Source organism: Cricetulus griseus, chromosome 3 (assembly GCF_003668045.3).
Source record: "Cricetulus griseus strain 17A/GY chromosome 3, alternate assembly CriGri-PICRH-1.0, whole genome shotgun sequence".
Taxonomy (NCBI): Eukaryota; Metazoa; Chordata; class Mammalia; order Rodentia; family Cricetidae; genus Cricetulus; species Cricetulus griseus.
The window spans coordinates 208476469-208548557 of NC_048596.1; the positions used below are offsets into that span (position 1 = coordinate 208476469).

At 45.1% G+C, this 72089-nt stretch overlaps 2 long non-coding RNA genes across 2 annotated transcripts; one reads left to right on the top strand and one right to left on the bottom strand.

Annotated features, from left to right (window-relative positions):
• The first annotated feature begins 8620 nt into the window (after window positions 1–8620).
• Window positions 8621–59542, top strand: LOC118238464. Its single transcript, XR_004768892.1, has 3 exons — window positions 8621–8690; window positions 43298–43475; window positions 59394–59542. It is a non-coding gene; the product is annotated as an uncharacterized LOC118238464 (long non-coding RNA).
• Window positions 21004–22889, bottom strand: LOC113834634. Its single transcript, XR_003483338.2, has 2 exons — window positions 22830–22889; window positions 21004–21569 (listed from the first exon to the last, which is right to left on the bottom strand). It is a non-coding gene; the product is annotated as an uncharacterized LOC113834634 (long non-coding RNA).
• Window positions 59543–72089: the final 12547 nt, after the last annotated feature.

Consider the following 72089-nt stretch of genomic DNA (forward strand, 5'->3'; position numbering starts at 1 on the left):
CTGGCTTGAGTTCCACCTTCCTGTGTGTGTGACTTGAGTCAGATCTCTAGCATAAAAGAAAGAGGAGTGTGTCAGGGCAATTGCCAGGACTAAATGCAGTGTTGTTACAAAGGGCTTGGCATGCAGTTGCTCAGTAAGCAGAGGCCTGTCAGGCCTTATTTTCTTTTCTGTCAATCATATTCAGAAACTGGATGTAAGAGATAGATGCAGAAATCAGGAAGGGAATGTGGAGTGGGGGAGCCTGGCCTAGACCAGCTCTGACTGGTTATGTAGGCAAAATGGTGTTCTGGTTAGCTTTTGTCAACTGGACACAAGTCCTGGGAAGAAGACACTTCAACTGAGAAATCTGTCTCCATTAGATTGGCTTGTGGCCATGTCTGCAGAGCATTTTCTCGATTGATGGTGACATGGAAGGGTCTGGACCGCTGTGGGCAGTGCCATTTTTAGGTCTGTGGCCCTGGGTTCTATAATAAAGCAAGCTGACCAAGCCACGGAAAGCAAGTCAGTAAGCAATCTTCCTTGATGGCTTCTGCTTCAGTTCCTGCCTGCAGGCTCCTGCTTGAATTCCTGCCCTGGCTTTCCTAGATGATGACTGTAACCTGTAAGCCAGAGAAGCTCCCTAGCCTCCCCAAATTGCTTTTTGTCATGTTAATCACAGCACCTGGGAAGCAGACTGAGGCACAGGTTTATACTTCTTACCCCTGCTCTCTCCTTACAGGTAAACACAGGCTTTAACTGCAGGACCCCTGTGATGCCTTTCAGCCTCACAGTCCTGTGATGTGTGTGCCACTCAGACTGGGGTCATTTTTTAATGAGTTCTGCCAAGCAGAGGAAATCTGAGGCAAGGGCTCATCCCACCTCATGGGGCAGTTCTCAGGACATGCTGGGCATTTGTGTGTTAACAAGCAGTGCTGGTAACTTGTCATGCTCACCTACATCTGACTAAAGTGCAGGGACACCTGTCACCATGGCAGGCCACTTATCCATCCCTGAACAGGGCCGTGCTCTGGGTCTTGAGGTGCCTGTCTATCTGCTTTAGTGCCTTCGAGGGAGTTGAGGAGTCAGGCAGTATTCAGCCAGTCAGTCCACATGGGTGATACTAGATGACACATGGCTTGGGATACGTTGGAACAGGGACTTCATTTCTGGTGTGAAGGTTCATGGTGGACAGGAAGCATGCTCTCCCAAATTTCTTGGCAGTGGTGGACATTGCCCCTGCAGAGGAGGCCTCTGAGATGGAAATTGACCTCCCATGGGCACATGGCCCTGCCCAATCTGGTGGGAGGAGTGTGCCTGCTTTGAGAACTTGCTTCTTGGGCAGTTTCTGAGAGCTTCTAGGACTAGTTGCTAGCTAAACCCTGGCTAAGGCAAAGGGGGTATGGAAAGGTGTGTGGGGGCCATCAAAGCCTGGGTGACTCGAGCTACAGACGTTCACTTCCTCACAGTTCTAGAGGCTGAATGGCATAGGTCAAGGTGCCTATAGAGTTGATTTCCTCCCGGGCCTTCCTGGGTTGTCACGTGGTCCTGCCTTCTGGGTTGGTCTGTGTTCTGATCTCATAAACATACAGGTTACAGTGGGGCAGATTCCCCTAATGACCTCAATTTAATTATCACCCCTTTGAAGGCCCCGTCTCCAAGAAAGACATAGTCACATTCTAAAGTCCTGAGGGTCAATATTTCAAAATATGAATTCACGGGGAGGGGGACATGACACACAATTCAGTCCAGAGCTGGTGTACACAGGAAGGGAGCAGCAGACGCAGGAGGCAGGCAATGCCACATCCTTTTTGTTTGTTCCAAGGTTCTCTCCCCTGGGCCACCGTTGAGGTTGCACAGCCACTGTGCCTCAGTGGATTTGCTTGCTGAAACTCTTTCCTGGTTCTTATCCACTCAGTCTTCACTTTCTGAGAACGGGCAGGGACTTATTGCTGTCTTCTGGGGAACCAGAAGGTCACAGGTGGCAAAGGGCATTCCTGGTCATTTTATAGTAATGCTGGGCCCCATCTTTCCCTTGTCTTTCTGGCTCGTGGGTTGCAAAACCATCAAAATTTATTAAAGGACTAATAATACATAAGAGACCCCCCCTTTTTCCCTTTGAACACATCTCACATTCCACTCTAGCCACTGGGAGTGTGTGTATTTGGCTAAGTTTTACATTGTTATGTAAAAGCAGAACCCCTCTTTCACTTTGGTGCAGATGGTGAGAAAGTTAAGAATCCAGGAAACCAGGCTAGCTCCTGTCAGGTTGTGACATAAGGAGCCTGGAGGTTCATGGCTGAGCTGGGATCTAGTGGCACCACTGAGGATCATTGGCCACCAGTGTGCAGCAAGTGGCTGGTGATCCTGTGGAGAAAGTATATGGGGAAGGCTGGGCTTTGATCACCCATAAGACAAGTTTGATGCCTAGGGGCTCTTGTGACAAGTTTCTGACTCACCCGGAGTGTGGGAAGGAAGATCAGAGCCAGGAAGTCAGTGGGCAGACAGTGATGATAGACAAGCGACAGCGGCAGGCTGCTGGCAGTGCAGCAAGAGTCAGGGCTTTGTCACTAGGCTATTGTACTCTGTTGGGAACATCCAAAAAGGAGCATCTGTGGACTGCTCATGCCAGCAGGACATTACTTCTGGTAGACATGGGTGCTACTGGTTACTAGGGACAATGTCACTTCTGTGACTGAGCTGGGAGGCCACCTTCAGTACTGTCCCCCAATGAGATGATTGCTTTCCTATCTTGATGCAGGCAGCAGCCTAGGTGGATGAAAGAAAATTGCAAACTGCCCAAGGGCTATGTCCTTCTGTCAGTTTATAAGCTGGCGATGCCAGAACTGTTTGTTTATTTTTAAATCCATGTGCTAATCAGGAAATGCAGGCTTCTAAACAAACTTATAGAAATGGCTTTGGGTTCTTGACATTAGCACTCATTCCCAAACCAATTCCTTCAGTTCACAGGAGCTGGGATTCTAGTGTCTAGCAACCTCAGAAGACCAAAAGTGGGGGTGGAGTGACTGTTTTCTCTGGGATGCCAGTCAGGCTCCAGATTTGTGATTTAGTGAGGAGACAAGCCCAGGTCCCCTCTGCCTCATCCCTCCATTTCCCCAGGCAGCTGCTTGGCCCTCAAGGTCTGCGCCCATCAATCCTGGCACCTGCCAGGGTGTCAGACTAGACCACGGAAGCAAGGAGGTGTCCTATACCGACCTGGCCAGGTCCCAGGGGCTGCCTGGGGTGGGCTCAGCACATTGGGATGGGCCTTTGGTACCCTGTAGGCTTCACAAGAGGAGTGGAGGCCAGGCTGGGACAGCTGCCAGCCGACAGCTTTGTTTTCTTGTGACACTTCTCTTTGCTGAGACGCCAGCTGACAAGGGGGAGGGGAGAGGAGACAGGCACTGAAAGGGGACAGGCTGCAGCCACCTCTAAAGAGTGGGAGCAGTGTGGGGCTTGGCAAAGCTGCCCTGTTTACCCGCCCCCCATCTCCTGCATCCGCCCTTCAGATCTCCTGGCCAGGGAAGCAGATGTCTTGCTGGAGAAATCCCACCAGGAGCCCCCCTGCCCACACTGGCCTCCCCTCCTTCCTGAAGCCTAGCTGAGAGGCCTGCCAGCTGTTGGGCTCCCTTGGGTGCTGGCCCTGGCTGGGCTTCATGTGTGCCAGGTGCCAGGTGGGGTACTGGCCCTGCAGTTTGTAGCAACGGGGTGGAAGGGCAGGGCCGGGATAGAGAAGACCTGGATGACGAGGGACTGTTAGACATGGCTGTGTCTTCTGGGTTTGTATTTGGAGGGCTTTGGAAGGTCTCCTGATAAAAACAACTACAAAATGGACTAGATTCCAGGTGGATAAGGAGATAAAGTTTTGAGCTAAACCTGAGATTTCCACATAATTCAGTTATCACAGGAGAAAAGACAGCCTCCAACTGAGGTCTAATCCCTGCCTCGGAGACTTTCCAGGGAAGTAGAGTGCATTAGTGCCAGGAGGCATTTCTCAGGCTTTGTGGCAAAGCCTTGCTCTCTAGAGAACCCTGACTTCTGCTGGGAGCCCCAAGAGAGGCAACTGGCTTTGCTAAGTCAGTGGCCAGGACTTCCCTAGGCTTGGACTCAGCTGGAGCAGCCCACTGCCTGCAACCCTTCCTCAGAAGCCATTCAGACACCTTTGTGATGGCAGAGCAGCTGCAGGCTGTGAGGTCACCATGGTGACGGGTGATAGCCTGCCCTCTCCACCTGCGTCCTGTTGTGGTCCTGGCAGGCTCTTTGGATGTAGAAGGACTGAAGGTCAGAGCCTGCCCACCAGCTGCCCCAGAGCTGCAGTGAGCACCACAGTGCCCTCTTGCAGCACCAACTCCAAATGTGCTCTGAGCAGAGGCAAATGGGTTAGAAAAGTGCCCTGAAGGAGCGGATGGAGGGGTTACACACATAAGCTATTGTTCTTACAAATAAAATGGAACTCATTACTCAGGAACCAGTAAAATTCATGATGTTAGAAAGGACAGGACCATTGAGGTGGCCCAGTGGATAAAAGCACTTGTTGCTAAGCTCAAGGACCCAAGTTCGAACCCAGGAAGCAACATGGCAAGAGAATTGAACTGACTCACACATTGTTCTCTGGTCCTCTCCCACACAGGTGACACATTCAGGCACACAGAGACACACACAAATAAACAAGTTTGAGTGAGGGGAAGATTCTTCATATCTCCCAGGCTCTGTGATTGCTCACCTATCCTGTCTTCCTAGCATTGCATTGAAAGCATTTGTAAGATCATTTGCTTCCGTGTTGACTGAAGGATGAAGAACAACCCGATTTTTCAAAAATCTATTTTAAGGACAGTCAAGTTTCCTATTACTGAAACAAAGAAACCCTGACTATTTTAGCAAGTGCTTTTAAGTGACCAAAAAGCTTTTTTTCTTTTAGAGCACCATTAACAGTTACTCATCAATTAATGTCAGCTGGGTTGTTACTTGGGCTTTGTAAATTCATTTGTCAATAAAGGTGAGAAGACAAAGTGGAGGAAAGGCAGGGGAGTCCTTTTACGGTTCTTGATGAGAGGAGGGCCAGCTGTCCTTCTAAAAAACTGTTATTGTGGTTTTTTTTTTCTTGAGGATCCCTACCTTAAAAAAATCACAAGATAAATAAATAGTTATATTTTATCTATCTATCTATTTATCTGTCCATCCTGTAGATCCATGGTAAGGGTGTGGGGGCCAGAAAACAACTTGCAGGAGTTGATTCTTCCCAACACGTGGGTTCTGAGAGAGCCTTGGGCTTGGCAGCAAGTGCCTTAATCTACTGAGCCATCTTGACAACCGTACTACCCACAATTTGTATTGCTCCCCATAAACCCCCTTTACTCTTCAGTCCCCTTTCTAAAACATTTATCAGAACTATCCATTCCTTATCAGGGCTTGAGTTGAACACTGGTAAAATTGTTTTCTCATATCTGAACCACACTTGTGTGTATTCTTTGCTGTAGTCCAGGGATAAGGTAGCTTGTTTTTGTTTGTTTGTTTGTAGTAACAAAAGCATGTTATTTTATGGAGTTTATGGTTTGATACCAGGATCTTTGCTGATGTTTTCTGTGCTGCCAGTGTCAGCCTGCCTAGTCTCTTTGGGTTAATATGTCCCTCTCTCACCTCACTTCAGACTTTCTCACTGGAACACAATAAACACATATTAAAAACATACGTATTGTAAGAATTCAGCTTGATAAATTTGTACACAGAGAATGGCTGTGTGACTAACACAGTCCATTGTCTTTCCGCAGAAGTCCCTCCACATTCCTTTGCCATCCTTGTCTCACCCAGTCTGCACTAACCACTCTCTGTCCTGACTGCTAATGCCAACACCTCATCCTTCCTGTTACATATTTATAAAGATGCAGGGACACATTGTTCATTATTTTGTATCTCATTGGTTCTCTTTGCCACTCACTTTCATCACCCCCCCACTTTTAAAATCAGATCTAGGCATCTAACAACTAAAATATGCTATCTCAGCACTGACTGTTTTTACTGTGACTGACATAGTCCCTGTGTTGTGTCAGATCCTTGAGTTAGAAAGTGTCCATGTGTCTGTGTGTCTGTGTGTGTCTGCTGGGAACTGAACCTAGGCCCTTGCTCATTATAGGCAGGTATTTTTACTACCTCACAGCCCTAGAATTTTACTTGAACCATTACTGTTTTTTTTTTCTTTTTTTTTGTTGTTGTTCCTTTTAGTGCTCAAAGTCAGCCACTTTCCCCACAGGTTAAAGTATACTCTTATACTGGGGAACCCCAGAGACAATGTTCATGTGAATGCATTTCATTTCCTTAGCAGGTTATTTAATGAATTGATCTGGGAAGTGGTTATTTGGAGTTGGGAAGGTCTTTAATTCATGTGTGCAGTTCAGTATTTAGTTCATAGTTATGGTTCATACATGTGCTGTATGGCAGGGCAGGGATCAGAGGCAGGGGGATAAAGTGGCCGCTGTCCTAGAGCAGTGGCCCAGCCCATAAGGCTCAATAGAAGGTGGTCATAGTTATAACATGGGAACCTGAGAAAATAGAAGACAGATTTTTATAGTGGTGGGTGAGAACTTGCAAGAAAATGTTTAACAGATAGTCAAATATATATTTATGTATCTGCCTATAGATATTATGTGTAATATATATGTTTATATTTAGCAAACATGTTTATTATGTATTTATACTTAAAGAATCACATAGCAGTTTCGTTATTCGATTCAGGGGTGATTTTCTTTTCTTTTTCTTTTTCTTTTCTTTTTTTTTTTTTTGGTTTTTCGAGACAGGGTTTCCCTGTGTAGCTTTGGAACCTATCCTGGCACTCACTCTGGAGACCAGGCTGGCCTCTAACTCACAGAGATCCACCTGCCTCTGCCTCCTGAGTGCTGGGATTAAAGGCGTGCGCCACCAATGCCTGGCTTCAGGGGTGATTTTCAAGTAGAATTTTAAATCCAAGTTAAGGTATTTCACACCTATTATTGTGGAATAAAGAAGTTGTGGCTTCCAGATCAATCACTCATTGTTGGAGAAGTATTGCATTAGCTATGTTGGGCAGCAAAAAGGGGGGACAGCACTCACCCACAACCATGACAGAAATATCTAATGTGTGGGGCTGTAGATGGTCAGTGCAAGCAACATGTCTTCTGAGAGCACACCCAGTGTGGCCCCCTAGGGCTGTGGGCCATGCTTTTAGCTACATGGAGCACAGAGCCCTTGGCAGCTCATGGGCTCTTGCCTGTGACAGCAGCTGCAGACTCTCTGGCTGGCTGCTGAAGTCCCCATGGTCAGGTGATGAAGACTGAGCAACAGGTGTGGACAGTATGCTCTGTGAATGCCACCCACAAGCCTGTGGACCTGCCATCAGACCCCATTGTTCCTGGATGCCTCCCAAGAATCCTTAGGCCACTCTGCTCTAGCAGAGCCAGGCCCTGTTCAGCTGCCATGTGGATCCTGGGTCATCTCACAAATATGCCTGGAACTATTTGTAGCTTTTCAGTTTCCTCATTGTTTGGAATATTTTATTTATGTTTAAAATTTATTTTTGTGTGTATATACACATTTGTGTGGTGGTCATAGGACCACCTGGGGAATTGTCCTCAGGAACACTCTCCAATTCCTTTGAGATTGCCCTGGAGCTTCTTGAATGGATTAGACTGCCTGGTCAGTGAGCCCCAGGGGTCCTCTGGCTTTCACTCCCTCAGACTGGGAATACAAACATGATTACGCCTAACTTCATACATGGGTTCTGGGCATCAGACTCAGGTGCTCATGATGGCCCAGCAAGCACTTTACTGACCAAACTACTGCCTCAGTCTCCGCCATTAGGAATATTCTTTCTACAATGTTTGGTGGCGAGACACAATGTTCTAGATACCATTAGCAAGTAAGCTGGTGTCTGAGCCAGATGTACAAGGAGACTCTCTTTAAACTACCATCCTGCTTATAAGCAAAAGGTTTTTGAAAGGTGGCTGCATCCATGTGAGGCTGAAGACCTTTACACAGGGTACAGGTAAGTGAATCATAGGTTCAGAGAGCATGAAACACCTGGCACGGTAAGGATTGGCACCCAAAGATCCAGTCTAAATTCAGCGTGACTCAAGAGGTTGGCAATAGGCAGTAAATGACACGAGGTGCAAGAGTGAGTGGCTACTTCCACATCTCCCCTCAGCTCTTAGACTTGGTTATTCTGGTCATGCTCTGTAACAATACTCTGTGTTGGGCTGTTGGTTCAGTATAGCCACATTTGCTAGCACAGTGTCTGACTTAAGGTGTTGCTACATCCCAGAGACAGCATTAACTCTGCAGAATGTCATCTCCCCACAGGTACTGCTAGCTACAGCTTCATGAGGTCACTCCATCGCAGTACCGAACCATCTGCTTCTGGATATCCTGGTATGTGGAAGGCAAATGGACTTCACTTTCTGTACCTTATGATGAATGGTTCAGGTGATGGTAATGGTGTGGGAAGACAGCTAGGAGCCGGGGAAGCAAAACCATAGAATACAAATCCATTTAGAATAAGACAGATCTTTGCCCTATTAACCCGCCACCAGGTGGCCCACTGATCAGTGTAGGAATCATGCCTCACGTGGAGCTCAGCACTGCCCTCTGCTGTTAGCTGTGTGTGGTTGACCCAACAGTGTCTCAAAGGTTGGAAGGACAGCTGCTGCTGCTTACATCGTTGTGGTTAAGGTTGGGCACACCCTCAGGTAGGTGTATACATGGGTACCATATATCCTTATGGTCTGCACCTGTTCATTATAGTCTCTGTGCGTGGCCACCCACCCAGTCCCCCCTTGTCACCAGTCTTCCTGTATTGTTGAAGTTCTTAGTTTTTGTTTATCAATCAATGTGGATTTGCACTTCAGACCTTTCTTCTGTTTGCAGATAAGGTGCACAAAGTGGTGCCCACGGGGGGGGGGGGATAGCCCATCACACTGGTCCTCTACTTCCAGTGGATGCTGTGTAATCTAGGCTTGCTGGTTTGTTTTTCCTCCCTTAATTAGTCAAAGGAAATTATCCGTGGAGTCAGGCACATGTTCTGTGGGAGAGGCAGCTAGGCAGGGGGCACAGAGCCCACAGGCACAGAGTGAATGCTGGTTTCTTCAGGGTTCACCAGAGAATAGGACACACATACATGGCTTTAAGGGTTTGGCTCTTGTGATGGTGAAGGGTTTGCTGAGACCAAACTCTGATGGATGGGGAAGGTTGGCAGGCTGGGACTCCAGGAAGAGCTGCAGTTCGAATCCAAAAGCAGTCTGCTGGTGAATTCTTGTTTGGTGGCCACCATTTGTTCTTTTCAAGCCTTCATGAAATCCCATGAGGCTCAGCCATACGGGGGAGGGCAGTCTTCTTTTCTCAGCTGACCTGTTTAAGTGTGACTCTCTTCTGATTCCCCGGATTCTGCCTCTAGGATATGAGTTGACAAGCTGTCTAGACACTATTGCCCACACAAATTGACACAAAAAATTAACCAACATACTATCTATGGAGTTCTCTTGTGTTTGGTTTTGTAGATGAGATAACATACAGCTCATCATGGGTGGGACTGCTCCCATACTCATTTGGTGCCCTCTGATGGGAGAATCCAGTGGTTTTCAGAGCCAAGGGGCAAGCCATAGGCTGCTTTCCTATTGGAGAATAGCTGTCAGCAACTGAAGCTTTACTGCAGACTCAGGGGATCTCCATGAAATTCCCCGAGAGTTCTCTGCAGACAGCGTTTCATACAGGCTACATTGAAATGTCTCTTTTACTGCCCTCACCACAGCCTGAGGATTTCTGGAAGTGGTGCCTCTGGAACTGGCAGCTTCGCTGGGTTAGAGCAGTGTATACCAAAGTGTGGGAAACATTGTCTCTAACAGCCACAGTGTACCAAAAATTGTCTCTTTCTCTGTAGTTGGAATGTAAGATGTCAGTTCTTTCACTGATTCCTGGTATCTTTTGACTCCCGAGTCCTTAGAAACCTCACGATATAGAGTGACCCCAAACTTTCACAAAATTTATCTCCCGCACTCGAAAATGCAACTGTATTACTACGGCATGTAGAATGTGTGCTTCATCCTGATCATCAGTACCAGCTAGTACTTCTATGATGAAATACTTCTAAGTGTCTGTCAAGATGTTCAAGCCTCTGAAGACTGTATGACAGAGGGCAAGAGAAGATGTAGCCCTGTGGGAAGCCTCAGGTGGATGTAACTGTTGTTCCTACCATTGGAAGGTAAATTGTGATGTTTTGAAAGAAAATGGCTCTCAAAGGAAGTGGCACTATTAGAGGGTGTGGCATTGTTGGAGAAGGTGTGGCCTTCTTGGAAGAAATTTGTCACTGAGGGGGTGGGTTTTGAGTTCTCATATATGCTCAAGCCACTCCCAGTGTCTCAGATCACTTCCTGTTGCCTGCAGGATCAAGATGTAGTTCCTTCTCTACTCTCAACTCCTTCTCCAGCACCATTCCTGCCTGTAAGTCACCATAACCTGCCATGAGGATAATGGACTAAACCTCTGAAACTGCAAGCCACCCAATTACATGTTTTCCTTTATAAGAGTTGTTTTGGTCATGGTGTCTCTTCACAGCAATTGAAACCCTAAGATAGCAGCTATTTTTACTGCTTAGAATTAGGAAACTGAAAGAGTTTCATAGCATGAGATCTACATACCAGGTACTGGGTGAGTTTTGGTTTGCCTTACTAAAGGGTCCCAACAACATGTTGCAGAATTCTGTGTGACCCTACAGGCATGCTCTAAGTCCATCAGACTTCTAATGGCTTAAAAAATCTCCAATTCCCCCATGGTTCTGGCGGTACTTCTGACCTACTGTTTTGGCAGTGGGGAGGAGACAGTTTTGGTTGGGGCTCGCCTTTGCTCCACCCCCGAGGCAAGACAAGGGGTTTGGGTTTTGGGGTTTGAACAGTAAGTTTTACATATTCACTGTGAACTTGCCTACCTGACCTGGAATTTTTCTGCCTACATATCTCAGGAAGAGCCTCAATAGTTTCTATATCTGTTTCAATCCTGGGGAACTCATGTTAGCTCTGTCCCTACAAGCTGGACAGCACGGTTACTTCCCAGTCTTGCAGTCCATTGGGGAAACTGTATTTCACTGGCCTCTACTCTTCTGGGATCCCATGTAGCTTTTCCCAGGGCTTACAGCCAACAGCTGGGAAGAGCTTTCCCAGGGCGCCGGTGAGCGCCATATTGATGACAGTGTTACGGGCTTGGGCTTGGGCCTTCAGGGGACTGTGTTTGAAGAGTAGCTTAACATGCTGCATAGAACACATCTCTTCCAACATCCCCACTTTCCCGAGACTTCAGTTTCCTTTCCTTCAGAATTCTAGAATATTCCTTATTAATTGCCAGCCACAGTTGAGTTCAGGCTAACATTAGCCAACAACACTATGATGCCTCCCAGGTGCTCATGCCAGCACAGCAAACCCCAGAGCTCAAGTGAGTCCTCCTATATCATTAAATCCTCCCTGATCGAGTTTCATGTTTCACCCTCCCTTCCCTGTCAGCTCTGCAGTCTCCTGCTGATTTCCTTCCCGGCCTTTTGATGTATAATTTCTTTCCTCCCCCACTTTTCTTCTCTGTCTTGCTTATACTGAAATAAAACTGTCATCATGAGTCTGGGACAAAGAGAAATATGGAAGTGGGTCCTGAAGTGACTTGATAGCCATTCTGGGGCTGCTTACATGTCCCTTGTCCCAACCTATGAACAAGGGTCACCACTTTTGCAGCCAGTGGTAAGCATAAGAAATCTAGTGGGGTGGACATTATTTTTAATGGTTCTGCTTGGCTGTGATTGCTTGAGCCAGTTCCTGGGCTTGCCCCTGACCTGTAGAAGATAAGGAGCTCCCTAACAGTCGCTACCAAGGACTTTGCCTTCCCACTCCTGTTCTGAGTTGGCCATTCAGGAACCTCAGTCTGTCCCTTTTCTGTGTAAGGTTTTAGGGCTGTCAAGAAAGCCATTTTGGTATTTCACATGGTAATTCATGCCAGTAATCCCAGCACCTGGGAGGCTGAGGCAGAAGGACTGTGTGGTTAAGGCTGATGGGGATACCATAAGGAGTTTGGGGCCAGCTGGGCTGATATAGGGAGACTGTTGGCTAATTTGATAGTCAGCCTAATGGGGCATGCAAATTAGAGATGGAGGCTGGCGTCATCAGCATGTGAGTGGTACTTATGAGAGAAGCTAGGCTACTGAGAGCTTAGGGGAAGCATAGACCTACTGCCCTTTTGTACTCAACACATGCTCTCCATGCTCTAGTCCTCCCCCATCCCCCGAGTGTGTCTGTCTGTGTGTCTGTCTGTGTGTCTGTGTGTCTATCTGTCTGTCTCTCACCATTACTAGCATATACGTAAAGCCTTTTGTCTTGGTGTTGGCTCCTCATGCTTAGGGCAGGTTCTTCTTTTCCGCTTGTCAACCCCCAGCCTCTTAGGGCTCAGTTATCATCTTGAGGAGATGCTCCTCTGGAGCCTTCCCATGCCTCGTCTGAGCACCACAGCAGAGTCCCAGCACTGCTCACAGTATGTCCCTGCCTCCTCTACACTCCAGGGCAGGAACAGAAAGAAGCCCACACTGCTCTCCAGTGCCATGACTCAACACTGCTCACACTACCCGAATGCTGTTCTCACTCTCTTCCCTGTACTTCTCTGTAAGCATCTGAGTAGGTAGGTGGAATGTAGAACAGATGCACACTGTCTGGAATGCTACAGGAAACAGTTTGGGCTTGATCTTGCAGACCATGAGGAACCACGTAATGTTCCAGAACACAAGGGTGACATATGTGACACAGCAGTCATGAGGCTGCAGAGCTCTTTCCTGTTTTTGTTGCTTAACCAATTTCAACTTTTGAGGCAGGACAATCTCACCCCAGTCTACTGATCTTGTAGCTGGGACATCACTGTGGCAGGTGCTGACTTCATGGTACTAACCCCACTCACACAAGAGGGGCTTTCTCCTGGGGCAGGAGAGGCCGTAGTGTTGGCAGGCCTGGGTTTCAGGGGAAAACCAGTGTTTAGTTCCTATGACAGACCTAGGGAACTTCCAGTGGCACCTCATCCTGGAACCCTCTGGAGCTGCCCATTCATAGTGGATGGAGTGCAGCTCCTGGTCTCGAAGACATGCAAACTGGTACCCAGTGAGACATTTGGAGGAAATGAGAATAATTTGAATAAATACCAGGCAACTAAAAAAAAATGAGCTGTGAAATTTATCCCTGGAAGAAGGGATGCATCATCTTTAGGCTGTTTGAACAAGCACATGGTATCTGAAGTACATTTATAATAATGTTCTCCACAGAAGAGTGTATGTGAAGACAGCGGAGAGCCAGTGGTGCTGATCTGTAGTGCGAGGCAGATGGACTGTTGTTGGCTTAGTTTTCTCTGTGTGTGAAAAATTTCAAAATACAGAGTAAGGTGCACAACAGGGTGATTATGGCTTCCTATTTCCCCAAGGAGGTGGGAGCGACTGGGAGCATTCTACAGCTTGACAGCTGTCAGAAACAGGTTTCTAGGCTGAGTAAAATGACAGAGTCTGGCAAGAGGCAGATTCGTGGGCACCACTGTCACTTGCTTGCACCGGGGTGTGGTGCAGGCCACATACCTAACTGACTCTCTAGAGGAGAACCACAAGCGTGGTAAAGTATCCACCTAGCTGAAGGACAAGAACGGAGCGTTTGTTCTGTCTCCTGGTAGCCAGCTGCATAGCCTTGAGCAACTTGCCTGACTTCCCCAAGTGCTCACAGCATCACCTGTATGGTGGTGACGCTATGTAAAGCCATCTCCTGCTTAGTTTGTTTCTTTTTGTCTCCTGATCCCCATACAGTGCTGCAGAAACCAGTGAGAGACAGTGGCCTCACTGTTGATAGTCACACTGAGATGGGTGTGACTCAGTGAGACACTGAGTCGTCTCCTTACAGAGGACACACACCTGCCCTTGGGTATTAGTTTCCATTTGCTGCTGTTACAATTTATTACAAATTTTGGGGCTCCAAACAAAACTGATTTGTCATTTTGTAGCTCAAGGGACCAGAAATCCTGAAAAGAAGGTGTTGACAGAGCTGTGTTCTGTTGGTGCCTCCTCTCCTCTAGCTTTTGATTCATCTGACTGTAACTAAGCGAAACTGTGTGACTCCACCATCTCCCAATCTCTTGTTCCCTCATGGTGACCTTGACTCAAAGAACCACTGGGGTCTTCAGGGTGCCTCTCGACAGTTACACTCTTCCACTCCATCTATCGAGACAGAGAATCTTTTGAACTTCATCCAAACTGTGGCGCGAACTTGGAATGTGACACTGGCCTAAATTTAATACCAAGAAAACAAGACTCCCAAGTGTTTCCGCCAGGGTGGTGTGGCCCTGTTGTTGGACACCACAGGTTGGAGACAGCATAGGAGTGCTGTGGCCTGTGTGACCTAGATTCCTCTGTGTGGTGCTTATTGTTAACTTCCAACTTGACACCTCCTAAAGTCACCTGGGAAGAGAGTCTTAATGAGGCATTATCTAGACTAGTTTGGCCTGTGTGCACATCTGTGGGGGACTGTTTTGATCACTTTAATTCACATGGATGGGAAGACTGAGGCTGAAAGTGGGCAGCATAATTCCGGGGCTTTGGGCTCTGGACTGTATAAGAGTAGAGAAAGCAGAGAAAGTGAGCCGGAAGGAAGCCAGATGGCAAGTAGGCAGGCAGGTTAGACATCCAGGAAGGGTAGGCAGACTGGCTAGGTAGGATAGGTAGCCAGGCAGGCTAGGCAAGCTAGGTAGGATAGGCAGAAAGGCTAGGCAGGCAGGGCAGTCAGGGCAGGGCAGGGCAGGCAGGTTAGGCAAATTCATTTCTCTCTGCTGTTGTCTGTGGATGTGATTTTACCATAATTATGGACTGTCACCTGGAACTGTGAGCCAAATAGCACCCCTACCCATATCACATTTGTTGTAATACTTGTCCCACTAACAAATGAAACTAGAACAGTTTGGTCTGTGGAAGAGAGAAAACATGGTGGATAATTGCAGGCTCAAGGACTAACGTTCAGAACAGACCACACAGGCAACTCTGTAGACTTAGGGTCAAAACAGGGATGGGTGAGAGAGTTCTTAAACTGCAGGAGTGACCCCATATTGAATGTGGTGTTGTGAAGAATAAAAGGTTTCTGAACACACAATAGGAAATGAATTCAAAATCAGACATATCTAGAACCCGAGGTGTTTTCTGGTGGCAGACTTTACCACAGCCTCAACTCTGAGCACAAGACACCGCACACTTTGTATGGTGCATGTAATGACCATGCCGGAGATTTAATTCTTTTTCTTTTCTTTTTTTTTTAAATTTTGTTTATTTATTTTATGTATGGGTGTTGTATCTGCATATACATCTGCTTGCCAGAAGAGGGCATCAGATCTCACTGTAGATGGTTGTGAGGCACCCTGTGGTTGCTGGGAATTGAACTCAAAACTTTTGGAAGAGCAGCCAATGCTCTTAACTGCTGAGCCATCTCTCCAGCTTCTAAGATTTAATTCTTTATATTTAAAAAAATGTAAAGCACATCCATCTTTTTAGTATGCTTTTGGGTTGATTTAATAACTGGTAAAATTAAATGTATACAAGAGAATTATTTTAAAATAAAATTCTGTATTGTTTATATTAGTAAGTGCTTGATTTGCATACCTATTATGTAGACACACCCAGCTAGGGTTGTGTAAATGTTTCTTAGGAGGAAGAGGGTTGTGAGTGGAAAACATTTAGGAAGGAAGCCCTGGTGTAGAGTGTAGTCAGTCCAGTTCTGGAGATGTCCCACTGCCCACAATACTCCAGGACATGAGTGTGCCTTTCTTCCCTAGAAATAGAAGCAATGTTTGCCCGTTGCATGTTTTGAATATGAACTGTTCCCACAGGCTCATGTGTTGAACACTTGCTTCCCAGCTGGTGGCACTATTTTAGGAGGTGATGGAAACTTTAGGAGGTAGGGTCCAACTGGAAGAAGCAGTGTGTGTTTAAGTTATACCTTGTCCTCTGTCTCTCCCCCGCTCTCTTCTTCCTTTTTGCCATGAGATGAGACTCTCCTCATGCCACTTGCTGGCTCTGTCCAAGTGCCGGGGCAAGCAACCATGGACTTCACCTTTAAGTGATTTCTGTTGGGTATTTAATCATGGAGAAGACTGTAACAAATACACTCATATAGATGACTGTAAGGAACCATCATGAAATCCTCATAATTCAGACAAATTTGAATATAGTATGTTTTAGTCCAAGTTCTTCACACATTTTTTATGCTTTAGATCACACTCTGTGTAATTTTATATTGTGCTTTTTTGCTAGTCTTTTCATCATTATGTTTTCCCAAGTCATTAAAAATCTTTGTAAACATTTTTTTTTTTTTTTACTGGCTGTATGATGATTCACTTCAAGAATATACCACCACTTATTTCATTAGTACATTCATTATGGGACAATTACGTAATATTTTCTAATCTTTTTTGTCATTTTGCACACTGCTTCAGCCAGAGTCTTGGTGCGTAAAATTTTGTAAAGACACCCTGTACCTCATGCGTGATGCAGAAAGCAAAAGATTAAAACTCAAGAGTGAAACAAAAAGTAAGAGTTCAAATGAATTTTTCAAAGAATCTTTTTAAAGAAAGATGTGTGTGTGTGTGTGTGTGTGTGTGTGTGTGTGTGTGTGTGTGTGCATGTTTCTGAGGAGACTGAAGGAGAGCACTGGATTTGCAGTAGGTTGTAAGCCACCTTGATATGGGTTCTGGGAACTGACCTGGAACTATCCTCTGGAAGGGTAGCAAGTGCCCTTTTTGCCAGTCTCCGAATCTTTTTAAACACACACACACACACACACACACACACACACACACACACACACACACTTATTGTTTGACAATTTCATACATATGTATAATGTATTTTGATTACATGTACATGTACATGTACATGTACATATACATATACATATACATATACATATACATATACATATATATATATATATATATATTATATATATATATATACACTACCCAGTTTCCTCTCCAACTCTTCTCAGGCCCTCTACCATCCTTTTAGCTTCATGTTTTTCTTGTTGTTGTTGTTAATGATCCATTGAGCCCTTACACACATGCATGTACACTTACCTGAAGAGAAAAGACTCTCCTCATCTAAGAAGCCATCAATTGCTAATAGTTCTTTAGCTAGGATAGGAAAAAAAAACCTCTTAAATTAGTATTTTGTATGAATATCTTTTTAGGTTTATTTTTATTTAAATGTATGTATGTGTGTTTGTCTGCCACATGCCTGTAGATTCTCATGGAAGTCAGTAGAGGGAGTCAGCTGTCCTGGAGCTGAGTTCTATGGGTGTTGAGAGCCAAACTCAGGTCCACTTCCATCATCTGTGGACAGCACCTCCCACAGCCTGTAGAGCTGTGTTGGGGTCTGGATTTCTGCATTTGGACTTCTCTGGAGTCCCAGTGTGAGGAGGCTGTGTACCCTAAAAGCATGGGGACATTAATGCTTTGAGGTCACTCTGACCCAAAGGACATGGAAACCAGCCTGTTCTCCTTCCTGTGCTGGGTTGGAGCTTCAGCAGTGCATTTTGTGAGATGCCAAACAAATACTTCAATGGTGCCCCAGCTCAATGACGTAGGTGCTCAGACTTTCCCAGGCGCCAGTCAGGCCTCAGCTTAAAGGACACATCAAGAGGAGGCCCTTGTGGCGGGCTGAATATGAAATGCCCCTCATGAGTCCTTTTGAATGCTTGGGTCCTAGTCATTGGCACTGTTTTAGAAGGCTGTGGAAGCTCTAGGAGGGGGGAATGAATCGTTGGGACTGTGTCCCTCAAACTATGAGACCAGCCAAAACCTTTCTCCATTAAGTTGCTTTATGTCAAGTATTTGGTCCCAGCAACAAGGAAAGTAACCAACACATACCTAAACACATGACTATGCTTGGGATGAAGTTTGGACCGTAGTAACAAATAGTTCTAAAACATTCTCCTTGTAAAGATTATTTCCTTTATTTTCGATAACAATATAATTACATCATTTCCCTCTTCTATTTCCTCCCTCCCCCCTATATAACCCTCCTTTCTCTCTTTCAAATTCATGGCCTCTTTTTTTTTTCATTCATCCCATTTATGTATATTATATATACATATATATTCTTAAATACGTAAAAGCACCCTGCTCAGTCTGTATAATGTTAGTTGTATGTATGTTTTCAGGATTGATCATTTGGTACTGTGTAACCAATTGGTGCGCTCTTCCCTGGGGAAGACTACTTGTCATAGTCTCATCATTCCTTAATTGTCTACAGTTCTTTGTGTTGGGTTGAGGCTTCATGGGCTTTCTCTTTTCTATTGGCATCATCCTTATTCAGCTCATGTTTAGGCAGTCATATTGATGAAACTTTATGGGTGTAGCTTCTGACATTCCTGGGAGACACAGCCTCACAGCAAACTTCATGACCTGGCTCTTAGAATCTTTCTATTCCCTCTTCTAAAATAATCCCTGACTCTACAGTACATGTTTGAAGAACAATTTAGAGTAAGTATTGGAGAAAGCAGGATTGTTCAGTTTTCTTCAGTGGAAGGAAATGAATGATGTCTGGTCACCTGGAATGCCAGAGTGAGAGTGGTCAAGCAACCTGGTGACCCTGTGCTATTCCATTAGGAGACAGCCTCCACCTGAATCCCCCAATATCCTGAGCTTTGTCTCTCAGCAAATAGAATCCATCCTTGTGAAAGAGGGCCCATGCACTCTGCATGCCCTGCCAATAGAATCCATCCTTATGTTATCACAGATCCTTGTTCTAGGCCCTAGCCCTGGGCTGTTTGCCAGCTGATAGACTTCATTGCATGTCACAGCTGCTTTGCTACTTTGCTAGGGAGTTTCTATGTAGCTCTGCCCAAAGCTTTGCTGTAATAATTGTCACGTGGAAACCTTTTCACAAAGTTGTACTGTGCTTAAATGTGTGAGAAGAATAAACCATGAGGTCAGACTCTGGAAGTTTTGATCCAGTGCCTGCAAAGATGGTACTGACTTGAGTTTCATTTTTCACCTTGCATGGATTGACTCCCCATCGACTGTGAGGCTTTTGGGGTTTCTGGAAGGTGCAGGAGTCTAAAGTACCCTGCACCTTACAAAATTCTCCCTTTAGTCCTCCACTCCCAGCTCATTTCTATGCTGGGAGCTCAGGGATTCAAAATCCTGTGTGCTTTGAAATTATGCAACTGCTTTAGGGTCTCCTGTGTAGTATAGTGCTTACTACACCACACGATGAAATGGTCATTTTAACATTCTGTTGCTATAGAAGTCATCCCAGCTACTGTGCCAACTGGGTGTGAGGAAGCCAATCCCAGAAGGGGGAGGTGTTATTACCCCCAACTCCACAGCTGAAGACACCAGGGCTTGGAGATATGAAGTAACTTGTTCCTGGACCAACAAAGGAGAGTCAGAGTTACAGCTTTGTAGACCAGCTGCTCTGGCTGCTTGTGCTCCTATCTTAGAGAAAGCTGGAACCTATTTGTTTCAGTTGTGCCCAAATATTTTGGAAATGATTTGTGTATCTTTGTTTTTCCTGCATGACTGTTCACTTCATGTCCACCAGCTTGATCCTGTGTCTGTTATATAACTAGGCAACACTCAGTTCCATGTGTGATGGCTCCTAGAATGGAGATGGGTATGGTATCAAGGAATTAGGGGAGGGAAGGGAAGGGAAGAAATAAGAGACATCGTATGAGAAAGACGTGGGGCTGGGAGAACGGGAGCTATGCAGTTTGTCTTCCTGAAGTAAAGGCTATGTGGGGCCCAGGAGAAAATAGCTGGAAGAGGGGTTTGGATCAGAATGGAAAATGTGCTGGCTAGTTTTATGTCATCTTGACACAAGCTAGAGTCATCAGAGGAGGGAGCCTCAATTAAGAAATGACTCCTTAAGATTGGCCTGTAGGCAGGCCTGTTGGACATTTTTTTAGTGATTGATGAGAAAGAGACCAGCCCATTGTGGACTGGTGGTCTTGGGTTCTACAAGAAAGCAGGCCAAGCAAGCCATGAGGAGCAAGCCAGCAAGCAGCACTCCTTCATGAGCTCTGCACCAGCTCCTGCCTCCAGGATTCTGCCGTGTTTGAGTTCCTGTCCTGACTTCCTTTAGTGATGAACAGTGGTGTGGAAGTATAAGCCAAATAAACCCCTTCCTCCCCATTGTGTTTTTCCTTTTGGTCACGGTATTTTGTCCCAGCAATAGAAACTAAGACAGGAGAGGGACTTTGAGAGGCCCATATCTTCCAAGAACCACCAGAGGGTGGAGTCCAAGTCCCTACGGATGTGTCCTAGTTTTCTGTAATAATCAAGACAGCCAACATTTCAGCACAGTGGGGGAGGGCTCATGGAGTTATACCCCTAGAGGAGGAGTGTTCTGTAGTTGATTGCTGTTGGAGGAGGGAGAGTTAGGCTTATCACAGTTTCCTTTGGATGCAGGACAGACAGGCTACCTATACTCCAGTGGCTGGCCCTGCACCCAGTGGACTCGCTGGGTTTAAAAAATGAACACATGAAGTTTGGAGGGGAAATTGGTGGGGGGGTGTGGGAGCAATTGGAGCAATGGAACTCAAGATATGAATCCCCGAGTGGAATCAAGAAAGGACAGTGAGGGTAAGCCACTATTTGCAGAGTTTATTACCTCTTGGAGCGAGGTCCCTGAATGGACTCTGTCCTTAATTTTACCTTAAAAAAGGAAAAACTGTTCAGAGGTGACACTAAATTCTCAAGGAGGGATTTTTCTCCCTCCTTAGGAAAATATCTTGAATAAGCTCTTTGGGCTACAAAATGAGACTATGAAAGGCATGGTTTTGGCAGAGAACCAAGCAATAAAAGAGCCCTTTAAACTCCAGTGCATGAGAAAATGAAATAAAAAAAAAATCTTATCTCAGCTTGGGAAAAAGAGGAGAGCAGACAGTGAGATGGCAAAAACTGTTTACCTTCAGACCTAGTCCCCTGAGCTACCCCCAAGAGGCCCAGCCAATGCAGGACACGTGGTTGAGGCAAGAGATTTATTCAGAAGTGAATAAGATAGAGAAGATGGTATGTGAGTCTTGATAGATCTCCTCAGGGCAGGAGACAAGCTTCTTCTGTCTTGAGGAGAAAATGATTGATGACGCAGGAGGCTGGTGACCTGTTGACTTGCAAAGTGGGGATCCAGGTTAGGGACATTTCAGGCCAACCAATCTTGCTGTTAGTGTAGATAGCGGAAGAGAGTCGAGTGTTCAGGGTGCCAGGTGTGCCTTCTAGCCAGGAGTAACCAAGAATATGGGGTCCTTGTGGAGCTGCAGCCCTTCAGGGTCTTCTGCAGACAAGGCACTGTAGGGAACATTCCCTTTCTCACAGAAATGGGAGCATCTGTGAGGTGGCCTCTGGGAAAGAAAAGAGGCAAAGAGTGAGGAGAGGTGCAAGCCTGGGTATGGGCTCCTGGGAGTCAGGCAAGGCTTTGTATGCCAGTGTTTTCACTGAGCAGGGCTCCGTGTCCGAAAGGCGTTTTAGGGTCCATCTGGCCTATGTTGACTATTCCCACGCAGGCTTCTGAAGTCTTCTGGTATTTAATCCTCCTGTGCACAGAGCCAACCGAGTTATTTGCTAGCAATTGTAAAGAGCATAGAATAAGACTTACAAAGACAGTTATTAAAGTAACCCAGGATAAAGGCAAAAAAGTGTTAATTCTACCTGGCTTAACACCAACACAATTTTTTCTGGCATCTTTGTGCCGTTGAAAGTGGGCAGGCACTCAGCTATTACAAAGCAGAGTGGCATTTAGTTACCCAGAGTGGGCAACAGCTGCTATTGTGTCCGGGGAGGGCTCATTGTCAGCCTTTCCTGGGAGGGCCTGAATCAGGGGCTACCGGGCTTTCCCAGAGGGCAGGGCAGGGCCTTCCATGGAGGATGACAGTGTTGAACTTGTACTTTCCAACTTCTCTTTAGTGACTTTAGGTTCAGTGACAGACTGATAGTCTTCAGAGAAACTATATTTGGCCTGGCTACCTCTTGAGCTGGATCTTTTCTGTTTTGTTTTGTTACTTTTTTTTTTTTTTCCCCGTGGTTTAAGATGGCTACTTCAGAGGAAGAATGGATTTATTTCCGTTTACAGGACACAACACTGAGGAAAGTCAGGGCAGGAACTCAAGCTGGAACTTGAAACTGAAACCATAAGGGAATGCTGCCTTGCTGGCAGGGTCAACAACTCTCTTATACAGCCCAGGCCCACCTGTTCAAAAGATGTATCCCCATACCCCCACTGGAATCCTATATCAATTATTAGCTGAGCTTGCCTGTACAGATTAACAGCTGAGACAGTCCCTCGCAGACATGCCCTCTGCCAATCTAATCTAGGCAACCCATCAATTGAGTTTTCCTTCTAGTCTGTGTCAAGTTGACAGTTAAAGCTAAGCATGATACCTGATATCCAGCCAACAAGAAGGAGAAAGGAGGAAGAAAGGGCTCACTCCTTTCTTTAGTAGCAGCTTAAAAATCTGAGCCACCAAGAACTGGCCTTGAATCTCAGGGGCTTGGAAGGAAAGGCTGAGGCATAGGAAGTGTTCCTGCTGCCTCATGAGGTACAGGGCTTCTGACGGTGCTTCTTGCAGATTTTAGGATTAGCACTTGCAAAAACAGTGGCGTACAACAAGGTTGCTTGTGTGCAGTCTTGATGGTAACAGGAAAACATTTCATCCTAAATGAGCCACACCCTTCTGTCCTCTGTAAAAGGAGTTTTTAATTGGTCTATTTATTATTTAATAAAACCCAGAGTCAGATATAGAGGAAAATGCTGAGAGATCAGAGAGAAGAAGGAGCAAGCCATAGCCACACTTTACCTCCTTGGCTTCTCAGCAGATAAGAGAGTGAGTTCCTGTTTCTTCCTGCTTACATCCTGTCTCTACCCGGCCCTCTCACTTCCTGTCTATGCCCAGCCCTCTTACTTCCTGTCTGGCTGTACAGACCTCCAGACCTCTATGGTTGGCTAGTGGCAAGCTCCATCCTCTGATCTTATTTGTACAAGCAAGATATCAGCACATATCCCCCTTTTTGTCTAAAATAAAATATAGTCCTCTTTTAATTTGAGAATTTCATACATGCATGCACGTGTTTCGATCATATTCTCCCTTCCACAACTCCTCATGGATCCACTCCCTATTCTCCTGCTTCCCAACTTTGTGTACACTTTGTGTCCTTTCTTTTCTCAATGCCCCATTGAGTCTGACTTGGACTCCAATATACTCATGTGTGTGGGACCATCTACTGGAGCATGGTCAACCTGCCAGGAGCCACAGTTTTACCGGTCTGCCTCTCCCTCTCCCAGAGGATATCATCTGTCAAAAGCTCCCCAGTTACGGAAGCTTCTCCCTTCATATTGGAATGTTAACAGGCTTTTTCTTGTGCAGACAGCCATAGCTGCTGTGAACTCATGAGTATAGCAGTTTTGTTATATCCAGAAAACTCTTGTTTTCCCTGACCTCTGACTGTTATACCATTTCTTCCTCCTCTTCTTTGATGGTCTCTTGAGTCCTGGGGAGTGTAATAGAGATGCCTGGTTGAATTCTACTGGTGCTTATTCTCTGCACTTTGAGCAGTTGTGAGTTCATGTGTTAGCTATCATCCACTGCATAAACTTTTCAGATGAGGTCTGACAGCTGCACTAATCTACTGATAGAGAGATGCAAATTTAGAGGATAGTTTGCTAATATGTCTGTTTAGCAAAGTAATAGTAGTAGATTCATCCCTAGGGCCTATGAGCTCCCCAGAATTGCAGCATCATTCATGCCTTCCCTCCGTGGAGCTGGCCTTAATTCTAATCAAGAAATGGTTGGTTATCTCATAATGTTTGTGCCACTGTTGCACCCACAGGTACATCTTGCCATGTTATTCATTACTGTAGCTCACTCACCCAGTTCACACTGTTGATAACTTTCTTCCCAGCAGTCTATGTACTGCCAACCAGTACCATGGCAGTTAACCAGCAGTAAAGAAGCTTCCTGGTCAGTACTAACTTGATTTCTTTATATTCCGTGGCCAATGTGTGTAGTGTCTTCAACAATGTTTTCTTACCATCAAGTCTGGTGAGCAACAAAGAGGAATGGCAATAGCCTGTATTGCTTTGGGGGATCTCTGGGACACCTCTGACTAATAACTCAATGGGAGGTAACCCAAGCCTGGCATTGGGCTGTTTATTTGGCAGCTTATGTCTTCTGGGAGTGTTGTTATTGCCCATGTAGGGTAACTCCAATTACATTCTACACACACACACACACACACACACACACACACACACACACACACACGCAGAGAAAGAAAGAGAGAGAGAGAGAGAGAGAGAGAGAGAGAGAGAGAGAGAGAGTTATGCTAGGCCTTTGAAACCTCCAAGACCACGTGCCCAGTGACACAGTTTCCTTCAACAAGACCACACCTCCTAATCCTTCTCAAATATTGCCACTCTCTGGTGACTAAGCATTTAAATATATGAACCCTATGGGGGCCATTCTTACTCAACCCACCACACCACTTAACCACACCATTTAAACATCTTTCTTACATCACCTGTGTTTCCTTCTCCTCATCCTTATTTCCTTTCTTCCTCCCTCCCATTCTTCCTCTCTCCTTCTGAACTTGAACTGGTGATTCCCCTGCCTCAGCCTTCTAAGTGCTAGGACTATAGGTGCTAGGGTTATAGGTATACACTACCACATCTAGCATATATTTTTTGTCTGAAAAAGTTTATGTAGCATAGATTATCCCTTTTTGACAATTTCCAGGAAAGCTCCAATCAGTTCTTGACAATGGGTAGGTGTTTGGAAGGTGACGCATGCATATCTTTCTTAAGTCTGTTGTTTTCCAGAGTCCCATGTCTTGTTTTGTTGACTGGGAAAAGTCTTCTTCATAGAGAATTCCTAATATAGCACCATAAAATTACACACGACTTAAATTACTCTTATCCCTTTGCCCCTGATGTTTACCATTTCCTCATTTCTCATTCCTTTTTTTGTTTTCTTTGCTGTATATCCAAATGGTTATAATTCTGTTTCTTGTCCTACAACCAAGGATTTGTCTGTTTGTTGAGACAGGTTCTCAATATGTAGCCCCAGCTGGCCTGGAACTCACTATATAGAGCAGGCTGGCCTCAAACACTGCCTGCCTGTTATTACTGAGTTCTGGGATTAGAAGTATGTGCCATGACTGGTTATTTTAAAGGGTTTGTGTGTGTGTGTGTGTGTGTGTGTGTGTGTGTGTGTGTGTGTGTGTGTGTGTGTGTGTTTGTGTGTGTGTACGTACGAGCGTTCGTATGCGTGCACACATTCAGGTGCCTGTCCTGGTTGGTTTTTGTCAACTTGATACAAGCTGGGAATAGTAACCCCAACTGAGAAAAACCCTCCATCAGATTTACTATAGGCAAGACTGAAGGGCATTTTCTTGATTAGTGATTGATGCAGGAGGTCCCATCCCATGTTGGGTGGTGCCACACCTTGGCTGTTGGGCCTGGGTAATGTGAAAAAGCAAACAGAACAAGCCACAAGGAGCAAACCAGCAGAAGTCCTCTGTGGCCTCTGCCTTAGTTCCTGCCCTGACTTCCCTTCATGATTGACTGCGCAGGACATGTAAAGTAAAATAAACCCTTTCTTCCCCAGGTTGCTTTTGGTAATGCTGTTTTATCACAGCGATAGAATCCCTAAGTAAGATAGAGCCCAAGGACACAGAGAGCATCAGATCCCTTGGATCTGGAATTGCAAGCATTTTGAGCTGTCTGATATGGGTGCTGGGAACCAAACCCGAGTCCTCTGAAAAAGCAGCAAGTGCTCTTAACCACGGAGCTAGCTCTCTAGCCCCATAACCAATTTTAAGTGTTTTGTTCAATTCATTCTTCCTCCTTCCCTCTCCCTCTCTCCTTTCTTTATTGGGGTGTGGGGCAACACCTCTCCTTGAAGCCTGAGTGACATTGAGGTCTTCATGTTCAGTCTCCTGAGTGCCTTTTTGTGTTAAATAATAATAACATTTGAGGGTATGGCGTTCTCCCTCCCACCTCTCTCTAATAATGCTCTCCTTTAAAAAGAAACACCACACATGCCGACTTTCTTCTTTAACTATAGGGATTTGGAAGGGTTTTTTTTTTGTTTGTTTGTTTTGCTTTTTGAGACAGGATCTAACATAGGCTAGTTTGGTCTCCAACTCATTTTGTAACTGATGCTGGCCTTCAATTCTAACCCTTGTCCTCCACCTCCCAAGTTCTGGAGTTATAGGTATGTGCCACTAGGGTTGACTAGGAGATTATTTTTCAATATCCAAGTGCTTAGGATCTGAAAAACCATTGTTTTGTGCAAAATATTGATTTTTTTATTTTTATCACACAGAGAGCAGAGAACATAGACAGAAACCCTTCTGATCAAAATTCTAGTTGGAGATTTTTCTTTGTTAACTAACATTTGATTGATTTTTTATCCTTTCTGTCCTTTGATACTAACAGAGCTCCCATCACTGCCTGGCATGTGAGCTAGCAGGCACTCAGGTCTGTTTCTAGCCATAGATTTTTCTGTGACTGGGCAGTAGTTAAACTGAGTTGATCCTGCGCAAATTCTCTCTGTCTTTGTTAATATTTTTCCTATCAGTCATTGAAAGCAGGGTGTTCTAAACCCGTCTATACCTGTGGGTTCAGCTATTCCTCCCTTCATTGCTTGTAACTTTTCAAAGTATTTTGAAGACCTAGTGTGAGTTGCAGGCACACATCCTTTTGTCTTTTTGTTGCTCTTTGCTTCTGTTTCTCTTTCTCTCCATCTTTTCCCTCCCTCCCTCTCTTCTCCTTCCTCCCTTCCTCCTCCCTCCCTCCCTCCCTCTTTTCTTTTTTGAGACAAGGTTTCTCTGTATAACAGCCCTGGATGTCCTTGGAACTCACTCTGTAGACCGGGCTGTCCTCGAACTCCCAGAGATGCACCTGCCTCTGCCTCCTGAGAACTGTACCACCACCACTGGTCTGCTTTTGTTTCTTGAAACAGGGTCTCACTCTGTAACCTAGGTTGACCTGGAGCTTACTATGTAGCTCAGGATGGCCTCAGACAACACTCCCCCTGCCTCACATTCCCAAATGCTGGCGTCACAGCACTTTTATTATGAAAAACTAGTCACATTCTTTGTCTTAAAGTCCACTCTATGCCTCAGATACTTTCAGCCTGTCTATGTCTTCACACTAACAGTGTGTGACTCCTCTTCATATCCAGTCCAGCAATCTCTGAAACTTAATCAAGGCACTCGCCCATTAACATTCCACATAACTGTTGTGCAGTACTGCTGGTTACATGCCTCCTGCTTGAGCTTGCGACACAAGGAGGGTGAGTTCCACATGTCCATATTTGATTTGATTTCCTGTTCCGACTTTAGCTATGCTTTGTATTATTTCTTTTAGCAGTTGTTCAGGGTACTTTCTAATAATGATCCCACGTTATGAGCAGTAATAATTGTTATTAATTGCTGTCCATGCTATGTGCTCTTGTCTCACCACAATATATTAGTTTAAAATTTAATTACATTTATTTGTGGTGTGTGTGTGTGTGTGTGTGTGTGTGTGTATGGAACTCAGGGCTCACATATGCTAGACAAGCACTCTACCACTGAGCTGCATTCTCAACCCAACAAGCTTTTCTTTTGCTTCAGATTTTTAAAAAGGAGAGCAGTGTGGGGACATGGTTCAGCCAGTGAAGTGCTCACTGTACAAGCATGAGGACCTGAGTTCTGATTGCCAGCACCTATCTAAGAAGCTGGGGTGGCAGCATGCATCTTAACTGGGCACTGGGAGGCAGAGATAGGAGAGATACCTGGAACTCTTTGTCCACCTAGTCTACCTGAATTGATGAGCTTAAGGTTCAATGAGAGACCCTGTATCAAAGAATAAGGTGGTGAGTGATAGCAGAAGACACTCATGCCAACCTCTGGCCTCCACATACATCCATGCACATGGGCATATGCAACCTCTCCACTCCTAAAAAAGATAGCATTGTGATGCCTTGGCCCCCATTGCTTCTATAACTCTCTGCAACTTGTCCATGTGTGGGTGTCTGCCAATTCCCATCTACTGCAAGAACATGCTTCTCTGATAAGGGTTGAACAAGCTCAGCTCTATGGATATAATAATATGTCCTTCAGAGTCCCTACTATGTTTTCCCATGATCTATCTAGTCTCAGGTTCTTGGCCTCATTAACAGTGTCAATTACGGGCTTCATCTCATGGAGCTGGTCTTAAAAAAAAGTGGTTGGTTACTCCCATAACATTTGTGCTCTATTGAACCAATGAGTATATCTTATAGGCAGGTTGTTATTGAAACATACAGGGTTTGTAGCTGGGTGGTTGCTTTTCTCCTTTAGTAGCATGTACAGGATCTTCTAACGCTTTGGACACTGGTCCATAGGGGCAAAGCTCCTAGTTGGGCACCAGCTAGATTTTTCCATGTGGTATAAGTAGATGATGTCTTCAGCAATAGCGTCTTACCATCAGGTGGTGGAGAGTAAACACTAAGGGCATAGCAATAGCCCTTAGTGTTTGGGGGGGTGGGTCTGTGAGAATCCTTTGGACAATGACCCAAAAAGATGTAATCCCTTTTTCATACTGGGGGTTCTGTTTGGTAGCATATGATGTCTAGTTGGGGTATAATAAGTCCATTAGGTAACTCCATTTAAATTCTTTCATATATGTATATATTTTAGGAAGCTTCTATAGTAGTAGATTTCCATATGGTTTTTCAAAAGGCCTTTCGAGTTAGTCATTCCTCTCCATAGTCTCTCTTCTATCCTGTCCCCATTCCTCTCCCCCTTCAATTCTGTTCTAATTTCCCCTTTATTGCTTTATAAAACTATATCTCTTGCCCCTCCCTAAACAGATACCTTCCTCCCCCCAGTCCCTTAACAGCTATATAATATCCATAGGTATTTTGATTGGAACACACATATCTGAAGTTTATTTATTTATTTTTTTTGGTTTTTCAAGACAGGGTTTCTCTGTGTAGCTTTGGAACCTATCCTAGCACTCGCTCTGGAGATCAGGCTGGCCTCGAATTCACAGATATCCGCCTGCCTCTGCCTCCCAAGTGCTGGGACTAAAGGCGTGCACCGCCAATGCCCGGCATATCTGAAGTTTAAAAGCTAACATTACCTATGAAAGAAAACATATGACACACATCTGTCTTTCTGGGTCTGGGCTACCTCACTCAGGATGATGGTTTCTACCTCCATCCGTTTACCTGCAAATTTCATTTTCTTAAACAGTTGGATAATATTGCATTGTATAAATATACCATATTTTTATTATCCATTCATCAGTTGATAGATATCTAGGTTGTTTCCAGTTTCTGGCTATTATGAATAGAGCAATAATGACCACAGATGAGCAAGTGTCTCTGTAGTAATATGTAGAGTCCTTTGGGTATATGCCCAAGAGTGATATAGTCAGATCATGTGATAGATGTGTTCCCAGCTTCCTGAGGGAACTTTACTGATTTCCAAAGTGACTGTACCAGTTTGCACTTTCTTTTTGAGACAGAAGTCTTGTCTTGTAATCCAGTTTGGTCTCAAAGTCATGATCCTTCTGCCTCTACTTCCTGAGTGCCAAGGTCGACACCACTGTGTTCTTCTTAGTATGTTCCTTGGTAGACTTATATGCTAGAATAAAAAATCCTTAATTCTTAACTGATATATAATGTTTACACTTAAAGTTTTTCTTTGAAAATTAAGAAATTTTATTCTTAAACAATGATATTTTTCCTTTGGGTTCTGAAGGAAAACATTGAAATAGCTCACTTCAGGTAATTTTGGCTCTGAGAATAGAGGAAATTATGTTTACAGAGATGTGTGGGCTGGCTGGGTTCAAGGGTGGGGGTCTGGGAGGGAGTGGCTTCTGACCCTCTTGGCCTTGATTAGGGTAGGGCAGGCAGCTGTCTTGGATGGTGAGAAGGCATGAAGATGGGTACCTGATACCTGGACCCTTTGTTTGAAACAGGGTCTCACTATGTGGCCCAGCCTAGGCTTGAACTCAAGATCTTCACAAGTCCTGGGGTTATGACATGCACGCGGCTGGCATGTGCAGGCACTTTGAGACTAGAAGGAATAATAAGCAGGTACTGAAGACCTGCAACTTTGCATGTCAGGGGCTTGAGGCTGAAGCTGCAGGACTTAGCTTCTTTGCCAGGAGAATCACTTCAGATAACAGTAGGGACCTGGGTTCTCTCATTTGTAATCAAACTATTATAATCAAGCCTTTTCTTAAGTGAGTCAGTCCTACCTGTACCATGGCCTTCTGGATCACCGTGGTGGCCTTCAGAGGCAGGCTTGCCTGATGGCCCCTGTTCTTTCCCATGTCTACCTTGTTGGATGTAGGACCTTCAGGAAAATATTATAAATAAACCAAATGAACCGGAATACTGCCGAGCGCTGGAGATGCACCAATTCTCAGCTCACGGCTCAGATGTTCTGGCATGGTTATTAATAGCCCTTCACTCTCTCAATAGTGACCCAAAGATTCAGACAACAGATTGTAGAGTTACTCTAACACTTCAGCCCATACTGATACCTGTAGGCAACAAAATGGCTTGGAGGAGATGGAGCTGGCAGGAGGGGGCTTCTCCCATCTGTATCTCCAGACTCATCTGCACCTACTGAAGCCTGGGAAGAAGCATCGCAGGGCAGTATTCCACCTGAACATACTGTATACTCAGCTGACATGAGTCCCAGGGTCCTACCAGCACTTACAGGCACTTTAGAGGGTGGTTTGCTTCTCCTCTTGGTGACAGGAGCCATCCTCACAGATACCTTAAAGTAAGAGACCAAATGACTGTAAGAGCCATGGAGGACACCCCTGGTAAGGGGTGTAACACCCAGGCTGATCCCTGGGGGCTCTCTGTTGTGTAAAAAGCAATGGCAGCATGGGGAGGTTGGCACCTAAGTGTGAGGCTGTGGGCCTTGATGGCACAGTTCTGAGCTCCTCAGGTTCATCTGTTGGTGGCTCTGGGTCAGTGTTAACAAAGATGACAGGGGCACAGAGGGTGAGGTGAGCTGCAGTACACCTGGGCCTGTCCTCAGTCTCTATCATGGTTTCTATCATGGCATCTGGGCTCCAATCTGAACATTAGATGCCATACAAAACACCTTCAAAAAAAGTAAATGGCAGGGTCAGGATAGCTTCAGGCAGGACCAATTTGTGAGCTCGGCTGTCACAATGATGGATTTGACAGATTAACCCTTGGGCTCAAGGGACCCACTGCTGTGGGTGGGGGTGGGGATGGGGTGAGCTGGCCTCTCTCCCTCTTCCTGGATGCAATTGCCTTTGTGTGGAACCCTCTGTCTCCGCAGACACACCCCTGGGCCAAATGTTCTAGACCCCAGAAAAGTGAAAACAGGCTATTGCCAAGACAAACAAGGAGGCTGGAGGCAGCACTTGCACTATGGAGTAAGTCAGGGCAGGGGCGGAAACAGGATGCTGTCTGACTTCCAGGTATTCTAAGTGTCTGCAGCTTTTATTTTTATCTTTTGAAAAAGACAGCACTGTTGTAAAGTCTAGAAAGATAAACTAGGGCTTCACCCTTCCCCTTTGAAAGGGCCCAAGCTGGATTCTTCCAGGCTCAGAAAACCCTGGCCATGCCCCTTGACCTGCATCTGGGGAATGTGGGGGCCTTCCAGGCAGCCTTCTGACTGCCACTCTCTGAATGAACAGACCATAATGGGTCAATTCTCTCCCGTCCGCTATTTAAAACAACGGGTTCCTTCCTGTTTCCTATGCTGACTGAGGCTTCTTCTGTGTTAAAGAAAAAAAAAAGAGAGAGAGAGAGAAACCCCGGAATACAGTGTCTCTCTGAGACTGAATGAGCGACACAGCTCGGGGCTGTGTCACAAAAGCTCCTGTTTTATCTGTACAGATGGCTCTCACTCGGTGTTGAGTGCCTGGCTTTGTGACGTCATTTCCCAAATACTTGGCTCTTTAAACGGGAGGAAGGGGGAAAAGAACTTTCTAAGCCAGGCTGGAATCTTCTAAGAAATAAAACTGCTTCTGTAGTTCTGTGTTGCAGTTTTGCAGAAATCTCTGACCTGCAAATGTTCCTACCAAGAGGTAGGAGGGTAGATGCACCCCTCCCCCCCACATACCCCGGAAGTGAGGATGCCCTATACTCTGATTCCCACCCCCCTAGTTTTGTGAGAGACAAAGAGAACTCTAGTTACCTACTGGGAATGAGCTCCCTGCCTGCCCCCATCTCAAGGAAAGGCAGACAGGGGGAGGAATTAGTGTGGCATTGGAGGGTGGGGTAAGGGCAGGCCTAGGGGAGCCTGGCTCTTTCTCTTTCTCTCAGATTGAGTGGGAGGAAGATTGGAAGAGAAGCCACATTTTCTTGAGTTGTGAGTTGAGAGCAGGCACAGTTTTCCTGGGGGACACCACCTGACTGGGCTAAGGGACACCTAGATTGTTGCTTTCCTGGCCTTGCATAGCATGGTGGCTCTTGGGGCCTTGCTTTCCTTACGAGGGACAGTTAGCCTTGGAGTGATTAGAACCCTCAGTCAGTCGCTCACCAGCACACTGAGCCAGTAACAGCTTGGGCTGCATAGCAGTTCCAGGCTGTAGAAACTGCCACCTCCATGGATGGAGGTGTAAGGGACACACCTGGATACACACTCAGCCAGGGAAGCAGGCTTCAGGTGGTGTTGTATCAGGTCATGAAGAGAAAGGAAGGCTTGAAGGCTGAAAAGGAAGGTACACATTCCCAGCAGAGGGATTCTAGGAGGAAGCTTGCAGGTGTGTGGGTGGGATGACACTGGCAGCCGGTGCCAGTGTGGCACACTCAAGTGCAGGTCCTAGTGCCATGTAGACAGCTTCAGGCACAAAGAAAGAGGCAAGTGTGCTTAGAGTGCTGCGTGCATGTGTGTGCACCTGTGTTTATGCGTGTGGGTGTGACCTGGGAGGAGCCTACGACAAAAGCTTTAAAAGTAAGATGGACAAGAGGGTGATGACACATACCTATATTCCAACACCCAAGAGGCTGGGGCAGGAAGCCATTCCAGAAAGGCTTATGTAGCAAGGCCCTGTCTCAAGAAATATAACATTATGTTGGAACCAGACTAAGGAAAGTGTGGTTAGCCAAAGAAAGCCCCCAAAATAATGTCTTTAAGCGTTGAGGTACCTAAGAGTTACTAGGAAGAAATATTATGTGTTTTCGTTTATTTTGGGATGGAGTCTCTACTGTGATCTTCCTGCCTCTGTCTCCAGAGTGCTGGGGTAACAGGTCTCTGTCATGGTGCCTAGCATTAGACATGTACTTTCAAGATTGCATCCTGCATTCTGTTTAGGGAAGAGGGGAGAGGATCAGTCAAGAGGCAACTATGTGGATCTCAGACTGAGTGAAGAGAAGGAGATGGGGAGTCTGAGCAGCCACACACGCATGCGTGTGCACGTGCTATACATGTACGTGTGTGTGTGTGTGTGTGTGTGTGTGTGTGTGCGTGTGTGTGTGTGCGTGTGTGCGTGTGTGCGTGTGTGTGCGTGTGCGTGATGGCTTCAGGTGGGCAGAGAAAGAGGAGAAGGTTTGGGGATTCAGCACTAACCCAGGTGCTGAACACAGGAACTGCAGGAAGATAGGATGAGCTCAGCTCAGGAAGCTGAGTTTATGAGATAGCAGTACCAGGCCTGCCCCAGGGCTTACAGACCCAGGGACCAGCGGCTGGACCAGTAGGATCATTGTTCCAGTCATAGGAGGTAGAAGATGGTCTGGTAGGGGTTGAGAGGAGGAGATGGATATAATCAAAACATATTGTATGCAATTCTCAAAGAACAAACAACAGTCTAGTAGGAGAAATGAGAGAACCTTTAATTCAGCCAGAGAGGGGAAAATGGGGGAAGCAAGCTCATTTCTTATTTGTTTTTAAAAATAGCATTATTTATTCATTGAGACTTGCTTCTTGGCTACCCTGATGTATAGGGTTCTTGTGTACAAATTGATGGTACCTCATGATTTAAGAATGAGCGGGCAGGTTTGAAATGCAGGGTGATGAAGTGGGATGCAGGTGGAAATCCCATTGGCTTCACAATTAGACCATATTCTCTGATCAGTTTTGTTAATAGCAAACACTGTTTGGTTTTGGGAATAAAAACATCTAATTGATCAAGAGAAAGGAAGGAGAGGGTTTCTAAGTTTATCTAGGGGATAAGGAAGGTGAAACAGAGTTAAGGAAGCCACTGCATAGAAATCATTTGTACCACACACAGAGACCACAAGCAGAGCCTCTGGAAGACTCCTCCGAAGAGTTTCTTTTGAAAGCTGTTCCCTGCCTCAGGTCTACAAGAAGGAAAGAATAGCCTGGGGTAAGGGGGCTCCTTGGGCCCCCATGATGGACCCCACCACATGGCTCTGCTGTGTCTCACTTTCAGGAGGCTCTTTTGGCTCACCTCATCTTCATCCAACTTTTCGAACATTTAACACCTGTTATTCTCACACTCATGAACTTTTTAAAGAGGAAAATAAGCCAAATGGAGAAGTTATAGACCGCAATACCCCTCTATAGTGGGCTGAACAGGTAAGGAAGGAGAGGCTATGATTCATTTTTATAATCATAAGAAATTGGAATTCCATCCCATGGTTATAAACTGTCACTCCAGACTGGCCCAGGCCCCAAGTTCTGGTGGAATGAGGGTAACTGGAGTTCTTCAAATCACTGTTTTTCAAAGTTGGATTTCTGTGTCTTTCTCAGAGTTAATCTGCAAACTGGGTCTTTCTTTCTCGTAAGTTCTGTGCCATCCCCCACCCCCTAGCTAGCCCAGATAATGGTTGGGGCGGTCCCCTTGCCTGGGAAGATACCCAAGGGGGATGCTGACAGTTTCGTGGCTTCCTTCCTCAGCAGACTTGCAGCCCTCGGCCCCACAGATGTTCTTTCTGGGTTTATTTTGATAGCCCGTTTTAAAAACAGTTCATATCCACCAACTGTTCAGATAATAATATTCTGAGTGGCAAGCAACTGTGATTATTTTCGGCGTTGTTTGTCCTGACAGGCACAGCTCAGCTGGAAAACACGGGGCCAGGGGGAGTTCCCTTTTCTTACTCTTCCCACTGAGGCTGGTATGCACCACAAGGAAGTCTCCTTTCCAGTGTGCTCTCATATGTGAGACCCATGTTTCCTGGGGTGGAGAGAAGGAAAAAGAAAGCCAGATGGAAGACACCAGTACCTTTCCCTCAATGCTAGACCCCCTGACCACCAACACAAGGAGTTTGGCATGCAGCTCTAAAGTAAAGGAATCCCTTCCAGGGCATACCCCCAGTGATCTGAATGCCTCCACGAGGCCCTGCCTCCTAAAGGCCTTGCTAAGGGTGGAGGAGCTACCTGAAACTGATTGTTTCAAGCCATCTAAACCCAAATTATACTTCCCGTATACCCACTGCAGGCTCAGGAGGCCCTCAGCTTCGCCCCCAACATATAAAGATCCCTGCAGTTTTCCCAGGCACCCATATCCAGGTTTGCTGGCACCTTTGGCTGTTTCTCACTCTTGTCATCCAATGTCAATCAAACTTAGCTGATATTCTTGTGATTAAAAAATTATCTATTTTATTGTGTGTGTATGTCTGCAGAGGCCAGAAAAGGGCATCATATCTCTTTGGAGTTACAGGTATTAGTGAACTGCCAGACATGAGTGCTAGCATCTAAACTCCTGTCCTTATGATTGAATCGGAAGTGTTCTTAACCACTGAACCATCCAGCCCTCTTCGTGTGATATCTTAAATCTCTTGCTTCTGTCTCTCCTCCATGTACACTACCTCCACTGGCAGGGTCTCAATCATCACTGCAGCCATAATTCCTATAACTCCATGGCCTTCTGCCTCTCCCTCTCCTTTAATTATACCTTACACTATTTGCTATTGGTAGGTCCGGTTTCCTAAAGTTTTACCCATTGTGATGTCTCCACTCAAAAGCCCTTAACAATCAATCACCTTCTGTGTGCAGAGTGGCATCCCAGGACTTTTGTAGGGCAGGCCCATCCTTTTGCATGCTGGGCTCCCTTCCTTTCTCAATCTCATGCTACCACTCCATACAACTTCTTCCCAGTGTTAGGTCTGGCTGACCAGGCACACCTGTGCTGTCTAGTGGGACAGCTGTGCAGTCAGTTCCAGGAGGTGCCCACTACTCCACTGTCTATGTGAATACACTCCCGGCAGTTGTATGGGCCCAGCCCGTGTAACCCCACCTTTGAACATAGTTTCAATCTGAAGCAGTCTCTTCTCCTTGCTCTACCTCTTGAGATGGCAGAGCTCTCCAGAAGCCATGCCACCCATCAAGTTTCTTATGATAGATCCTGGCTACAGAGGCTAGATCTTGTTGGTGATTCTTTGAAGAAAAATGATACCGAAATATTTGCAATTTTCTTTCTATTTGTTTGCTGAGCTTTCTTGCATAGAACACAAGAGCCTTGGAAGATAGAGCCATAAAGTGTTTTTTTCTGCATGCATCTGCTGTCATTATTGCTAGCTGGCACATACTATTTTAGTTAACTCTCCACTGCTGTGAAACTCGGCTCTCCCTGAGAAAACCTACTTTGTCATGGCTTGAACATGAACAGTCCTTACAAGCTCCTTCCTCTGTCTGAACACTTGGTCTCCAGCTGGTGGTGCTGTTTTGAGAGGTTGGAACTTAGTGGGTATGTGGCCTCCCCAATAGAAGCAGGCCACTGGAGGTGGACCTTGAGGTTTTATCGGCTTCTCTGGGTTCAGGCTAGAGCACTCTGCTTGTTGATCTACTAACATGTGAACATGCCCCAGCCAAACATTCCCACCACTGTGGGGCTGTCCTACCCTGCCTTCCTCACCATGATAGAAGACTGGCCCCAAACTGTTAGTCAGAATAAATCCTTCCTTCCTTGCTTCTGTCAGGCATTTGGCCACACTGATGAGACAAGTAATCAAGAAAAACTTATAAAAAGTAAAGCTTTTATTTTGCCTCATAGTTTTGGACATTTCTGTATATAATTGGCTGTATATAATTGGCTGGTGCCATTTCAGATGAGTGTAGTGGAGCAAACCAGCTTCCTTTATGTCTAGGACACCAAAGAGAGTCCCATAGTCCCTTAGGATCTAAAGACCCAGCATCAGGCTTCACTTTCAGTTTCCAGAATGTCCAGACATGGGTGTCTGGGGGACATACGATTAAAACTCTAGTAGGAAGTGCTCAGCAAACCTTGATGGATGGATGAAAGAACTGATTGGGTTGCCTTAGCTGCACATTTTGCTAATTACCTCTGGTTGTGTTCAGCACTCTGCCAATCATTGCCTAGGACAGGTGGGTGTGGGTGGAGGAAGACCTGGGTCCTGTCAGTAGATCAGTTGTGCTTCACATCCTGAGGGCCGGCAGAAGATTTCACCTACCTTAGGACAAAAATCTATTCTGAGGCCACCAAGTTAACTCAGCAGGGGAAGGTGGCCAACACTAAGCCTGATGATCTACAGTCAATCCCTGGGGCCTACATGGTAGAAGGAGAGAAGTGAGTCCTACAGTTGTCTGTATCAGGCTTTCTCTTTGGGGCCACCAACCAGCTCCCAAATCATGACACAGGAAATTCTTATTAGTTATGAATGCTTGACCTTAGCTTAGGCTTCTTTCTTGCTAGCTCTTATAATATAAGGTGTTTCTCTTCACCTACGTTTTACCTCTGGGCTTTTCATCTTTCTTTCTGTATATCTTGCTTACCTGCTTCCTCCAGTGTCTGGCTAGCTGGCAGCTGCCTGGCTTTGGGCCCCAGACACACCCCTCTCATTCTCCCTCATTCTCTACATTCTTCTCCTTCTCTCTAGAGCCTAAATTTTTCCTCCTCCTTATTCTTTCTGCCTGCAAGCCCTGCCTATCCCTCACATGCCTAGATATTGGCAGTTCAGCTTTTTATTAGCCCAATCAGGTGCCTTAGGCAGGCAAGGTGAAATCAATGCAACACATCTTTACATAGTTAAACAAGTGCAGCACAAACAAATGTAACACACCTTTACACAGTTAAAGTCATATTCCAGTATTCCACGATAGTTGTCCTCTGACCTCTACATTTGCTCTGTGGAACACACACACACACACACACACACACACACACACACACACACACACACACACACACACAAATTAGTATGGTTCACAGGCATGTACCACTCATGACAGCCCCCAGCCCTCTGTTTTAAAAATTGAAACAGAAACAAACCATGGATATAGCTTAGGAAGGTAAAAGTCCCAAACTCTCTAAGAGAAATAAAATGATGCAGGATCTTAAGGCACTTTTCACAACCCAGAGCCATCCTGTTCCACTGTGGGGCAGCCTCTTGAGGAAAGAACTGTGCAGCAGAGGCCACCCCTGGTGGCTCCGGAGCCTAGGGAGAGATAAGATGGCCGAGACAGTGGCCTGCAGTGAGGACCAGGCTGCAGCCAGCTCCTGCGTGGAGCTCTCTGCTGGTCACCTGCTTTTTGCCCCGGCTTCTTGATCTTCAAGGCCCTCTCCAGCCTTCTCCTTTAGAGACTCTGACTCAGCCGGCCCTGGAGTCCCACGCGGCTTGCAGGGAGGGGCGGTGGCGGGGGTGGGGGGCACTGCATGCGCATTTATTCTGGGTTTGGATATTTAAAGAGCTGGGCAGGCTGTGCGACATTTCGGAAGTGCTTGGGAAGGCTTGGGTTGCAGACCAGGCTTTTCTTTAAACAGCTATAGACATCCTGTCCCCATCTCTCAGTCCACAAAGAGTAATTTTCTTTCCTAACAATCTGACTTGGGTCCAGCCCATTGTGTAGGCCTCTCAGGCTCCCGGCTGTGCAGGCCTGGAGGAAGCAGGTGGCCAGTGGTGGGACACATGCCCAGCTACGACCCAGGCCGGCAGTGGGTCCCTATCCAAGTGCGACCTTGCTCCCTGCAAGGAAAACTTGGCATGGCCTCCCAGGCTACTGGGCTGTGGGGGCTGACTACCGCCAAGTTCCACAGGGCACCTGGGCCAGGGCTGGCCCTGCACCTGGGGTGGGAAGAATGAACTCTCTGGGCCCTCAGGGGTGTTGGCATGGGGATCAGCCAAGGGGCCCCTGGGGATGCTGGGCAGCGCAGGCTTCCTCTTTGGGATTTGCTGTTTTCCCTGGCTCAGGAAACTGCACCAAAAGCTGTGACTTTGTTCCCAGCTCCCTGCGTCATTTTTACTATTTGAATGGCCACGTTGGGCTGTTTTCAGGGAGGTGCCCGCTTTGTCGCTTTTCTCAGTCAGGATGTTGTTTGCAATGGATTTCGTCAGACTGTCTGCTTTTGTTTTCCCTCCCCAGTGCACATGCAGGAAGCCTTCAGAACCCGTGGAAGCAGTGAGCTGGAGCGGCTGCCTGAGTGGGCGTGCTTTAATTTTTCTCTTATGACATTTATTGTTCTCATTGCGGTTTTCAGAGGTCATTGCGTCCACATGCTCATTATAGAACATTTGAAAAATGTAGAAAGCGAACACAGGTGATCTGCTCCACTGGCAGGAGAGATACTATTAGCACATGGTGATAATGGGCCAGCTTTAATTTCAATTGGGCACCTTCTGCACATGCCTTTAAGAAACATGCCTTTTATATCCAGTCCTGTCCTTACTTCCTTAGGGTCGTTTCATGCCCTTCTATGCTGGAAGCCGAGTTTAAACCTTTGGCGATCTCTTTTGGCACCCCAGCAGAGCAGTGACTAAGACCAGCCAGTACCAGGGAGCAAAGAAGTTCCATAAAACTCTCAGATCTAAATTTAGTTTTTAATTGCATTGGTATTTATTTGTGAGTAAGCATTTGGAGGTCAGAGGACAACTTGCAGGAGTCAGTTCTCTCCTTCCACCATGTAGGTCCTGGGAATCAGACTCAGGTGGTCAGGCTTGGCACAAGTTCCTTCACCTGCTGAGCCATCCAGTGGGTATACATCTGCCCCAAATCCATGTTTTAAAGTAAGCCAAGATGGGTGGGATTTTGTCTTTTTTTTTTTCTTTAATGGTTTGCACATTTCTTGGTAGCAAATAAGGGAAACATGCAGACTAGCATGGTTAAAAGTGCAGGCCCAAGCAAAAGAGGTCTGGGTTCATGCTTAGCCACAGCATGCCTCAGTTTCCCCTTCTCTAAAATGTTAACAATACTACCTGATAAAGTGTGGGTAAGGATTAGCTGACTTAGAGACGACTGTCTCTGGCATGACATTAATTAGCACTCATAAAAACTCTGGAAGTTCCTATTATGGGCTGGATTGAGTCTCCTCCAACGCTGCCTGAAAGTCATGTGACATCTTCACCCCAGGACCTCAGAGTGAGACTGTAGTGGTTAGTTTTCCATTACTGTAACAAAATACCTTAGATAATGAACATATAAATAGGAAAGGTTCATTTTGTTCCTGGTTTGGTGAATCCAGTCCAAGATCAGCAGGATCATGGGTTTGGGTCTTGGGAGGGTGTACTGAAGGATAATGTTGGGAGCTTGCCTATCTCATGGCCAGAAAGTAAAAGAAAAAGAGGCTGGGGTCCCACAATCCCTTTCAGGGGCATATTACCAATGGCCTAAAGACCTTTTACTATGTCTCACCTTTTAAAGCTTCTAAAACCTTCTGCTTGCACTGTTCTGGGAACCACACCTCCCACACTCCAGTCTTCAAGACATTCAATACTTAACCTACTCACATTTGGATTTTGACTTTTGGCCACTAGAACTAAGAAAATTAGCTGGGTGGTGGCGCCACACACTTTTAATCCCAGCACTCAGGAGTCAGAGGCATGCAGATCTCTGAGTTTGTAGCCAGCCTGATTTATAAAATGAGTTCCAAACCCTGTCTCAAAAAACCAAACCAAACCAACCAACCAACCAGCCAACCAGAAATGAATTGCTATTATTTAAGCAGTTTGTATGGTCCACGCATCAGTGACAGAAAACCAATGACTCCATCCACTACTAAATGAGCTCTAGAGGTACTTGGTTGTGAATCCCGAACAAACTAACCCAATTCCTTAGCAAGAGTAAGAATGGTGCCTCATTGTTTTGTGCCGCCGAGATCCCCATCCTCTGCTCCTTGTGATCTGAGGACTGCATCGCACTGGAAGCTGATGAGCTATGTAGGAAGAAAGCCCTACATAGGCTGAACAGTTCTCGCCCAGCTTTGCAGACTCTCTCCCCTTCCTGGGGAGACTGGTGTCAGTGTGTTGTCCTCTGGCTAGACAGGACTGATATGGCTGGGCAGAGAGAGAAATATAAGGAGGAGGAGGAGACAATGAACTCAGGGGATTGCAATCTGAGGCCCGGTAGAGAGCAGTGTAGTCTACATTGCACTGAGGATTTGTGGAGACAGGACCACCCATTTTGGTTTGAGATAGAGGTTAGAACTAGTAGCTGGCTGCTTTGCTCCTTTGATTTTCAGCTTGAACCCTGATATCTGTCTCTGGGGTTATATTATTCCTGTTATATTGACTACTAATGTAACATAAATGTATCTTAGGTGGGATCTCAGCTGTAAGACATAGCTGTGGACAGAGCAAGCTACTGAGGGAAGGTCATGCAAAGCCTGCTTAGGTCAAGATGGTGAAGCTGGCCCTCTGGCTTCTCTTAGGAGCATGGAAGTTGCTGCAGGCTCAGGGAGTTTTAGTGTTTTGAGTCAGGGTCTCACTGTGTAGGCCAGGCTTGAGTGGAACCCTCCTTTCAGTCTCCTATGTACTAGAATTGCAGGCATGCCTTGCCTTTTAGGGTAAGAACATTTTCTGTCTTCTTAAACTTCAGTTTTGTTCTTGGGCCACCTGAATAAGCAAAGCGTTTGTCTTCTAGGTCAGCCCCCTTTCAATCCCATTTTCCCAGGAGACAATCTTATACATCTGGCTAATAACTCTCATTTCATTTTTCCAAACTCCATTAGAGAGAAATTATAATGAAGCTCAAACACTCGACAGGTTATACATGGGAAAGACCTTTGGCTTTTTAAAAACACATTTGAGATGGTTGGATGAGTCTTGTGACAGATACATCATGGTGCAGCCCTGCTTCAGGCTGCAGGGGGTTCCTGGCACCGGCATTGTGCCTTCTACAATGTTGCCAGGGAGAACGATTGTCTTTACAGGAAGAGGGGGAATTAGTGTTATATGCAAAAGACACACTGGCAGTGCCGGGTTAAAATGCAGACCCTTTGAGCCTTGTCAAGGTGGAGACATAATCACACAAGAGCAAGCCCGGAGCAGGCTCCTCTCATGCAGGGTTGCCGGGGCAGAGCAGCAGAGAATTTATCTACTGCCCTCTGCACCTGGCTCTGTGCCCACGAGGTTTGCAATAGGAGTACTTGAAACACTGATCTAGATGCCCTGAGTTATGACAGGCACACTGAGGGAATAATGCTGATTCCACTCTTTTTTTTTTTTTATTAATTCTCTGCTATAGAAAGTTAATTTAAAAAATACAAGCATGGCTTTGTATTTATTTAGTTGGCTGGTTTGTTATGTACATGCAAACATCTGTATGGTACATATAATTAGTAAATATTAATAATGATAATATCTATTACTAAGTGAGCTCAGGTTCCTAGGAAAAGAGTTACACACAGATCATCTCTAATTCTCTGCAAGGCCAAAATTACCACACTCACTTTTAAGGATGGAGAACTGGGGCTCTATGTGGTTCAGAAGGTCACTCAGTTGATATGTGGTATACTGGGATTCAGTCTAAGTTTTAAAGTAGTATTGGTGGTAGGGTGCATTTATCATTTTTTCATATCTGACACAAAATACCCCATAGGAACAACTTATCAAAGGGAAAGTTTGTTTTGTCGTATAGTCTAGAAGATCTCAGTCCATTACGGCCGGGAAGGTATGGCAGAGTTCGTGGTGGCAGAAACATGGTCAAGGATCAGGAAGCAGTGAAAGGGAAGGCTGGTGCGGTTACCACCCACCCTACTCCCACCCTCCAGTGCGCATGCGCTCCTTTTACTTTGTCAGGTTCCCACCCCCGGGGTGCTAAAGTCCATCATCATGGAGGTCTTTCCCTTTCAGTAACTTCTTGGTAGAAATCTCTCAGACTCCCCCAGAAGTACACCTCACCAATCTCCTAGGTGATTCCAAATGCAACCAAGCTGACAATCAGGACTAACCATTCTACAGGTGGATGAAGAATCTCTTGGCGTCTTCTTGGCAAACTCTTCTCCACACCCCACTACTTCCTTCCCAGACTTCATCACGGTCAAAGGAGAATCATGGGTAATAGAGCAAAGCTGATACCCAGTTAGTTTTGATTGATTTGTATATCCTTTTATTAAAACATCATTTCTTCTTCTTTTTCTTTCTTTCTTTTTTTTTTTTTTTAGCTTTTGTTGTTTTTGTTTTTTGTTTGAGTGTTTGGCCTACATATATGTCTGTGCTCCACATGCATGGATGGTACCCGCAGAAGTCAGAAGAGGAGCATGAGGAGCAAGACGAGCATGTAGCATGAGGAGGTTCTGGAATACAAGCTGAGGCAGGAAAGAACACAGGAACCCCAGCATGGTGAGGATGGATGGTGTGGCCATTTTATGAAAACATAGGCTCTTCAAATCAACATGAAAAGCATGGGCCTCTCTTAGGTCGGCCGGGTCGCTGTTCAAGGGGGCAGTGCCTGTGTTAGTGAGATGGTTGGACTGGTTTCACATGTCCCAGGAGCTACAGCTGAGGTAAAAGGCAGCCCCATTCCCCCCTCTTCGCATGCCATTCCCTGTAAAGCTCTTCTCATTGGTGAGCAAGGTGAAGCTGACTGGGGAGAAAACCTCCGGTGTTCTGTCCTTACCAGTCACTCCCGATGAGAGGCTCTATAAATTAATAAATAAATAACTAATAATAGGAACCCTTTCTCCTGAACCCACCATTGAAGTGCTCATTTTAGCTGATGGATATTGGAATTGTTTGGTCACAACAAAGAATTGAGCATTCTCTCGGCTAATTGATCACTTTATTACTATTTAACATTTTAATTCATTACAAAGTTGCTTGCTCTGCAATCTACTTTGTCTTATATTAGTATATTTTCCATAGATTTCTTTCTCTAATAGTTATCAAGGAAAATCTGGTTTTCATTTTCATTTTGATTGATTTGTATATCCTTTTATTACAAGATCATTTCTTGAAAATCTTTTTTAGTTTTTTTTGTTTGTTTGTTTGAGTGTTTTGGCTGCATAGATGTCTGTGCTCCACATGCATGAATGGTGCCTACAGAAGTCAGAAGAGGGTAACATGTCTCCCAGAACTGGAGTTACAGATGATTGTGAGCTGCCATATGGGTGCTGGGAATGGGACTTGGGTCCTCTGGAAGAGCAGCCAGTGATCTTAGCCATTGAGTCATCTCTCCAACCCCTCAATAGCACTTCTTACTGGCAGCGTATAGTTGGAACTTGCTTTCTGATGTACTCTAACAATCTCTGTGTTTTAATTGAGGTCTTTAGATTATTTTACATGTAATGTCATTGGGACGTTCTGCTTTTGTGTTTCTGACTTAATCTGGTTTTGTTTCCCTTTTCTTATCCTTCTGCTTTTTATTGGATTATTTGAATTTTAAAATTATTTTATTTATAAATTCTCAGCTTTAACTGTTTGGCTTGTTATCTTAGTGTTTGATGTGGTTTTTTTTTTTTTCATGTATAGTATAAAGTACACAGTGGTATCTTTACTCAGTAAGGTTCAAATGTGCCTTTTTGGCCATCATGGTCCAACCTTAACCTAATACCTTCTCTAGTAATTTAAAACACACTGCGCAGGTGCAGCCAGACTTCAGCACTGGCCAGAGCTTCTTCTGTCTTAACTCCAACCTATCTGAAGGACCTCCGCTTCTCCATCATCCCTCCTAACCATTTCTGATTAATTTTTTTAAAACTAGGTGTACGAAAAGGTGGGAGAGCTTATCCACTCACTGTATTGGTTGAGAGAAAGGTCTGAGTGAACAACATGGAATTTATTATTCCACCTAAGACGTTTCTAGGTTGGGTGACAGTAATGTTTGGCAATTCAACAGGTCACGAGGTCAAAGACCTACATTCCTTCCATTACTCTTCTTTGCAATGACTGAAACATTCCTCTTAGCTAGTTCCCTGGGATACCAGGACTGCCAGCAGTTCCAGAAACCTCACCCACGTACAGTGGGGCTCAGCATTCACTGTCCAGTTCTTCTGGCACTTTTATTTTAGGAGTGAAGCTTTGTTTATGCCCCCCCAGACATCTTTTCACTGACCAGAATGGGGAGCTAAGATTTCCAGGAGAGTGAATCCCCAGGTGGAAGTCCGGGCTGTTTATAGAGAAGGGGAGATAGATGGTGTGGAATAAGCCCAAACCACTGCCAAAGGGCCACAGGAACAAATGTTTCAATGACTAGGACAGAAAACTGACTCACTCAGCACTACACACAGCTGAGAAAGGAACTCACCATTCCTACTGGAAGTATCCGCTCCTAAAGCTACAGGCTGAAGTGGCCTCGATCTTTTTTTAGATCACTGAGATTATTAAAAATATAAAGAGAGAAAAAAAATTAGAGCCCTTGCTGCTGGTATCTTTCAGGTGTCTCTTTGTTGTAGAGATCGCAAACAGAAGCAGAATCCACCCTCCCCTGCTTCTCAACTCTGACTCCTCTTGCTCCCAAGCTGGTATCATCCCAGGTCATACAGAGTTGTTCTCTCCTCTGCCCTCTTTGAAGACATGAACTGTACACTAGCAAACCTTAACATAGTGTTATGATATTCTTCTGGGTGCTCTAGGAAGTGTGTGTGTGTGTGTGTGTGTGTGTGTGTGTGTGTGGGGTGTGTGTGTGTGTGTGTGTGTGTGTGTGTGTGTGTGTGTGTGTATTTTGTTTCCAGTGCTTGGAATCTGATTTATGTCCTTCCATGTGAACTAATCAGACTATCTCTGAGCTATGTCCCTAGCTCACAAAGAGTTACTGTTGTTCTCAATTAATAGTTTGGGAAACTGAGGCACAAGCATGTTGGAGAATTCATCCTTAAGCTGAAAAGGAAGAGTTGGGGTTGGCATTCTTAGCAGAACAGATTTTTTTTTTTTTTTTTGCTGTCGCAACCTCACAGAATGTGTCATTTCAGTCCTGGGACCTTCTGGAATCTTCTGTCCATAACATTGTTGTGAGGTAGCACCAGCCTAACTCGGGCTCCCTGTTCTCTGCCTTTCCCTCATGGTATGAGGACTCTCAGGCTTGTGGACTTCCCTCAATCACCTTTCTTGGAGATAGCTGTTGGAAGAAAACTCTCTACACCTAAGAAAGCCAAATGGTACTCAGGTGCCCTAATAGCTTTACCTGTCAACTTGACACAGCCTAGAGTCATCTAAGGGGAAACTCTTGACTGAGGAATTGCCCCGATCAGATCAGCCTGTGGGCATGTCTGTGAGGGATTGTCTGGATTATTTATTGATGTAAGAGGCCCCAGTCCACTGTGGGTAACACCATTCCCTGGGCTGGTGAGCCTAGGCTGTATAGAAAAACCATCTAAGCAGCGTTCCTTCATGATTCATGTTTGGGTTCCTACCCTGACTTCCCTCAATGATAGATTATGACTTAGACGTATAAGACAAGTGCCACCCCCTCTACCCTGCACCCAAGTAGCTTTTGGTCAGAGTGTTTTATCACAGCAATAGAAAGGAAATGACAACACCAGGCATCGACAGTGCAGTCAAAGCCCAGCAGAAACATTTCCCCAAAGCAATCAACCTTGCCCTGCATGGCTGCAGAGAAGACTGACCAACCATTTCCCATCACTCAACTACATTCAGGTTCCACAAATTCTTACTTTACCACTAACGGCCCTCAGGAAAAACAAACAGTTTATGTCTCCTTAGAAAAATGAAGCTGCTAGAGATTTTAAAATGATAGTACTTTGTAAATGTAGAATTTATAATGAGCAAGTGGGGAGGGGGAGGGGAGAAAACAGAGGTCACGACTGGTTCCTACCTTGGTTTTCCCTTTGAGGGAGTCTCTGTAGCTCAGGGTGGCCTCAGGTTCTCAACCCTCCTATTTATCTTTACCTCAAAAGGGCTGGTATCACAGGCACGTGCCACCACACCCCTGGTATATCAGATGATAGTACATGAGGAACTGGGCAGAGCCAGGCAGCCTTAATCCTTTTTAACTTTTTATTTATTTATTTATTTTTAGTTTTAACTTTTTTAAAAATTAATTTTTCCTTTTAAAAAAGAATTTAAATTAGAAACAAGCTTGTTTTATATGTCAATCCCAGTTCCTTCTCCCTCCCCTCCTCCCCTGTCCCCCACCAATCCCCTTTCTCATCCCCTTTCTGCTCCCCAGGGAGAGCGAGGCCTTCCATTGGGGATCTTCAAAGTCTGTCATATCATTTGGAGCAGGGCCTAGACCCTCCCCCATGTGTCTAGGCTGAGAGAGTATCCCTCTGTGTGGAATGGGCTCCCAAAGTCCATTGGTGTACTAGGGGTAAATACTGATCCACTATCAGAGGCCCCATGGATTCACCAGACCTCCAAACTGACATCTTCGTTCAGGGGGTCTGGATCAGTCCTATGCTGGTTTCCCAGCTATCAGTCTGGGGCCCATGAGCTCCCCCTTGTTCAGGTCAGCTGTGGGTTTCTCCAGCCTGGTCTTGACCCCTTTGCTCCTCACTCCTCCCTCTCTGTAACTAGATTCCAGGAGTTCAGCTCAGTATTTAGCTGTGGGTGTCTGCTTCTGCTTCCATCAGCTACTGGATGAAGGCTCTAGGATGGCATATAACTTAGTCATCAATCTCATTATCGGAGGAGGGCATTTAAGGTAGCCTCTCCACTGTTGCTTAGATTGTTTAACTTTTTGTTTTGAAGTAACTGTTGGTTAACATGAAGTTGCAAGATAACACCTGGAGATCCCAGGAGCCAGGTGTCCACTTGGCCACAGCAATACAGTATTGAAACCAGAAGGCTAGCCTTGGTGTATACCATATTGCATGTCAGTGTTGGGTTGTTACATGTGTACATGTGTAATCATCACTGCAAGCAGGATGTGGAGAACTCCATCACACATGACCTGACTCCTCATCCCCACCCGAGGGCAAACACTTGTCTGTCCTCCACCTCTTTAATTTCATTGTTCTGAAAATATCCTATCAATAGGTCATACATAGATCATTTTCTGGTAATGTTATTGTTGACATGTGTGGACCTTTGTTTTGCTCTCCTGTCCCTGTTTGACTTTAGATTTGAATTCTGTTAGAATTTTATTTTGATTTTGATAGTATTTTGAGTATACCTTTTCGTGCTATACAAACATTCATAATTTATTGTAGTTTACTGGTATTATCATTGTACAGTTTGAGTGCAGTATAGCAACCTTATTTTCTTTTTCATTTTTTCACCCTTGCTTGTTTATAATAAAATTGCCTTAAATATTTCCTCTGTGTATACTTAGAACAGTATTAAAGACATTATAATCTTTGCTTTAAGCAAGCACAATTTAGAAAACCTAGGAAAGTGGTCTACGGTAGTCATCTTATTTTCTTCCCCTCTCTGTCCTTCCCAGATATGCCAAGAATCCTCTTTTTTTTATTAGTTCAAATTTGGAACAAGCTTGCTTCACATGTCAATCCCTTCTCCCTCTCTTACCCCCAACCCACTCCCCAATCCCCCACCTTCCCCCCACCCCGTCCACTTTCCACTCCCCAGGCAGGGTAGGGCCCTCGACGGGGTTCCCCAAAGTCCACCGCATCATCCTGGGCTGGGCCTAGGCCCTCTCTCATGTGTAGGCCAAGAATGCATCCCCTCACGTGGGATGGGCTCTCAAAGTCCCTTCTTACACCAGGGAAAAATACTAATCCACTACCAGGGGCCCCCTAGAGTGCGGAGGCCTCCTAATTGACAACCATGTTCAGGGGTCTGGATCAGTCCTATGGTGGCCTCCCAGACAGCAGTTTGGGGTCCATGTGCTCCCCCTTGTTCAAGCCAGCTGATTCTGTGGGTTTCACCAACCTGGTACCGACCCCTTTGATTTTCATTCCTCCCTCTCTGCAACTAGGTTCCAGAGTTCAGTTCAGTGTATATCTGTAGATGTTTGCCTCTGCTTCCATCAGCCACTGGATGAGGGCTCTAGGATGGCATAAAAAGTAGTCATCAGTCTCATTATAGGGGATGGGCATTTAGGTTATCCTCTCCACCATTGCCAAGATTGTCAGTTCGTGTCATCCTTGTAGATCTATGGAAATCTCCCTAGTGCAGATCTCTCCTCGGACCTATAATGGCTCCCTCTGATATGTTATCTCTCATCCTGCTCTCTTCTATTGTTCCCCCAACTCAACATTTCTGCTTCTCCATTTCCTCTTCTCTCCTCCTCTTCTCCTCCTCTCATTCTGGCAGCTCCCTCTCCCCTACCCTCATGCTCTCAATTAGCTCAGGAGTTCCTGCCCCTTCCCATTCTCTGGGGTCCATGCAGTTTTCCTTTAGAGTACTTCTTGTTTCCTAGTTTCTTTGGTGAAGAGGATTGTAGGCTGGTAATCCTTTGCTCTATGTCTAAAATTCATATATGAGTGAGTACATACCATGCTTGTCTTTTTGTGACTGGGTTACCTCACTCAGGATGATTTCTTCTAGTTCCATCCATTTGCCTGCGAATTTCATGATTCTGTTGCTTTTTCTGCTGAATAGTACTCCGTTGTATAAATGTACCACATTTTCTCTATCGATTCATCAGTTGAGGGGCATCTAGGTTGCTTCCAGGTTCTGGCTATTACAAACAATGGTGCTATGAACATGGTTGAATATAAGTCCTTGTTATATGAACGTGCATTATTTGGGTATATACCCAAGAGAGGAATGGCTGGATCTTGAGGTAGACTGATTCCTGTTTTGCTGAGCAACCGCCATACTGATTTCCAAAGTGGTCTTACAAGTTCGCACTCCTACCAGCAATGGAGGAGTGTTCCTTTTTCTCCACATCCTCTCCAGCATAGATTGTCATTGGTATTTTTGATTTTAGCCATTCTGGCCAGTGTAAGATGGTATCTCAGAGTTGTTTTGAGTTGCATTTCTCTGATGGCCAAAGATTTTGAGCACTTTCTTAAGTGTCTTTCAGCCTTTTCAGATTCCTCTGTTGAGAATTCTCTATTTAGTTCTGCACCCCACTTTTTAATTTCATTGTTTGGTGTTTTGGTGGCTAGTTTCTTGAGTTCCTTGCATATTTTGGAAATCAGCCCTCTGTCAGATATGGGGTTGGTGAAGATCTTTTCCCATTCTATGGGCTGTCGTTTTGTCTTACTGACTGTGTCCTTTGCCTTACAGAAGCTTCTCTGTTTCATGAGGTCCCATTTATTAATTGTGGATCTCAATGTCTGTGCTACTGGTGTAATGTTTAGGAAGCGATCTTCTGTGCCTATTCGTTCAAGGGTATCTCCCACTTTCTCTTCTAGAAGATTCAGTGTGGCTGGATTTATGTTGAGATCTTTGATCCATTTGCACTTAAGTTTTGTGCATGGTAACAGATATGGATCTATCTGCAATCTTCTGCATGTCCGAATTCAGTTGTGCCTGCACCATTTGTTGAAGATGATATCTTTTCTCCATTGTATAGATTTAGCATCTTTGTCAAAAAATAAGGTGTTCGTAGGTGTATGGGTTAATATCAGGGTTTTCAATTCGATTCCAATGGTATATCTATCTATTTTTGTACCAATACCAAGTTGTTTTCAGATCTATGGCTCTATAATAGAGCTTGAAGTCAGGGATGGTGATGCCTCTAGAAGATCGTTTATTGTACAGAGTTGTTTTGGCTATCCTGGGTTTTTTTGTTTTTCCATTTAAAGTTGAGTATTGTACCAAGAATCCCCTTTAACCATTTTCTATTTATGAATCTCCTTTAGCTGTTCAAGGTTATATCTGCTGACCATGAGCTCTTAGCTGTTCAAGGTTATGTCTGCTGGCCATGAGCTCTGTATTTTCTTCATGTGAGCAGTGTCTTCATGTGGCAGAACAGTGGTGTGGAGATATTAGATTAATGAATGAAAGGAGCTACTTGACAAAAGGACCAGAGACCCTTCCCACCAGGGCTTCATGCAACAAACAGAGCATGTGCAAGAAAAGCCTGTGCTATACCAGCCAGAGAGAAGGCAGGTGCTATGCAAATGAGCTGTACTGACTCAGGAGACCAGTAGCCCAGCAATTTTGATCATAGTTAATCCTATTCTCAAAGTGTCTTTCTCTTTCTTAGTTAACTGTCTCTATTTCTGTTAGCCATGTATCTCTAGTACAATTAATTTTATCTTATTAAATTTTTGAAATATGTATTTCATGTGCATGAGTGTTTGCTTGTATGCATGTATGTGCACCATCTGGAACCGAAGGTAGATGTTTGTGAGCTACCATGTGAGTATGGGGAACTGAAGCTGGGTCCCCTGAAAGAGCAGCCAGTGCTCTTAACCACTGAGCTGTCTCTCTAGCACCTCACCCCCCACCCCCAGAAAAATTCATTTTAATTATTTTCCCCATTTACTTGATACACTGTTTCTCTTACCAGGTCTTCAGGCTGTGCTGTGTCTTAATTTGAAATTCTTTGGGCTTACCCTGTTTGGGGTTGCCTCAGACTCTTGGATCTGTAAGCTTATATCCTTTGACCAGCTTTGGAAAGTTCCATCCATATTTCTTATAAAGATTTCTCCACATCGCCTCCCCACCTTCATCCTTCCGAGGCACTAACCATATAAATGAGAGACCTTTTTTTCCTATATTTATACAAGTCCTGACAGCCTTTGGGACTTTCTTCCTATGGACTTCTTTGGAGTGTTTGGATAGAATAATACCTGTAGTTCTAGCCTAAAGTCTACAAAGTTCTTTTGTCCACCCATCCTGTTTCTGAGCCTACCTATTGAGGTTTTTCCAGGTGTAAAACTCCACTTATAGCTATCTCATTATTCATCCTATTTCTGGGCTGGGATTTTCTTTTTTATAAGTGTTTGCAATTGTTCATTGAACATTTTTATGAGCAAAATGGCAGCATATTCTATGTTAATAGTCTGGGAGGTTAAGTTCATGTCACCCTCCCTACTCCCCCACCCCCAAATTATCAAAATGTGCTAACGAGTTTTTCTTTCAAGACAGGGAGACTTGTCAAGCTCACTATTAGCCAGCATTTTCCTGACACCATTGAGTCTGCTTAGTTTAAACTGTCTACAGTCTATACTTCTTTCTAAATTTTCTTTTAAATTATGCTTATCCAGATCAGTTGCCCATTTTATAGTGAGATTATTTACTTATTTAAAAATATTAAATTGCATTTTTATTTATCCTATGTAGTGTGGGTGGGAGCCATGTGTGCCATGTGTATGTGTGGGTGTCCGACGTCAGCTTGCTGGTGCTGGTTCTCTCCTTCCATTGGGTGGGTCCTGGGTGTTGAACTCAGGTCATCAGGTTTGATGACAGGCACCTTTACTTGCTGAGCCCTCTCATTGGCCCTTACTTTATTAAGATTCTTATGTATTCTGTATATTAATCTCTGAACAGAGATATTTCAAATGTCTAAAATAGGTAAGATTCCTAGTTGTGTTGGTTAGTACAACTTGACACAAACTAGAGTTGTCTGGGAAGATGGAAACTCAAATGAGTGATTGCCTCTGTTGGATTGACTTGTGGACATGCTTGAGGGGACATTTTCTTGATTGCTAATTGATAGAGGAAGGCCCAGTCCACGTGGGTGGGCCACCCCTGGGTAGGTGATCTTGGTATATACAGGAAATCAAGCTGAGATCCCTGATCATATTTATGTAGCTGTGTGTGTATGTGTGTGTGTGTGGGGCTCGTGCCAGTGTCAGCTACTGGTATCTTTCAGGTGTCTCTTTAAACAGAGGCAAAACCCATCTACCCTTGCTTCACTCCACTCTCACCCATATTGCTCCCAAATGGGCATCTTCCCAGGTCACATAGAGTTGCTCTCATTGACCTCAAGCTGAGCAAGCTGTGGAGAACAAACTAGTAAGCAAGTTTCCTCCATGGTTTCTGCCTCTGCCCCTGCTTGTGTTGCTAGTCTCACTTCCCTCAGTGGTGGACTCTGATGGGATGCATACACCCAATAAACCCTTTCCTCCCCACATTGCTTTTAGCCATAGTGTTTATCACAGCAACAGAAAGCAAACTAGGATCCCAGTCCTTGCCAATGGCTTCTACGTTACACCAGAGCATGGCTTCAGTGTGCCGTAAGTGCCACTTCTGACTTGGCCTTTCCATATTGCATGTGCACAGGTTCAGGGTCAGGAAGTGAGGACGGAAGTTACTTCAGGGTCAGCACAGGCTTAGCATGCATGGTCTTCCTTCCTAGTGCCTCAGGTTCCCTACTGGCATCTCCTTGCCTAGTTTTTCTTCTAACGGCTTTTGGTGTTGGCCTATGGTCTGTCTTCATGGTTAGCATTGCCTTAGGCACCTGTGATGTCTGGACAGATGCTGCAGCTGATTGCTTATCCTAAGCACTGGGGAATGTCTGGTGATCCTTGGATCAGATAAAGACAAACCTTGAACTGGCTTGTAGCTCAGTGGAAGATCAGATGCCTAGCATTTGGGAGGCCCTGAGTGTGGTCCCCAGTGTCTCCTACCCCCAAATAAAAGACTTGTAAGTGGGGTGGGGGCCACCAGATAGGCCTAAGGATGTGGCTTTAAAAGGTTTCTATTCTGTACACTTGAGTATCTGGTAGCCTACTGGTTTTCAAATTATTCTAGAGCTACAGAGACAAGAATAAGGCAAGGGAAAGTACCACATGGTTTGATTGCTTGACAAAATCTAGCCATACTTCTTTCTTTTTTTAAAAAATGATTTATTGCATTGGTGTTTTGCCTGCATGTATGTCTGTGCAATGGTGTCAGATCCCCTTAAGCTTGAGTTATGGATGGTTGTGAGCTGCCATGTGGGTGCTGGGAATTGCACCCAGGTCTTTGGGAAGAGCAGCCAATGCTCTTAACTGCTGAGCCATCTATCCAGTCCCAAATATTTTTTTCAACAAATGCTAAGTGTTTCTTTTTAAATTCTCAAATTATGAAAAGTTTTTTACTTGAAATTTATTTTAACAGGTACATTAAAAACATAGAAGTTGTATATATCCATGGAGATACTATGCATTAACTTTTCTTTTTTCATGTGTGTAGTTTGTCTGCATATGGTGTGTGGGGGTACAGCACATGCATGCGTAGGTGTATGTACCCATGTGCGTGTACAGAGGCCACAGGAAGACGTTTGGTGTCCTGCTTTATCATTCTCCACTGCATTTCTTTGGGGCAGGGTCTGTCACTGAATCTGAAGGTTTCTGGTTTGGCGAGGCTGGCTGGATCTGCTTGTCTCTGCCCCCACAATGCCAGAGTTCCAGGCACACACAGGCATGCCAGAATTTTGGGTAGGTGCTGGGAGTTTGAACTGAGGTCCTTAAGTGAGTTTAGCAAATGTTCTTACTCACTTTTACATATATACATGGCATAATGTTTCAGTGGAAACAAATACTTATTTCAAACCATGTCATTTCTTTATGATAAGGTGTGGCTGTACACTCAGCCAACACAGCCACTACTGAGATTCCACCATGCTCTGAACCTCCTGGAAGTACATCCTAAAGTGTGGATCTCTTCAGACATTTGATCTGCCTCAAGTTCTAGGCAACCTTAAGCCAATAGCCACTTTTTTTTTTTTTTTCTGTTTTTCGAGACAGGGTTTCTCTGTGGCTTTGGAACTAACTCTTGTAGACGAGGCTGGTCTTGAACTCACATAAATCCTCCTGCCTCTGTCTCCCCAGTGCTGGGATTAAAGGTGTGAGCCACCACTGCCTGGCCTCCAATAGCCACTTTAAACATGGGAATATTGGTTAGGGCAGACATGAAGTAGTTCCCAAAGAATAGACTTAGAACCTAGCCCCAGGTATGTTTCACAAGTGGTCTTAATAAGGGTGACAAATGCTTTCTCTTTGTTTTCTTCCCTGGACAATCTTCAGTACATTGAAGCTCAGGAAGACTGTAGGGATAAAGAAACATTCAGTTGTTTAATTTGGCATTCCCTAGGCTCCACAGCCCTTTTATACTCTGCTTTGGAGCAAGGCGACTAACAAATATCACTTAATTGTCATTTATTCTTTTGCCATCTTCCTCTGGTCACATAAAATATGGTGGTCCTCCTACACCAGTGTTCTGAGTATGTTAGTGTAGGCCCCTTAGGGAAATGAGGATTTCAGTTAAGGACCTAGCAAATCACTCAGGTAAGCCAGGATGTCACAACCCTGCTGTGCCAAGTTACATCAAAGTATTCTGAATAGTTTAGGAGTTCTCAGACCCTTGGGAATCTCTCAGACCTTCCTCTGGCACCCATAGTGAGAGCAAGATAGCAAGTCTAGGGTGCTGGCCTCAGGACTGTGGTGTGGTGACAATGCACCACACTCATGAGTGTGGACTGCTGGAACTAGTTCCTGGCAGGCAGAGAGTTTTATATGCATTGATAATCCCTGGCCCGAGGACATTGCTTAATGGTTCATGTTGCTTTCATTACCATTAAATAACTATTATGATGCAGTATTGATCTTTTCTAACTTTTTCTTAATAAATGGCCAAGAAAGAAGCTCAAGCCTGCATGACTGCAAATGTAGGCACCCTTCCTGCCTCTGCCTCTCTCCTGCATTATCTGCACTCGTCTTAGTCATAGCTCTTTGCATTTATTGCTATCCTTGGATCTGGCTTGGTTATGGGGTTTCACTAATGATCTTTCTGAAGTAAGAATTCAAAGAATGAAAAAAAAGCTATGGAGAGGTTTTCTTTGGGAAAGAGAGAGAAGCAAATGATGCGGGATCTTTAGGGTCACCAAGGGAAGACAGCCATCAGCCTCCATGAACCTCACACACAGAAGGCTGCTATATGCGCCAGCATTAAGCGTCCCCCTGGAGGTAATGCTGGCTCCCTTCCTCTGCCTCCCAGGAAAGGAAGTGACACATTTGGAATGCCAGTGCTGTGTCATGCCCCCGCCCAGCTCTGGAAGAACAGAGGGCATATCTCCTCTTTAGATCTGCCTCTGGGAAGTGGAGACATGGCAGTCGGCAGTCTATCACCTGGGGCATTTCCACTTTAGTCTCAGGCTCATGGCATTTCTACTTTCCTCCTGCCCTCTGGAGGATTGGGGGGCAGGGTCAAAGGAGCACTGAGGAGCCAAGGAAACATTCCCAAGTAAAAAAATCGTGTCCCTGGCCCCCAGGGAGTGAGAACAGAGACCCCAAGTGCCAGGTGTATACTAGGCTGCAGCAGAGATCCACAGTGTAGGTGAACCCAAAGTGGAGGACACATTTGCTGACACTTAGTGACAAATAAGAAACCCTTCACAGAAGCTCCACTTTGATCCACACCCGGTGATGAGTTAAAGATGATGAAGGAAAGATAAACTGGCTGGCTTGGGCTTTGCTTTTTCCCCAGGAAGAGGAATACTTCTACCAGCCAAAGTTCTCTGTTCCCTGGTCCCTGCCTACTGCCTACCACCACCTTCCACAGCCCAGACCCAACTGGTCCATCCTCGAAAAGCCTGGAAATGATGACCCAACAGTCACTGTGCCACTAGACAGCTTGCAAGGCCGGGTCTCCTGAGCAGCCCAACATCTCCCAGACAGCTTCAAACATATTATCGCATCTGAGCCCAGACGGGGAGGAACGGCTAACCAGATGGTGGCACCATGCCAATGAGACCCTGTCCTGGTTTACCATGTTGCAGACATAGGTAGAGCTGGCTGCATTTACAACCTAAATATTGTGTGCAGTGCCAAGTTCTGCCTAGAGGAGGGAAGTCAAGAGGTCAGTGGGCATGTCTATAATTGCGGCCCAGCCCAGGATTCTCCAGGTTTGGAGAGGAGCCCAGTCTCCATGCAGCCTTTATCTTCACAGCCCCCTGGCCTTAGCGGCTGCACCCTCCATGGCCTCTGTCTGGTTCATACACCAGCACCCACCCTGACTTGTTTGTCATTGGTGCATTTGGAAAAACATGACTTTCCAAAGAGTCTGGCTGGCATGGCCTAGCAGCTGTGTGTTGGGCAGCATCTGGCTGGCAGAGTCTGTGGGCCTCATTTCTCTATCCAGGCCTGTAAAAGGTGGTATGCTTTGTTCTGCTGGGCTCTAGTCACAGCTACCACCTTCAAGCCAAGGTATATACCTTTAATTTATTCTGGAAGAACTTTCCACAGGCAACCTGGACCCTGGAACCAGAAGTGTGAGCTTACTGGAACACAGGATCCTGGTGGGAAGTGGGCCTGCAGTCTCTTTGTGTCCCATGGAAGATACCACAGGGCGATGTGGAGAAGGGGCCACCCATCTGGGGCAAACCATTTCATCCTTTCTTTCCTGAAACATGAGGCTAGGGAGGACAAAGCTCCAAGACTCTGGCAAGTTTCTTGCCTTGGGCTTTCCAAACATTTTGTCTCTGCAGCAAAAGAAATACACTGTGGCTTAATTTAATGAGCCCTGCTGGGGTTGCTGTGAGCTGCCTGCTTCTGAGGATTGGGTTTGCAGACTTTGAGAGGCCAGGACTGCACCCTGCCTGTGCCACCTCCTACAGAACCTGCCAGAGTCCTTGCAGCACCAGCCCGAACACCCAGACCTCAGCTGGTATCACTCCTTATAAACATCACACACTGAATCCAAGTGTGGAATTCAATTAGACTCAAAATAGTCACACAGCACCTGGGTCTCTGCCGATGGCCACTGGGACAGTAAGTGCTGATTTTCTGAGGCCAAGTCCTCTTTGTCTGAAGCTCTCTCATCTGAACCCCACGCTGCTGCTTTCTCTTTGTGGCTTCTCTTTGCTGTTTGATGAATAGCAGTAGTGAGCTGCCCTGTCCCAGCCTCACAGGTGTCCATGAAAGTCCTCTGAAAATCCACAACACTGAACTTTTTATTGTTACCATTTTTTTGTTTTGAGACAGGCTTCTCTGTGTAGCCCTGGCTGTCTTGGAACACGCTTTGTAGATCAGGCTGACTTCAAACTCACAGAGATCTTCCTGCCTCTGCCTCCTGAGTGCTGGGATTAAAGGTATGCACCACATGTCTGGCCCAGCACTGAACTTCTTGTCCCTCTTTGCCACTATCACTCAGGCTGGGTTTCATTTTTCCCCTTCTCTTGGTGTCTTCAGTGATAGCTGGCTCTAATTCTGTCCTTCATTCTCAACCACACAACACTCAGGTATTAATTCTAGTCAGTCATGAAAATATGCTCATTACCCTGCAGAGGCCACGGTACCAGGCTCAGCCATAGCTAGATCATAGGGCTCAAGTCTATAATTGTGTAAGTTTGAGTTTTTAGCAAACTTCTGAAATATGATCCAAGTGTCAGGCAGTGTATTGGGTGTTCAGAAGACAGGGCAGTTGCCATGGCTTCCATTTGGGTGGCATGATTGTTTAGTACAGGAGGGAGAATGAGTCCTTTTTCACCTACCAGTTGGTCTGTTTACTCAGGGCACAGATGGGTTTTCATATGAAGGGGCTATGTAAGGATACTGCAAACCCAAAGTTGAAAGCTATTGCATGCCCCACATGTAGCGTGAGATAGACCAGTGTGTTAGGTTGCTCACTCATGCTGTGTAAGCACAATGTGCAGTGGGAGTGTCCTGGTGGTTCACCAACTGTGAGCATTGTCAATCAAGTTTCCTGGACTTGTGCTCCAGAATGTCTGCTATTGCCACTGAGTTAGACCAACTCACTGCCTTTGAATTTGGGATGGGCTTAATACCATTCTTGATTGATAGAATAGAGCAAAACCCATTGTTCTGGAACTACAAAGGCTAGTAAGAACCCTTGCAGCTTCTATACTGTCTCTTGGAACCAGGACATGTGACATAGAGATGCTCCTGTTGGTAGTCCCCAGCTGAGACAAGCCTTCTGACCATCCCATTAGACAACAATAAGTTATCTTGAACCCTCAAGACTAGCCCATCTTTCTGTGAATAGCACCATGTGGCTTCTGCTGATAACATGGAGAACAGAAGGGCCCTACCCAAACTTATGACCTATAAAATATACACAGACCAAGCAGTGAGGTTAGTGTTCTTGTGGGCTAGCGCATCCCTGTTATGTGTTAATGGGGGCAAGGAACATATAAAGTCTTTGTTTTGTGTATAATGAAACCTTTATTTTTCTCCAAGAGCAGAAAACTGTACGTACAATACAAACACGGCAATTTGTAACATTCAACAGTCTGAGCAGAGGTGCTTCAGGCTGCATGTGTTGTATGTCCATGTGTGTTTAAAGCCAAGGTTGCAGTGAAGTCATGACACAACATGGGTGAACAGCACCAGAAACACCTCACACTTGCTTGATTTTAAGTCCATGTTGGGCCATTTTATATTCAGAAATCTTTTCCCATTCACAAGTGTTTAAACCAATCCCCCCCCCCCCCCGCTACCCCTCGTCAGCTTACAACCTTACAACAAAGTTTTTTGTTTTTTGTTTTTTGTTTTTTTTAAGTTATGGGTCGTTCCAGTTCAGTGGTCCTGATCAGAAACATCTGAGGCCAGGGGTCTGCTCACCAGATCCGAACTCGGCGGCAGGATCCAACACACCCAGACACTGCCAAGGCCCTGGTAACAGTGCCATCTCCATCCACGACAAGAGGATATCAGAGTATTGGAACTGTTTGCATCTACCAGAAGGGAACCTTGGTCCCATACCCTCCAGGAGAGGAAGAGACTCCTGCTACACCCACCAGAAGAAAGGATGAGAAGAGGACAATGTAAAAGCACATCCAACAACAGAAAACTCAGTATGACACCACCGGAGACTAGGAACCATACACCAGCAAGACCTGAACATCACAATGCAGATGAAGCAGAAGAAAATGGCCTTAAAAACATCTTCATGAAAATGATAGAGGACCTCAAAGAGAACATGAGAAAATCCTTTAAAGTAATGGAAGAAAAAACAAACCAAAAATATAAGATATCAACAAATCTCTCAAGGAAACAGTTCAAGACATAAAAACTGAAATAGAGACAAGAAAGTAAGCACAATCTGAGGGAATGCTGGAAATAGAAAAGCTGGGTAAACGATCAGGAACTACAGATGCAAGCATAACCAACAGAATATAAGAGATGGAAGAGAGAATCTTAGGAGTTGAAGATACACTAGGAGAAATAGACTCATCAACCAAAGAAAATCTTAAGTCCAACAAATCCCTAACACAAAATATCCAGGAAATATGGGATACCGTGAAAAGACCAAACCTAAGAATAATAGGTATATGAGAAAGTGTTCAACATCCTTAGCCATCAGGGAAATGCAAATCAAAACAACTCTGAGATACCATCTTACTCCTGTCAGAATGGCTAAAATCAAAAACACCAATGACAGTTTATGCTGGAGAGGATGTGGAGAAAGAGGAACACTCCTCCACTGCTGGTGGGAGTGCCAACTTGTACAGCCACTTTGGAAATCAGTATGGCGACTCCTCAAGAAAATGGGAATGAGTCTACCACAAGATCCAGCAATTCCACTCCTAGGCATATACCCAAAAGAAGCACATTCATATAACAAGGACATATGTTCAACCATGTTCATAGCAGCATTATTTGTAATAGCCAGAAACTGGAAGCAGCCTAGATGCCCCTCAACCAAAGAATGGATAGAGAAATTATGGTACATTTACACAATGGAGTACTACTCAGCAGAAAAAAAACAATGGAATCTTGAAATTTGCAGGAAAATGGATGGAACTCGAAGAAACCATTCTGAGCGAGGTAACCCAATTACAAAAAGACAAACATGATATGTACTCACTCATATGTGGACATGCTTTATGATACATAGTAGTGACCATGCTTTATCAGAGCTGTTTTTAATGGTTTCCTTCCAGATGATGATTGAGAAGCTAATTTAAAAAAAAGAAATGGTGCCAAGTACCACAAGAGTAACAGAACTGTGCTGTTTTCTGGGATTTTGTTTTTTACTTTTTTTGTTGTTGTTGTTTGTTTGTTTTTTGTTTTTTGTTTTTTTTTAAATGGAGTGTGCTGGATGTCTCTACAATTTTGTTCAAATGGCTGCAGAACCTGGAAAAGCTGTTGCGGCCATTGATGCATAACATAATGCCATTATTGCTCTTTAAATATAAATATAAATATATATATGTTAATTAAAACTAAAATATGTGATGAATCCAAGGTGTTTCAGTGAGTGCTCAACTGTGCATGCAAATTTGATTTCATCTTTAGTAAGTAGTAAAGTTATATGCTTGCCAAAAAAATAAAATAAGTGACACACTGGAAGACAAATGTCACACAATTTCAATTTTATGTGTAACCTAGAAATGATGAACTTATGGAAACAGAGAGCAGAATTGTGGCTATTAGGCTTCAATGTGGGTCTTTTAACAATGGGGAAAGGATTGGTTTAAGGATATAAAACTGCAGTTGGACAAGAGGCATGGACTCTCTGAAGTCTTGAGGTCTACTGAGAGCATGATAAATATGGTTGATAACAATATGCTATATTTTAAAAGTTGTGAGATAGTATACTTTAAGTGTTCTCAAAACAAAAATGATGAATATGTGTGATATAACATGTTAATTGGTTTAATTTAGCCATGTCATTGTGAACATACTGTATTCTGTATCATAATTGTGCATGACTTTATTTATGAGCTAAATAAATGAATGGAAAAAAAGAAAAAAAAGAATAATAGGTATAGAAGAAGGTGAATAAATCCAATTCAAAGGCACAAAAAGCGTATTCAACAAAATCATAGAAGAAAACTTTCCCAACATAAAGAAAGACATGGAAAGTACAAGAAACCTACAGAACAACAAATAGACTGAACCAAAAAAAAAAAAAAAAAAGGTCTCCTTGCCACATAATAATCAAAACCCCAAACATACAGAATAAAGAGAAAATATTAAGAGTAGCAAAGGAAAAAGGTTTAGTACCATATAAAAGCAAACCTATCAGAATTACACCTGACTTTTCCATGGAAACTCTGAAAGCCAGAAGGTCCTGGATAGATATTCTACCTACACTAAGAGACCATAGATGCCAGCCCAGACTATTATACCCAGCAAAGCTTTCCATCAATATAGATGGAGAAAACAAGATATTCCATGACAAAACCAGATTCAAACAATACATATCCAGCAATCCAGCCCTACAGAAAGTTCTGGAAGGAAAACTGAAACCCAAGGAAGTTAACTACAACCAGAAAAATATAGGCAATAGATAATCCCACTTTACCAACAATCAAAAGGAAAAAGGGATAGAATCCCACACATAATTTCACCACCATCACCTAATCAAAAACAAACAGACTGATAGCTGGGATACCAGCATAGGACTGATCCAGACCCCAGGAACATGGGTTTCAGTGAGGAAACCTTGGAAATCTACGGGACCTCCTGTAGTAGTTCAGTACTTATCCCTAGCATAGGTGTGGACTTTGGGAGCCCATTCCACATAGAGGAATACTCCCTGAGCCAAGACACACGGGGGTGGGCCTAGGCCCTATCCCAAAGGATATGATAGACTCTGATGACCCCCCCCTATGGAAGGCCTCACTATCCAGGGGGAGTAGAAAGGATATGTGATAGGTAGGGTTTTAGTTGGGGGCGGTGATAGGGGAGGAGGGGAGGGATAAGGGAACTGAGATTGTCATGTAAAACAATCTTGTTTCTAATTCAAATAAAAAAATCTGAAAAAAATGTTATGGGTTAGCATAGTGCAAATATAGCATCTTCTCATGGATGTCTTCACATATACACACAACTCCGTGAAAATGAGTGATGTGGAACAGTCTTTGTATGTTGTAAGTATGTATTATTCTCATTGCTAATAAAAAGTGGATTGGCCAATGGCTAGGCAGGGTTTTTGGGGCAGAGAGAATGCTGGGAATAAGGGTAGAATCAGAGGATACACCAGCCAGGTGGAAAGGAAGCAGGATATGCAGGAGAGGTAAAAGCCTTGAGCCTCAGGGCAGCACCTAGATTGATAGAAATGGGTTAATGTAAGTTGTAAGAGCTAGTTAGTAATAAGCCTGAGCTATCAGCTGAGCATTTATGATTAATAATAAGTCTCTGAGTGGTTATATGGGAAGTGGCTGGAAGAACAGAACTGATTGTGGTCCTGGGAAACTCTGCCTCCAGATGGGTTAGTCTGGAGGGCTCTGCTACACAGAGAGATGTAAAATATACAGGTTCTCAGATCTTACACCTCTATTGGCAGAGACATGAGAGAGCTTGCTGTTTCTGCCATAGCTGTATGATGACAATCTGCAAACTAGAGCCGGGCGTTGGTGGTGCATGCCTTTAATCCCAGCACTCTGGAGGCAGAGGTAGGCAGATCTCTGTGAGTTCGAGGCCAGGCTGGTCTCCAGAGCGAGTGTCAGGATAGGCTCCAAAGCTACACAGAGAAACCCTATCTCAAAAAACCAAAAAAAAAAAAAAAAAAAAAAAGACAATCTGCAAACTAGGAATTAAAGAGGCTATCACCTTGATGGTAGACTTCAGTCCATGGTACTTTACCTTGGTAGTCTTGTTAATCAGCTCTTCATCACTGTAGCTGAAATATCTGATACAAACAACTTAAAACAGGAAGCACTGATTTTGGTCATGGTTTCGGAAGAGTCCATCCTCTGTGGCATGAAGGCCTGGTAGAGCATCCCACTGCATGGTTGGTCAGGGAAGGTGAATGATGGCTCTGGCTGGTTTTCCCTCTCACCCTGACTTCTAAATTACATCTGGGCCTCCACCAATGGATAGTGATGTTTACATCCAGGCTGGGTCTTTCCTCCAGGTCATACTCTCTGGAAGCCACCAGAAGAGTATTTACTAATCTCTTAGACTATTCTAAATCTAGTCAAGTTGAGCGTGAAGATTAACCCTCAGGGCAGCTCAGATGAACTGTGTCATGGTATTGTCATTTTCACTCGGTTCCTCTTAGTTGATGTGGCACTGACCAAGGTTTGAGGTGCTATCCTCTGTCCTGGAAAGCTCAGTTAAGGAGTTGACTCCATGAGATTTGTCTGTGGGCCTGTCTGTACTGTCTGTAAGGCGTCTTCTTGATTAATAATTGATGTGAGAAGGCCCAGCCCACTGTGGGTGGCACCATCCCTGGGTTGTATAAGGAGGCAGGCTGAGGAAGCCATGGGGAGCAAGCCAGTAAGCAGTGTTCCTCCATGATGTCTGCCTCTGCTTTTGTGTTCCCGTTCTTACTTCTCTCAATGATGGATTGTGATGGGAACCAAATAAACTCTTTCCTCCTGTCTGCTTCATTCATGGTGCTTATTACAGCAATAGAAAGCAAAGCTGGCCCCAGCCTTAACCCCACCTGGGAACCGTTATGGTCTGAGTGAGAACTGCCACTCATAGGCTCATGTATATAGAGGGTTTACAGCCTCACCCCACTTCCTGGTCTCTATCTCGGCCTCCTGTGTACAGGTATGATCTCTCAGCTTCCTGCTCTTGGCAGCTGCTCCATTATGGACTGTCAATCTGGGACCCTAAGCCAAAACTAACTCTTCTGTAAGTCACTCTTAGTCACAGTATTTTATCACGGCACCAGAAAAGGAACTGGCATGAAATCACCTGCCACATTTCAGGAACAGTATACTCTCCCCTTGATCTTCCAGATGGGACTCAGATGGCACCGTCCAGTCTGGTTAGCATGGGAACTAAAATGCAACTTCTTCCGGGTTGAGAAACTAGAAGCAGCCCTGGCCTGCCCCACTTCCAGCTGATATTTTTAACTACGCAGTGTCACTTCCTGATATGTGGTGAAGGGAACAGTGTGAGGGAGGAGCTGACCCCATGTTCCAGGGCACTGTAAATTGGAGTGTCCTTCCCCTCCATGAAGTGCTTGGCTTCCTTTCCTCTCCAGGCCCCTTACCTGGAAGCCTTGACTCTGATACCCACCCAGCAGAGTGCTGCTCTTCCGAGCCTCTGTTCTCTTATCTGAAGCTCAAAAAGTGGGCTGTCACCTCAGTATGTGTCATGGGGCCTGGCACCTAACTGGCTCTCATACATGTTCCTGGAGGCTGATTACCTAAACAGAAGGCTTGGCTGTGGTGAGCAGGCAGAAGGAGCCAAGCTCCTGGGCACACATGGAGAACAGCCTGGCAGACCTAGTGGCAGCCTCCACAACAGCAAAGCAAACTGCTGCCCAGGAATTCCAGGCACAATCAGAATTCCTTTCCCTACTACCTCATTAGAAATCAAAGCAAGAAGTGTATTAGGGATTAATTAAAGCACAGTGCAAATATTGCTGTCATTCATGTGTTATTCAAGTATGTTTTGTATGTGTGGATACGTGTGTGTGTGTGTGTGTGTGTGTGTGTGTGTTGCATGGACACATTGAGTGCCCTCTATTACTTGCTACCTTTGAGAAGGGTCTCTCATTGAAGCTGGAGCTAGGCTGGTAGCCAGCAAGTGCTGTGGTGACAGTTGTACGGCCACATCCCGCTTTTTACATGAGTGTTAGCGTGCTGATATATTATTTATGATTTACAAAGCTTGCCTGAGGGTTCGGAATGCAAAGCTAGCCACAAGCCATAGAGGCTTGGCAGTGGTGGCACACACCTTTAATCCCAAACTTGGAGACAGAGGCAGAAGGATCTCTGTTAGTTCAAGGCCATACTAAACTACATGGAATTGATTCAGTTTAAAAGAGAAACAGCTCACACAAAGGTGATCTCAGCAGTGGGATCCCATGCCTTTAATCTCAGCACTAGGGATGTGGAGACAGGAGTGATATGGCTGGGCGGAGAAAGGAATATAAGGTGGGAGGAGACAGGAACTAAGAGCATTTTGCCTCTGAGGATTCGTGGAGAGCAGTGTACTCTGAGGATTTGTGGAGACAGGATCAGCCATTTTGGTCTGAGGCAGAGGTAAGAGCTAGTGGCTGGCTGCTTTAATTCTCTGATCTTCAGCTTGAACCCCAATATCTGTCTCTGGGTTTCTGTTATTCGTGTTACATATTGGGGATTTGAACTCAGGTCAACACACTTACCCATTAAGCTGTTTCTCATCTCTCATGTATATTTTGGATATCTAATGACAGTTTCCAGTAGCATGAAGGTGATTCCAAAACTTTGCAGAGATGAGAATAGGCTCCTTGCCCCTCCCTACACCTTTGTCCATGAGTCTCTATCACTTTCCCCCCTTTTCTTTGCTGGGACTATTGGAGGCCTGTCTGTGCTTCAGAGCTGGCCACTCCGCCTGCAAGAATACATTTCTTTAGAATTCTGAGCCCTGTGGTTTCCCATGCTCCTTTGGCCTCAGTCTGCTATGATTTAACTTCTCATGTACAGGCAGATGATAACTGGGAGTGAATTGTGCTCTGAGATCATTTGTAAGTGCACCATTGAAACCTGAACACATGTCCCCATAGACACTGTGTTACTGATGGAGGGCGGGCCCCTGGCCAGCTCAGAGGACCTATTAACCCACAGTGTGGCAGAACTGGGCCATGGTGGAGTTCTGGCGGCTGAAGGAGGCCAGAAGCTGAAAGAGCTGATTCTCCCTGAGTACAAGACCAGCTGTCAGAATTTGAACACAAAAATTCAAGCACATTGAGAGGCTTCAGTGCCTATGACGATCTCTTCTGGAACTTTCTTCTCTCTGCTGCTCCTTCATTTGACACCTGTCATCGTTCCTATCTCACACCTGCCCAAGGGCACCAGGTATCTTCCTTCTAGCTGCTAGAGTCTAGCAGAATATGTTTCTCTGAACTTCCTCACTCCCTCCAGGGTTCACATTTTCCTGGAGGAGATTTCCACGAGTATAGTAGAACAGTTATGATATAAGCACATGTCCCAGAAGGAAGAGCAAAACATTTGTAGCTAAGACTTTTGATCCATCACATCTGGGCTGAGAGCCATTGTGATGGCTGATCACCTAGGGCCAGGACTTAACCTCAGCCTCACCTGGTGATGACACCACCCAACGGCTGCCCAGAGACTTCAGTGGGCATGAGGAAGGCTTCCACTCTTAACTCTTCAGCCACACCATGTTTCTCAAACCTGTCAGTTCCAAGCAAAGCTTCCCATCATTTTTATATTTATATTGCTTCTTTTTCCAGTTTTACTTGTGTCACCATGTAGACCTGCAGTTTACTTTTAGACGCCCTTTTCTGTTTCTCATTTGCCTGTTAAATTAAAAACAAACAAACAAACAAACAAACAAAAAAACACGGTTCACCTTCTGTGATACATCGTTATGGACATTTTTTTACCCTTCTTTTTTCTGAGTTGCTTCCTGCCTTCAGTTGTCAATGATTGAATTTTAATTTCTTGAGTTCTTAATTTCTGTTGTGATTTTTACTTCTGGGAGTCAACTTTATTCTTACAGGTTTCAGTTCTGATGAAACTCCCTTTCTTGTCATTTCCCCGTGCTCTTGGTCGTAGTTATTTAAGGTTTGATGTCAACTCTGATGTTTACACCCTCTCAGTCTCTTTCTAACTTATCTTTTCCCACTACTTTTGTTTCTATTTTCCATTTACTGCTTTCTCTTGGCATGTCTGGTAGCTTTAAAACTGAGTGTTAGACATTGTGCGTAAACATTCCCAGAGCCTGGATGATGTCATCTTCCTTTTAGAGGAGGATTGTGTGTGTGTGTTCATGTGTTTTCTGGAAGACTGGCGAGGTATTTGGTAATCATTTGATATGGTTAAAGACTGGTTGTTTGCTGTGATGGTTAACTTCCCTTATTAGCTTGACTGGGTTTAGAATCTTCTTAGGAGACACATTTCTAGGTGTGTCTTCAGTGGTATTTTGTGAAAGGATTAACTGAGGAGGGTAGGTCCAGCCTGAATATGGGTGGTACCATCCCACAGTCCAGAGGCCCAAAGTTAATAAAGGTAAAGACAGAGAGAACCAAGCAAGTGTGGGCTTTCCTCTCTCTCTGATTTCTGGTCCATCAAGGTGTGAACAAGCAAACCAGGTGTAGTGGCACACACCTTTAATCCCAACGCTTGGGAGGCAGAGACAGGCTGATCTCTGTGAGTCTGAGGCCAGCCTGGTCTACGGAGCTGAGTTCCAGGACAGCCAGAGCTACACAGTGAGATCCTGTCTTGAACAAACTAAACAGTGACAAAAAGGTATGAGCAAGCAACCTCACTCTCCTGCCACCATGCCTTACCCACTCTAGACTATATCATTAAATCTTGGGCCTCAATAAATCCTTTCTCTCCACATCAGTGAAGAAAATAACTACCACAGTTACCTTAGGTTTTTCTCTTTTCCAAAGCCTCAGCTAGAAGCCTGAGTGTTTATTTGTGCCCTTCTTTCATGGCACACCCTGAACTTGTTTTTTTTTTTTTTTTCTAGCACTGTCAGACAATGGAAATTAATGATTAGCTTTTAATCCCTCAGTGGGTGAATTCTGCTTGGCTTCTGTGACAGTTAATTTTGTGTCTGGATAAAGGGATGCCTAGAGAGACACACAGCTTTCTTTCTGGCTATGTGAGTGAGTGTTCCTGAGATTAGCATGTGAATGGGTACACTGAGTTATGAAGGTTGCCTTGCCAATGTGGGTGGGTATCATACAGCCCACCATGGAAGGTCAGAATGGAACAAAGGGCAGAAGTAGAGTAAGTGTAGTCGGTGTGCTTGGCTCTCAAGGTTTCAGTGTTGATCCAGGGCTTCTAGCACCACTGTAACCATCATCCCTGCTGTCCCACCCAGATGGTGTCTGCCCAGTAGACACACCTGAACTCACTACCACTTTCCCGGATCTCTAGCTTGCCAAAGCAGAGAGTGGGACTTCTAGCTTTCCAAGTTGGTTTTACTTCTGGAGAAACCAGATTAAAACCTTGAGCCCTCGGTATGATGCTGCTATGAATCACAGTCAAAATCCCCCAAGAGTGAAGGCCCCATGACCTCAGTTGTTTGGCTGCCACTTGGCTGCCTCTCTTTGGGGATTTTCTCTCCTGAAGGAAAATTTTCCCTTTCCTGTGGTCAGGGCAGCCATGGTTCTTTCTCCGTTTAGCATCTAATGCCGGCACTGACTCTGGAGAATAATAAAGGGTTTCTCCAGCTCCAGAACTCTCTTGCAGCATCGTTAGAGGCTGCCCCCAAAGTCCTATTTCCTTCCTCTCCCTTCCATAGAAGTTGATTCTATAAGGACTTCCCAAGTGCATGGTGCTCACTCAGTCTTGGTGTCAAGGAACTTGACCTGTGATACCAGGTCAGCAACACATGACCGAGAAGTCAGCAGTGTGTGTGTGTGTGTGTGTGTGTGTGTGTGTGTGTGTGTGTGTGTGTGTGTGCATGTGATAGTTAATTTTTCTATTGCTACAATGAAATACCATGACCAAAAATAAAGTTGGGGAGGAAAGGGTTTATTTGGCTTATGCTTCCACATCACTGTTCATATTGGAGGAAATCAGGACAGGAACTCAGACAGGGCTGGAACCTGGAGGCAGGAGCTGATGCAGAGGCCATGGAGGAGTGCTGCTTACTGGCTTGCTCCTCATGGCTTGTTCAACCTGCTTTCTTATAGAATCCAGGACCACCATCCCAGGGAGATGGCACTACCTATAATGGGCTTGGCCTGCCCCCATCAATCACTAATTAAGAAAATGTCCTACATACATTGGAATCTTATGGAGGCATTTTTTTTCCAGTTGAGTTCTCTCCTTTCAGATAACTCTAGCTTGTATCAAGTTGACATAAAGCTAGTCAGCACAGTGTATATGCATGCTCTCTCTCTCTCTCTCTCTCTCTCTCTCTCTCTCTCTCTCTCTGTGTGTGTGTGTGTGTAGTATGTATAGTATGGGTATGGTGGAGTGTGTGTAGTATGGGTGCAGTGCGTATGGCATGATGGGATATGTGTGCTGTGGTGTGTATGGTGTGTGTGTGTGTGTGTGTGTGTGTATTTTATGTCTGTGGGTATGCATGGTGTGGGGGAGTGTGTATGCTGTGATAGGGATTGTATGGTGTGGTGGGGTGCGTATGATATGAGTTGGTGTGTACAGTATGCATGTGTATTATATCTTTGGGCTGTGTGTAGTGTTGTGAGGTCTGTGCCTTGAATGTTAGGCATTTGTCAATACATTTCTTGTGTCTTGAGGATTTTGTCCTCTGTGGGGCCTTCGCTGCTTTGGTTTTTTTCCAGGGCCTTCCCACAGTTGGCCTTTGTATTTAATCCAGCGTTATAGTTGTTCTCAGTAGGGAATTAATCTGATATCATCCGCTCCATCATAGCTGAAAACAGATCATGCTGACTGTTTTAATTCTCAGAAGCCAGAAGGAGCAATGCCGGAAACTGTTGCTGGGAACTTAATTCTGTTCAACAAAGGACCGTTGATGGGAGATGCAGAGATGGGATGCGAGGAGAAAATGCCTATTTGTCTCACTCTGAAGAGATGTACAGAACACCCAGATATGTACCCTGAACTTCAGATGCAGAGTCTTCAAAGCTCCCATGGAAAAAGCAGACTCCCAGGGCATGCAAAGAAACTGTGGGGTGGGGGTGGGGAGGGAGAAACACTGAGATTTAAGAACGGAATGAAATCCTGGTGATGTGAGGGAAACAGCAAAGAAAGAATGAGAAGAAATTGAAAATCCCAATAAGACTGCCACATTGCCATGCCTGTGGCATGAGATGTGTGTGTGAGTAGCCAATGAGGATGCTATCAGGGTGAGTTAACATGTTGCACGAAAGCAACAAGATTGGGAGGGCTTCAGGGAGACACTCACTGATGGACTGAGTGACAACTCCCAGGATGAGGCTTAGTGAGAATAATGGACATGAAAGTTGATGTGTGCATATGTGTGTTAAGGCTTTAGGAGGATGTCAGGCATCTTCCTCAATTGCTCTTCACTTTGATTTTTAAGAGTCCCTCACTGAACCTAGAGTCTGCTGATTTGCCGATGCTGGCTGGCCAGCAAGTCCTGGAGATCTGTTTGTCTCTGCCTCCCCAGCACTGGGATTACAGGTGCAGGCCATAGTGCCCAGATTTTTTTCACAGGGGTTTAGGGGATCAAACTCAGGTCACTGTGCTTGTCCAGCAAGCACTTTACCAACTGCCTCTTCAGCCTTTATTTACTCAGATTTCAAAGGACCCCACTTCACCAGGGAAAGGAGAAAAGAAAATCCCTCTTAGTAAGTAGTCAGGAGAAAAGTAACCCACAAATTAATACCACATCTTGCTGAGCTTGTTTATACACTGTAGGAATTGGTGGTATGAGCTTGTTACCTAGACTCCAGTTTTAAGTTACATTAGAGGTATGATGTTTCAAGTTGAGAACATGTTACAATCTCTGGGTTCAGCCCCTGCCATATAGTAGCACTAAGAACCTCTTGGGAGATAATTAAGACATGTAGACTCTGCGTTGTAGCCCTGGCTTTTCTGGAACGTGTTCTGTAGAATGGCCTCAAACTGACAGAGATCCACCTGCCTTTGCCTCTGACTGCAGGATGAAAGGCATGCGCCATCACTGCCTGGTGACACTGCCCCTCTTACTGGGATTTAGTGCCCTTATAAAAGAGGTTGTCTCTTTTGTCCCCTTATAGGGCTCATTAAGAAGTCCCATCTGCAGTGGTGGTGCACACCTTTATTACCAGCACTCGGGGGGGAGGGGGAGAGGCCAGCCTGGTCTACAGAGTGAGTTCCAGGACAGTCAGGGGTTTTACACAGAGAAACCTGTCTTGAAAAAGAAAAAAAAAGTCCCATCTAGGGGTAGACACAGCAAATCTGAAATACCTCTGTGAGTTCCCCAGCCTTCGAAATGCCAGGAAATAAATTTCTGTTGTTTAAAGGTTACCCAGTCTAAACTGGGCAATAGTGGCACACATATTTAATCATAGTACTTGGGATCTCTGTGTGTTCAAGGGCATCATGATCTACAAAGTGAGTTTCAGGACAGTCAGAGCTGCTGTACAGAGAAATCCTGCCTCAGAAAAAAACAAGTTACCCAGTCTAGAGTGTTTTGTTATAGCAGCCTGGATGATTAAGATAGACCCGAATTCCCACAACCAGAATGAGACATTAATGAATTGGGTAATCAGAGATGGGCAAGCAGGATGGTGAAGGGGATTAATCCCATGAGGGGTTTGTGAAGAAATGGAAGGAGAAGCAGGTGTGTCAACAGGGTGTGTCCTCAGGCATATTGGGTGAATAGGCCTTCAAATTTTTCCCTCATGCCAGAAGGGAGATGGCTTTAGAGTCACAAATGATGAAGGGAT